Below are 72,089 nucleotides of genomic sequence, written 5' to 3'. Positions count from 1 at the left end.
TCTGATTGTTTTGAATATATAAAAGCCTGTACCCCCCCTCCTCTGCAGGCAGAGTCCAGACCTACATTGATAAGATCTGGTCCCATTTTGTTGGGCAGTTGGCATGCTAAAAAAAAAATCAATATGCTCAGAGGCTCAGGAAAAAAATATCATGAGGTTAATACTGGCATGGATGAATAGAGAGGAAGGGAACTGGGTAAGGAGAAAACAACAAAGATAGAAAGCCTGGCTCTTGACAACTTGTTTACCTAACTAGATGAAACAGTAGATATACCACTACGCCCAGAGTGAGAAAGAATTGAGTTTAAATGCTGCCTCAGAAACTTAGTAGCTGTGTGACCCCCAAGAAAGTCACTTAACTTCTGCCAGTCGCAGTTTCCCTAACTGTAAAATGAGGATAACAGCATATAACCCGCAGGATTATGAGGATCAATTGAGATAGCATATATAAAGAACTTAGCACAGGGCTAGACATATTATAGATGCATAAATATGTTTTTTTTTAAATCAGCTATTGATTTTTAGGACTAATCACATATTCTTTGCCATCCTGCAAGGACGAATGAATGATTCAATGAATAAATGGTGAAGTGAATGAAAAAGGCACTTATGTATTTTATTTATTTATTTTTTTTTAGGGAGGCAATCAGGGTTAAGTGACTTGCCCAAGGTCACACAGCTAGTACATGTCAAGTATTTGGTCTGAAGGCACATTTGAACTCAGGTCCTCTTGACTTCAGGGCCGGTGCTCTATCCACTGCACCACCTAGCTGCTCCAAAAAGGCACTTATTAAGATCTTGTGCCAGTCTCTGTTTAAACTCTAAGGATACAAATACAAAAAGTACAATATTCTCTGTCCTTCATGAGCCTCTATTCTTTTTTTTAATTAATTTATTTTGATTCATCAACAATCACCTCCATAAGCTTTTGACTTTTATATTTTTCTCCCCTCCCTTCCCACCTCCCTCCCCAAGATGGCACATAATCTGATATAGGCTATACATATACATTCTTATTAAACATATTTTCACATTAGTCATGTTATAAGGAAGAATTAGAACCAATAGGAGGAACCACAAGAAAGAGGAAACAAAACACAACAGAAGAAAAACAAATAGCAATCTCCATTCAAACTCCATACTTCTTTCTTTGGATGTGGATATCATTTTCCATCATGAGGTCTTCGGAGATGTCTTAGATCCTTGTATTGCTGAAAAGGATTAAGTCTATCAGTATTAGTTGTCACACAACATGCCTGTTACTGTGTATAAAGTTCTCCTGGTTCTGCTCACTTTACTCAGCATCAGACCATACAAGTCTTCCAGGTTTTTCTGAAGTCTGCCTATTCATCATTTCTTATAGCACAATAGTATTCCATTACATTCATATACCACAACTTCTTCAGCCATTCCCCAATTGATGGGTATCTTCTCAATTTCCAATTCTTTGCCACTACAAAAAGAGCTGCTATAAGTATTTTTGTACAAGTGGGTCCTTTTTCCATTTGTATGATATCTTTGAGAAACAGTCCTTCCTAGAAGTGGTACTGCAGGGTGAAAGGGTATGCACATTTTTGTAGCCCTTTCAGCATAGTTTCAAATTGCTCTCTAAAATGGTTGAATCATTTCACGACTCCATCACAATTAGTGTTCCAATTTTCCCACGTCTTCGACATTTGTCATTTTCCTGTTTTATCATATTGACCAATCTGATAGATGTGATGTGGTTCCAAAGAGTTGTTTTTATTTGCATTTCTCTAATCAATAGTGATTTAGAGTATTTTTTCATGCAACTATAGACGGCATTAATTTCTTCATCTTAGAGCTGCCTGTTCATATCCTTTGACCATTTATTAGTTGGAGAATGACTTGTATTCTTATAAATTTTATTTTATTCTCTATATATTTTAGAAATGAGGCCCTTATCAGAGACACTGGTTGTAAAAATTATCATAAGCCTCTATTCTAAGAGAGAAACTAGATAGGTGGATTGATAGATATATAGAGACATGACCCATATGTAAATATGTAGCTCTATTTATCCATGTATTGTAGATAGATTGATAGATATATAGAAATGTGATACAGATGATAGATGAAGGATAAATAGAAATATACACACATACATACAAACATACATAAACATAATTATGTGTATGTGTATTATATCTCTTCATGGTAAAGAGATTTATAGACTCACATTAATTGATATGATATGTGAAATGAATATACTAATAATTTAGACTTCTCAGAGTTCCCATTTTCCCAGCAGATTCTGGCTTCAGACACAGAGACTCATAATGAAGCTTGAAGTTATCAATCAACTCTGCCAATCCTGACATTATTGCACTTGTGTACCTTAAGTGAAGTGAATCAAAGATTGTAAAACCTGTTTCTGTCACAGAACTCAGGTTCTGTGCCCCACTAAGTAATCCCAACCCCGAAAATTTCAGACAAACAACTTAAGTAATTCCCACAGGATTGAAGAAAAATTTCATTGTCATGCACTTGTAGGTTTGCTCTTGGAAACCAATCAAGACCTAGAAATGATTTTCTTGTAATCCACCTTTTACTCCCCTCCTCACTTGTGGTTTATGTATAAAAACTTTGCCTTTATTCCAGTTTGATGAGCTTTCCTTCTCAGGATAACTCCAGGTTTGCAAACTGCATTCTTAGCTCTGAAATTAGCTAATTAAACCACCACTTGATTCTAACACATCCCTCTCTGACTTGCTCTATTTTGCCTCCAGCCATTCCCAGATTAGAATCTAGTCCTATAAAATTCTGTTAACAATGTCAACTAACTTGCCCTATAAGCAGTAAGAGGGAAAAGGAGAAAGAAAAAGGAAGGGAAATAGAAGAGAGGGAAGAAGTAGTAAGGGTAAAGGGCAAGAAAAGGGAAGGGGCTAATAGAAGGGAGGCAGGACTGAGGGATGCAGTGGTCAAAAGCAAAACACTAGTGAGGAAGAAAAAGGAGAAAGGAGAAAGAAAACCATGAGGGAGGGGAAGAAATGACAAAGATAGTAATCATAACTGTGAATGTGAATGGGATGAACACTCCCATAAAACAGAAACAGATAGCAGAATGGATTAAAAATCATAATCCTACAATATGTTGTTTACAAGGAAAACACATTTGAAAAAGAGCAACACACACAGGGTAAAGGTACAAGGCTGGAGCGGAATATATTATGTTTCAGCTGAAGTTAAAAAAAAAAACAGTTAGCAATCCTGATCTCAGACAAAGCAAAAGCAAAAATAGATCTTATCAAAAGAGGTAAGGGAGGAAACTATGTCCTGCTAAAAGGCACCAGAGACAATGAAGTAATATTATTACTAAACATATATACCCTAAATGGTATAGCATCCAAATTCTTAGAGGAGAAGTTCAGGGAGTTACAGGAAGAAATAGACAGCAAAACTATACTAGTGGGGGACCTTAACCTCCACCTCTCTAAACTAGATAAATCTAAACACAAAATAAACAAGAAAGAAGTTAAGGAGGTGAATAGAATATTAGAAAAAGTTACTTATGATAGACCTCTGGAGAAAATTGAATAGGGATAGAAAGGAATATGCTTTTTTCTTGGTGGTACAGGGTCAAAGGAGAGAATAGAATAAACGGGGTGGGATAGGATGGAGGGAAATACAGTTAGTCTTTCACAGTATGACTACACATGTAACCTATATCCAATTGCTTGCCTTCCCAATAAGGATGGGTGGAGAAAGAAGAAAGGAAAGAATTTGGAACTCAAAGTTTTAAAAATGAATGTCAAAATTTGTTTTTACATGTAACTTGAAAATAAGGATATACAGGCAAAGGGGTAAAGAAATCTATCCTGCTCTACAGGAAAATAGAATGGGAAGGGAATAAGAGAAGTGGGGGTGATAGAAGGGAGGGCAGATTGGAGAAAGAGGTATTCAGAATGCATGCTTATCTTGGAGTGGGGGGAGGAGAAAGATGAGGAGAAAATTTGGAACTCAAATCTTGTGTAAGTGAATGTGAAAAACTAAAAATAAATTAAGTAATTTTTAAAAATATATCAATTAGATGGTACAGTGAATAGAACTCAGTGCCAGAAGTCAGGGAGACCTTAGTTCAAATTTGACCACAGATTACTAGCTATAGGACAGTGGGAAAGCCACTTAACCTTGTTTGCCTCAGTTTCTTCATTGGAAAATGACTTGAAGAAGGAAACAGAAAATGATTCTGCTATCTTTAACAAGAAAATTCCTAATGGAATGTGATTATGTCTTTCTATTTTAAAATCCCAATTTTTTGCCATTTCTCTATTAAATGAAGTATAAATTCTAAACCAACATGCCTTCACAGTACTTCTACAAATCACGTAATACTTGGCTTTCACTACTGTTGGACATGAAATCTAAGTGATAGTCAGACTATCTGTCAATTTCCCCTAAATATTTCTTTTCTTTCCCAGACCTTTATCATTGCTCACGATATTATTTTCACCTAGAATTCCCACCACTATAATTCCATCTCTAACTGTTAAAATCAGAGTTATCTTTCAATGACCAGTTCAAATGCTCCTTTCTCAATGGAGGCTTACGTAATCTCCATCATAAGAATTGTGTTTTCCTTTCTCAGAACTTCTATAATGACTTTTTGTCAATAATGGCAATTTACGTCTTTCATGTAGTCCTTTAAATTTATAAAAATGCTTTTCTTACAATAATCCTATGATACAGGTATTACAAATATTATTTTCCCTATTTTATGGATGAAGAATCTAAGACTCTTAAAAGACTTGGTCACCTAACTTGTGAATGAAAGTTATAAATCAAAATTGAGCCCCATGCTTTTCTCATGAAAATATTATCATGATTGAAATTTTAAGAGACAAAGTTTTGAACATGATCCATTTATTTATAGGGATAGCATTTGTTAATGAATGAGGTCAATACCTCTCCACGATCTTAGACCCCAAGTGAGGGCTGATGGTTTGGTTTTTTTTTATATAGTGATCAAGATGACAGAGCAAATTCTTCAGCAACATATGTGCGTCTTCTTCTGATTGGTTAGATGTTCCAATGATGAAGTGGAATGTGTCTTCTTAGCTCTTCTCCATTATGTCATTAGGGGATGTGATTAGTTCGTTGGTGATGGAAGTAGTCTGCAGGCCATGGATATTTAACTACAACAACTTAAATTGATCAGGTTACCCTTTAGTAAAAGATTTTAGATTGATTAGATTCACCTTTAGGTTAATCAAGTTTCTTTGGAAATGGGTGATGGTTGAAGTTACAAGGGGGAGAGGGCGTACAAGTCACAAGAGTACCACCATGACCCAAGTGACTTTAGGTTACCTGAGTAAATTTGTAAGATTAAGAAATTTTGGGACAAACAGTGAAGGACAATACTAAATTCATGCTAGATTGATTAAGTCTTAGCAAAATAAGAAAAATTTTTATATATGTATAAATATATATATATATATAATATTCCATTGCATTCAAATACCAAAATCCATTTGTCCTTTTACCAACTGATTCATTTTATTTCTTCTTCTTAAATATGGTTTGTATTTGTGTTGATAGAGTTTCATTCTTGAGAACTGTCCTTTTCCTCATAAAAATGTTTTTCTTAGATTATAACATTTTAGTAACCTTTAATTGAAACTGTTCATTTTGAAAGTTTACCCTTTCATAGTCCTATTATATTTGATTCATATCCATAGCCTGAACACTACTGATGAAGTTGTAATTATGTCACTCTGTTTAAATATCCAGTTTATCTTATTTTTCACCCATACTGTGAACATTTCTATGGCAATATTTAAAACCAAAAGAGATTTTTATTATTATTGTTGTTTTTCTTGTTATATTGTCTTCTTATATTTTTTTTACATTGCACCTGCTACTTTTTGTGGCTACTCTTTTGGCAGATTTATGTGCTTATTTTTTTTTTGCCCCAGGCCTCTTTAAGTTTCAGATTAAAGCTCTTTAGACTACATCAGCAATTATTTGGGAAATTAGTTTTTACTGTATCTCATTATGTTAACTCCATCCCTGGCCAAAACCTAACCTTCCTGTATCTTCTATTTTGAATTAAAATTGTATTTTTTAAATCAACCTTCTCCCTCTCCCTTTCCCCTCTCATCTAATAAAAAAAAGAAAGAAAAAAAACCTCCATTATATATATACATATATATGTATATATATACATATATGTGTGTGTATATATACATACATACAAACATATATGTGTGTATCACAAATCTATACATACACATTTTGTGTACAAATCATATTTATATGTGATTTATATGTACACATCATATATATTGCAGTTCTACTTGAATTTATGTATATTCATAAATATACACGTGTGTGTGTGTGTGTGTGTGTTTGAATAGGCACTCAGTCATTCACATGGTAGGTAGCATGTTTTACCCCAAATGCTTCCAAATAGTAGTTGGTCATTGAACTCCTCAGAGTTCCTGAGTCTTTCAAAGCTGCTTGTCTTTCTAATATTGTTGTCACTTCAGGAATAATGAATTGTTTTCCTGTTCTGCTCACTTCATTTTGAATCAGTTTATCAAAGCCTTACCAGCTTTCTCTGAAACAATCCACTTCATAATTTCTTGAAGGATAACAGTGTTCAATCACATTTATATACTCTCACTTGTTCAGGTATTTCTCAACTGGAGGGAATGCACATTTTTTCCCCAATTGTCTTCCATTGCAACATAGATTCTTTTAATATTTTTATACATCCTTAGCTAGAGTTTGTTTTGCTGAGGACTAATTATTCCATTAATCTATCACTCCTTTATTCTCCACTGCCCCCACTCTACCTTCTTCCTTTACTCTCCTAAATCCCTATTGATACGATGGATTTCAGTACTCAACTGTTCATCTGCATTTGTGTATGTATTTTTTGGTCCTTTGATGAGTTCAGATTTCAATGAAGATCAAGTGTCAGTCACTATACATTACCCTTCCTTCTTGCTTGTATTGAATTCTTCATGTGCAACCCAAATATGTTACACAATTTTCTCCATCCTTCTTCCCTCCAAGTGTATTTGTTCTTCCCATCTTTTAAGATCATTAAGAAATGATATAACTACTATGATTCCCTTTGTCTAATTTGATATCTTCTTTAATCCCTAATGCTGATCAGATTCTAAGCATACACATATAATGCCTCCCTATATTAGAATACAAACAGATTATGCTCATATTTCCCCTAATGATTATTTATTAGTATTTGCCTTTTTATTTTTCTCTACAGCAGAGGTACCAAACTTGTTGATAGTGAGCTATAAGCAGGCAAAAAAAAAAAAACAAAAAAAAGACAAAAAAACCTCTCATATGCAGCCAGAATCAATGAAAATGTAATTGTGAAATGTTTAAGAAAATGAATAAAAATATAATACAAGAAAGATTTTTTTTAAATTTCAGATCCATATTTTCTCTTTCCCTTCACCCCTATGCACCTATTGAGAAGGTAAATAAATAAATAAAAACATAATATTCACTATAAATATGAAGTCATGCAAAATATTTCCATACTAGCATGCAACCAAAAAAAGGCCAAAAAATTAGGAAAGTGAAAGAAAATATGCTTCAATCTTTACTCATAGTTCATCAGCTCTCTCTCTGGAAGTGAATAGCATTTCTTTGTCATGAGTCCTTTGGAATTGATATAATGTTTTTGCATTGATAGAGTAGCTAACTCTTTCTCTACCTATTGTTGTTACACTATTGCTGTTACCATGTACAATGTTCTCCTAGTTCTTTTCACTTCATGTTGTATCAAGTCATATGTGTCATCCCAGGTTTTTTTTTGAGACTATCCACTTTATCATTCCTTACAACACAATAGTATTCCATCACAATCATATACCACCATTTATTTAGCCATTCCCCAACTTATTGCCATCAGTACAATTTTTAAATTTTTGCTACCACAAAAACATCTGCTATACATATTTTGTATATGTTTCCTTTTCCATTTATCTCTTTGGCATATTGACCCAGTAATGATATTGGAGGGTAAAAGGATATTCACAGTTTAATAGCCTTTTAGGATTATTTCTGATTTCTTTTTCCAGGACAGTTGGACCAGCTCACAATTTCATGAATAATATTTTAGTGTACTTATTTTTTCCACAAATCATCCAGCATTTGTCATTTTCCTTTTCTATCATGTTAGCCAATATGATGTGTAAGAGTAACTTTAATATGGATTTTGCTAATTAACAGTAGTTTAAACCATCATTTTCATTCATCTTGATAGTTTTATTTTTTTTTTCTTCTGAAAACTGGCTGTTCATATCCTTTGACTATTTGTCGATCAGGGAATAGCTCTTTTTTTTGGCTCAGTTCCACACACATATATAAATGTGTGTATATATGTATATGTATTTACATATGCATATGTAAATGTATATATAATGTATATGCATGTATATATATGCATATTATATATGTAGGAATTAGGGTTATATATGACATATATATGGGCTTTATATATGTATGGATCATATATGTACATATGGCATAAATGTGGGGTTATATATGACATATACATGTGTGTATCACATAGATAGATAGATAGAGAGAGAGAGAGATAGAGAGACAGATAGATGGATAGATAGATGGATATATAGATAGGGAGGTAAGTAGCAATTGGGGTGAACTGACTTGTCCAGGGTCACACAGTCAGTAAATGTCTGAGGCCAGATTTAAACTCAGGTTTTTCTAGCTTTATGTGAAACATCTGTGGAACCATGTCAGCTTTTTTGTTTTATTTTGTTTTGTTTGCTCATTTTTACAATGAGAACCTTTTCTTATTTGTTTGTTTCTATGTGGCTTATTCATCTAGCCTACTTCCTGACTTTGGACATTAGGTTAGGGGTGGGCTTCGCTGACTTCAAGACGGAATTTCTGGGCTAATCCTTCTACTGGTGTGTGCGTGTGTGTGTGTATGTGTGTGTGTGTGTGTGAAGAGCTACGTTATTCCATGATCTCAGCAATAACTAAAGCTAAGAATCTTTGAGCTTTTAGTGCTCTCAAAATGTTCTAATGCAGGGTACTGGTTTAGGCCTTCTTGTTCTCAACTCTACAAGGTCCTGACGTAGCTTTGTATTGAAACAATGTATCTGTGGCTTTCCCTGATTGGAATTCCAGTAGACTGCTGCTGGATTCAGCCATTATCATTGAACTGAATTTCCCTGCTGTTTCAGAGTGACAGTGCTACAGCCTTCCTTTGGATCTAGGGTTCTTACCTTAGACTTCAGACTGACACAGAAGATAAAACTGAGATCTTGCATTCCTGCGGCCTAAGATATACTACTGCTACTTATGCTTCTGAACTTTTGTGTTTCTCATTACACAGTCCAGGGCTGACAAATGTTCCTTACCCTAGAATGCTAGCATTAGGCATAAATCACGTCCTTATTCAACCATGGATCTGTAAGCTGGAATGAGGTAGTGAAGAACAGAGTGGACAGTTTGTACTTATTTGTGTACTATAGGCAAGCTTAAAGCCCTTTGTGTTTGATTTAGGACCTCTTCTCACCTTGGTGCATAGATTCTCCCTGCACTGGAATGTTCCATTTGTCCATTCCTGGCAAAACCTGCACATAGTGTGTGCAGATCTCTATTTGTTTCCCTCTGTTGACTTAGGGGGGGAAATAACTCCATTTTTTTTCTTCTTGGATTTTCTATTTAGTATTCAGTCGTGTATGTTTTCCAGATATGTTTGCAAGTATGAGAGATGATTAAGTGGACTCCTATTTTATTGGACCCCTATTTTATTCCAATCAGTATTAATTGGTTCTCTATGATTCCATAGGGGTGGTGATTGTAAGTTCTGATAGTAAACCTCAGAGCTGTGAAGTGAAGATTTCAAATTCACCTGCTTAATCATAGGAAACTAACTAGAGGACTGCCACCTTTGTTTTTTACTCCTTATGGTGACCAAACCCACCATGGCAGAGGTAATCAATTACCTAGAAAGCCCACAGCTATTTTTGTTGCCCCTCTGTCCCTTGGCATCCCTATATTGTCCAATATATGGAGATAACCATGAGCGTGTAGCCAATGAATGACACTTGTTGCTGGCCTGTGGCCTGCATTTCTACCACCTATTGGCCCATGTAGATGTTTGGATATCTGTTTTTTAGCCCAGGCCATGAGTATGCTCATTGGTTTGGTAGGACCTCCTCATAGGTTAAGATAGGTCTGTTAAGGTTTGCTCACTAATCTGTTTATCAAGCAATGACATTCTGTATTTTGTGGACTTTCTTACAGGATCAAGAGCAAGGTCTATGCATCAAATAGACTGCATTTTGGCCTGCTCCACCTGTATTGTGTGGGTATCAAGCACAATAAAACTAAGGCCCTGGAGGAAGAGATTGTGAGGAAGACCTGATGTCCACTTCATTAGAGGGGACCATGGAGCCTTTAACAAAGTGCCATTGACTTAGACCTCTGCTGCAGTAGTCTTGCTTGCAGACTGGACAATTTTGAAAATCCCCACATAGGGAGGGGAAGGATGAATTCTGTTGTATTTATTCTTGCTATTTCACTGTCATGGCATCAGGCCAAGTGCAAGACAGCCTTGTAACAGTCTGCCCAAAAAGCACTCCAAGCCTTGGTGCTTGGAGAGTGACCCCCAACCGCAAAGCAAGAAAGGAGGTGGGGGAGGCTTACATACCTTCCAGTCTTGGCTGAAGAAGAACTTCAGGTTAGGCAGTTTCCCCATATGGACCACAAAAATGATAAGGTTTAAGGTTCTAGGGGGCTGGGACCCCAAAATCACAACATGCAGATCCTGCCTGAAAGAATTCAACCCAACCCTTCTTTCAGTCAAAGACAAGGTTTATTAAAACATCCATCATATTGGGCAGATTCTTAAGGAGTCTGAACATTACTGAGCTATTGGCTAGATTGTAAGAATCTGAGCAGTAGCTAGATTTTAAGAATCTAAACCAAGAACAACATTTTTAAAATAGATATAACCATAATAAATACTCAGAATTACAAAACTATGTAATGAAGACTTTCAAAATTCAGAGGATTCCAAATGTCTTGGTGGATTTGAAGGAATTAAAGTTTGAAGGAATTAAAACTTCAAAGTGCATAAAGACTCATATTCACATAATAAAGGGTATTCTGTATAGAAACCTAGCCAAAAAAAATCAAGATCATATGAACAAGATTATGTTCGTTCTCCTCGTTCTGTTTGTAAGATTGCCCTCAAGATACTATCAGAGAGCCTGCAAAAGATAATCTCATATACTAATAATTTTATTCAGTTAATCAAAGCAATTTTATTTACCTGTGCAATAGTCTTGAGAATATTAAATGTAAAAGAAGCATAGCAGGATAATAACTTGTAGAACCATTTCTATCTGCACTCTATTTAAATGGTAAAAATAATTGCAGAATTAACTGTGTACTTAACAAAGTGCCTGACACATAGTAGATGCTTAATAAATGTTTATGGATTAGTTGAATGAATGAATGTGACAGGAAACTTCCTATATATGCCTCTCTGCCATTGTGTTAAATAGAATAGTATTTTCAGAGCTTATGTTCATCAAAGTATCATGGTATAGAGGGAAGCTAGGTGGCACAGTGGATAGAGCACTGGCCCTGGAGTCAGAAGGACTTGAGTTCAAATCCGGCCTCAGATACATAGCACTTACTAGCTGTGTGACCCTGGACAAGTCACTTAACCCCATTGCCTAGCCAAAATAAAAAAGTATCATAGTGTATCTGTACAAAGATTCTCATTGCCATTCTCATATGATCAAAAAGAAATATGGTTCTGGGCCTCAGGCTCATCAATCTTATTTTTTGCAGTTCTTTTGTTAGTCTCTTCTTTGGACTTTCCTATATTCATTTCAGTGCATTTGAGCTATTACAGGATCTATTTTAGCTTCCTTTAAAGTGTTCTGACAAGCTTGAAGAAAAAAATATCCTTCCTCAACTGCCTTATTCTTTTTCTTTGGGTAAACATTGATTTCTTTCCCCGTAGTGCACCTAACTGAATTTTAAAAGAACATGATTTTTTTGTTTGTTTCTTTATTCGGATTCTGTACTGGAGTCATGATAATGTCATCCAGTTTGGAGAATTGCTAACAGCTGTTCCTGCAAAGGTGGCATTAAAACCTTAGCGAGACTTGGTAAGGGAATCTCATGATGGATTGAAGAATCAGGTAATTAAAATCCAAATGATATCTTCTAGTACACTCCAATGAGTTCAACATTATGTCCAAATAAGTTAAAGGTTTAAGTTTTGTTTGTTTGTAGGCATCAGTAAGCAAGAAATTTGTGAATTAACAAGGGTTATTAGATTTATTATAAAGGGACTCTTTTGAAGAATATTCAATTCAAGAAACATTTACTAGAGACCTAGTATGTGCAATGTACTGTACTTTGTGCTGGGGGTACAAAGTTGAAAATGTAATAGTCCCTCCCCACAAGGAGTTATAATCTTGCAGAAGAGAAAAGAAAAATTAAATGACTGAAATTCTTCAATGCTGTTAAGATCCAAAATTTCACCAGTGCTGATAACTTCTTAATCTAAATATAACATAACCTCTCTATATATTATCAATTAAATCCAGTTCATTAAATCTATATTAAAGGCTCATCATATGAAAGGATATTTGTGGGACTAGGGTGTATAAAGATAAAAAACAAGGATTACCTTCCCTCAAGACCCTGACATTCTATTGGAAGCTCTTCAGCAGCTATTCTTCATAAATAATTATAATAGCATTTGTAAGAAATTCCAGAGCTTAGCACAATGCCTGGCAAAAAGTAGATGCTTAATAAATGTTGATAGATTAAATCATAACAAAATTGTCCTGGGCCCTCTTCTCTTTTCCCTTAATATTATTTTCCTCACTTATGTCATCATTGCCCATGAATTCAATATTCTCCATAAAGATGATTCTCAAATCTATTTATTCAGCCCTAACCTTTCTGCTCCAACTTCCTATCAAACATCTTCTCCCGTGTGTCTAGGAGACATCTTAAATTCAAAAATGTCTGCAATTGAACTCATTATCTATTCCCATACAATACTCCCCTATTTCTATTTTGCTTATTAATGTTGAAGGTCCAACCATCTTTCCTGTCACCTAGGCTCACAATATAGATGTTATCTTTGACTTTTCACTCTTAAAAACCCACAATATCCAATCTGTTGACAAGGGTTATTGATGCTGCCTTCATAACATCTCTCATGTGAGCTCTCTTTTCTCCTCTGACCTCTTCTGTCAGTACCTGGTGCAGGCCCTCATCAACTTATGCCCAGATTATTGCAATAACAATAGTCTACTAGTTGGTGTCTTGCCTTCAAGTCTCTCCCTTCTGCTGACCATCATCCACATAGCAATCAAAGTGATCTACATAAAGTACTGGTCTTACCATATCACCCTCCTACTCGATAATTTCAGATGGCTCCCTAATACCTACAGAATAAAATATAAAATCCTCTCTTTGGTGTTCAAGGTGCTTCATAAGTTACCCTCATTCCTCCCATCTGCTACTCTTCCATTCTTCTCACAATTTATACCCTCCCTCTACGATATACACTCCAATCCAATTACTCTAGTGTGTTTGTTATTTCTTGCACTGATCTCTCAACTCTGGGTGTATTCATTGGCTGCCCCTATTTTAGGAAAAGTTCTTTCTACTCATCATGTATATATCTATATCTATATCTATCTATACACACACATATATGTATATATGTGAATATATATGTGTATATATCTATATATCTATATCTATATATATATGTTGCTTCTCTAATTAAAAAATACTTTAGGAATGCAAAAGAAAAAAAGTAGTTTCAGAAAATCACATGTACAGCTTCACATACTAGTTAAGAATTACTTCAAAAGCATAACAGTGGTTGCTTGTCTACAATAACAGGCTAAAGCCTAGGCTAGGGTCATGTAACAAGTGTCACTATCTTATAATAAGTCAGAAAATTTATCCTTATAAGGTAATATTACATTATATTTTCCAAAGTCCATACATCCATGTCTTTATAAAACTAAAATTTCTCTTTCTCTTGCTCCTTCCTCTCTCCCTCTTCATACTCTTTCTACTTCCCTGCTCTTCCATTCTTCTCCCCCTCCCTCTCTTCATGTTCTTCTACCTCTCCCCAATAGCTTCAGGTCAAAACTCAGAGAAGCCCCAACTGCTAGTAAAAATGTGATTTCCAACTTAAACAGTTGTTATCTTAATTTTCCTTTGAAGCATGTGGCACATATGACCTTTGAGTTCACTCTCCTACCCCCAGCACCCAGTACTGGAAGAAGTAGTTGGAACAGAGCCAAGATGGTGGAGTAAAAGCAGTGACATGCTTGAGGTCTCCACCAAACCCCTTCAAGTACCTGTAAAAAATGGTTGTAAACAAATTCAAAAGCAGCAGAACCTACAAAAAGACAGAGTGAAACAAATTTCCAGCCTAAGACAACCTGGATGGTTGATTAGAAAGGTCTATCATGCTGGACAAAGAGAGGAATGCAGTTCAGCTTGGGCTCACAGACAAAACAGACCTCAGCGAACCTAGAGTAGCCGTTAAAGGACTGAATCAGAGGCAGCTGTGTTTTTTTCCAGCCTTCTCAACCTACAAACGACAAGGAAGATTAATAGGTCAATAGGAAAAGTCTGTGACTGTGGTGAGAGAGAAGGTTGGTCCAAGTCCCAGAGCAGCCCTGGGGCAGCAGCTGCTTCATGAGCTTCTGGCCCATAGACTGAGGGGGAATCGAGTGGCTGACAGTAGGGGATTGCAGGGATCTCTTTGCTGGTGCTGAGGCAGAATTGTTTTGTTTTGCCCGTGCTCGGATCTGAGTCACAGTTTTGTGTGGAGGTCCTGGGGCAAGGGAGAGTGCTGGCACCACGGAGCTCGCAGTGGTGGTGGAGAGGAAATCCTCTTCACAGTTCCAAGGCAGAAAAGAGTACTTCTGATCACTCATAGACCAGAGCATAGGCCAGGAAAGGAGTATACACCTTTCTTTTGATCATACCACTTTGGAAAAACTGAAAATTTACAGATCCCTAGTAGTAGCTCTGAAAACAGCTGCACAAAACGCCTGAAGCCTGGAACAGTACATTCTTCACACTGGAAGCAGACTCCTACCTCAACAAAGAGTTTATAACTCAAGTAATTGGCTGAGATCGTGTCCAAACCTCACAAAAAAAGCCAGGCCATAGAATCTTTCTTCAGTGACAAAGAAGATCAAAACATACAACAAGAGGAAGACAACAAAGTCAAAGCTCCGACATCCAAAGCCTCCAAGAAAAATATGAATTGGTCCCAAGCTATGGAAGAGCTCAGAAGGGATTTTGAGAAGCAAGTAAGAGAAGTAGAGGAAAAACTGGGAAGAGAAATGAGAGTGATGCAAGAAAATCATGAAAAGCAAGTCAACAGCTTGCTAAAAGAGACCCAAAAAATACTGAAGAAAATAACACCTTAAAAAATAGCCTAACCCAAATGGCAAAAGAGGTCCAAAAAGCCAATGAGGAGAAGAATGCCTTAAAAAGCAAAATTGGCCAAATGGAAAAGGAAGTCCAAAAGCATTTTCCACATTGGAAGCAGACTTTTACCTTAACAAAGAGTTTAAAACACAAGTAATTGGCCAGGATCATGAGTAAGCAGCACAAAAAGAGTCAGACTATGTTATCTTACTCTGGTGACAGAGAAGATCAAAACATACAACCAGAAGAAGAATGAAGCCAAAGCTCCTACATCCAAAGCCTCCAAGAAAAATATGAATCAGTCCCAGGCCTTGGAAGGGCTCAAAAGGGATTTTGAGAAGCAAGTAAGAGAAGTAGAGGAAAAACTGAGAGTGATGGAAGATAATCATGAAAAACAAGTCAACACCTTACTAAAGGAGACCCAAAAAAATACTGAAGAAAATAACACCTTAAAAAATAGCCTAACCCAAATGGCAAAAGAAGTCCAAAAAGCCAATGAGGAGAAGAATGTCCTAAAAAGCAAAATTGGCCGAGTGGAAAAAGAAGTCCAAAAGCTTACTGAAGAAAATACTTCCTTAAAAATTAGAAGAGAGCAATTGGAAGCTAGTGACTTTATGAGAAATCAAGACACTGTAAAACAAATCCAAAAGAATGAAAAACTAGAAAACAATGTGAAATATCTCATTGGAAAAACAACTGACCTGGAAAATAGATCCAGGAGAGAGAATTTAAAAATTATTGGACTATCTGAAAGCCATGATCAAAAAAAGAGCCTAGACATCATCTTTCAAGAAATGATCAAGGAAAACTGCCCTGATATTTTAGAACCAGAGGGCAAAATAGAAATTGAAAGAATCCATCAATCTCCTCCTGAAAGAGATCCCCAAAGGAAAAATCCTAGGAATATAGTAGCCAAATTCCAGAGTTCCCAGGTCAAGGAGAAAATATTACAAGCAGCCAGAAAGAAACAATTCAAGTATTGTGGAAACACAATCAGGATAACACAAGATTTAGCTGCTTCTACATTAAGGGACTGCAGGGCATGGAATATAATATTCTGGACGGAAAAGGAGATAGGATTACAAGCAAGAATCACCTACCCAGCAAAACTGAGTATAATCCTTCAGGGGAAAAAATGGTCATTCAGTGAAATAGAGGACTTTCAAGCATTCATGAAATGACCACAGCTGAATAGAAAATTTGATTTTCAAATACAAGACTCAAGTGGAACATGAAGAGGCAAACAGGAGAGAGAAAGTCATAAGAGACTTATTAAAGTTGAACTGTTTACATTCCTGCATGGAAATATGATATTTGTAACTCATGAGACCTTTGTCAGTATTAGGGTAGTTGGAAGGGAAAAAATTATATGTACATATATATAGATATAGATAGATAGATAGAGGGCACAGGGTGAGTTGAAAATGAAGAGGTTATATCTAGAGAATAAAATTAAGGGTTGAGAGAGGATTATACTAGGAAAAGGAGAAAGGGAGAGGTAGAACAGGGTAAATTATCTCACAAAAAAAAGCAGAAAAGAAAAGGCTCTTACAGTGGAGGGGAAATGAGGGAAGTTGAGAGGGAATGAATGAATCTTATTCTCATGGGATTTGACAAGGAGGGAATAACACACTCAATTGGGAATGGAAATCTGTCTTACCCTACAGGTAAATGGGGGGGGGAGGGAAGGGGATAAGAGGTTAGAGGGATGATAGAGAGGAAGGTAGATTGGGAAAGGGGGTAATCAGAAGCAAATACTTCTGAGGAGGGATAGGGTCAAAAGAAAGAATAGAATAAATGGGGGGGGGTGATAGGATTAAGGGAAATAGAGTTAGTTTTTCACAGCATGTCTACTATGGAAGTGTTTTGTGTAACTGCACATATATAACCTATATTTAGTTGCTTGCCTTATCAATGAAGGTGGGTGAGGAGGGAGGAAAGGAGAAAATTTGGAACCCAAAGTTTTAAAAACATGTGTTTAAAAAAGATGTTTTCACATGCAACTGGGAAATAATACAGGAAATGGGGTACAGAAATCCATCCTGCCCTACAGGAAAATTGAAGGGGAAGAGGATAAGAGAAGAGGGGGAGAGATAGAAGGGAAGGAAGACTAGAGAAGGGGGTATTCATAATGCATGCTATCTTGGGGTGGGGGGAGGGGGTGAGATGGGGTGAAAATTTGGAACTCAAAATCTTGTGGAAGTAAATGTTGAAAACAAAAAAATAAATAAAAATTACCATTAAAAATAAATAAATAAATCTGCACTCAGAGTTGATCAGTTTACTCACTGGAAATGAATAGCAATTTTTAATCATGAGTCCATGAAATTGTCTTAAATTGTTGTCTTGGTCAAAGTAGCTAAGTTTGTTAACTTAAATTGGTCATTGTTACAATATTGCTGTTACTATGTATGATGTTCTCATTCCACTTATTTCACTTTGTATAGTTTCATGTAAGACTTGACAATTTTTTTTTTCTTGAAACCACTCTTATTATTTCTTCTAACATAATAGTATTCGATTACTATCTATACTACAGCTTATTCAGTCATTTCCCCACTCATGGGCATCTGCACACTTTCCAATTATTTGCCACCACCAAAAGAGCTGCTATAAATATATTTTTTTTCTGCAAATAAGTACTTTTCCTTTTTCTCTTTGATTTTTTTGGGCTATAGATACAGCAGGGGTATTGCTGTGTCAAAGGTTATGCACAGTTTAATAGCCCTTTAGGCATATTACTACATTGTTCTCCGCAATGGTTGGACAACTTCCCAACTCTACCAACAGTGCATTGGTAAACCATTTTTTTCCCAAATCCCTTCCAACACTTGTCATTTTCTTTTTCTGCCATGTTATTCCATCTGATGGGTATGAAGTGGTATCTCAGAATTTTTTTTTAATTTGCTTTATTCATATGAGTATTTATAGTTATGCTTTCTTCTTCTGAAAACTACCTGGTTATATCCTTTGACCATTTGTCAATTGGGGAATTACTCTTATTTCTAAACATTTGACTTAGTTCTCTATACATTAGAGAAATGAGGCCTTTAACAGAGAAAATTGATGTAACACCCCCTTCCCTATTTTCTACTTTCTTTCTAATTTTGGCTGTAGTAGCTTGTGTACATTTTTTAAAAATTTCTGATAATCAAAATAATCTATTTTACTTCCTATGATCCTTTCTCCTGGTTGGTCATAAACTCTTCACTTAGCCATAGATCTGACAGTTACATTTTTCCATGCTCCACTAATATGCTTAAGCTATCATCTTTTGTATCTAAATAATTTGTCCATTTTGACCGAATCTTGGCATAAGGTGTGAGGTGTTAATCTATGCCTAGTTTCTTCCAAATTTCTTTTAAATTTTCCAGGCAAATTGTGTGTGTGTGTGTGTGTGTGTGTGTGTGTGTGTGTGTGTGTGTGTGTGTAAAATGATGACTTCTTGCCCCCCCAGTGCTTGGATCTTTGGGTTTATCAAAGATTGGATTTCTATGACCGTATGTTAGTATTTATTGTGTACATGAGCACATATACATGAATTTCCTTCTAGAATTAGGAAAATATAAGAAAAACTTGATTTACAACATGAGGAATTTAGCAGGGGGAAAAAAAACTTTTACACTGACCAATATAGTACTAATTTAGTGAGAGAAAGAAAGGAAGGAAGGAAAGAAATAAGGAATGAAGGGAGGGAGGGAGAGAACAAGGAATGAAAGAAAGAATGAAGGGAAAGAGAGAGAGAAAGAGAAAGGAGAAGGCAGGAAAGAAAGAGAAAGAAAGAAGAAAAGAGAAAAAGAAGGAAGAAAAAGAAAAAGACAACAAAGAAAGGAAGGAAGAGGTTTACAATGAAATGGAGACTGAGTGAAGGAAAAGTATGAAATATGGTTAGAGCACCAACCTTGGAGTCAGGAGGACCTGAATTGAAATCTGGCCTCAGACACATTACACTCACTAATTGTGTGACCTTGGGCAAGTCACTTAACCCTGATTGCCTCATCAAAAAAGCAACAAAAAAAAAGTGTGAAATAAAACTAGAACTTAAAGTGGCTCAACATCAGGGCAAGCTTCTGATAATAGGTCTAATTCTTTTTTTTATTACAAAGTCATTCAGGAATCATTGAAGATTTTTGGGTTAGAGAGTGAATGCTCAGAGTTGTGTTTTAGGAATGTCAACTTAGTAACTGAGTAGAGGAGAAATTAGATAAAGAAGATACTGGAGGCAAGAACATCAATTAGGAAAACTATTGCAATAATCAGCTAAGAGTTGGTGAAAGCATGAACTAAGGTGGAGGCCATGTTATGGGGAAAAAATCTAATTAATATGAGAAATATTGTGCAGGCAAATTGACAAAATTTGAAAAAATATTGAATATGTAGGTTGAAAGAGAAGCATCAAGGCTTACTACAAGTTTGTTAATATGAATGATTGAAAGAATATTTGTACCAACAATAGAAAAGAGGTTGGGGGGTTGGAGGAGAAATGTGCCTGGGGCTAAATATTAATTTTGTTTTCAGGCATGTTGAATTTGAGATTATTACATGTTATTAATAGTTAATATTTATTTACTTCTTTAAGGTTTGAAAAAATGCAAATACTGTGTAATTTTGTCATCACAACAACCTTGGGTAGTAGGTATTATTATTATTCCATCTTTACAGATGAAGAAAAGGGTTAAATAGCTTACTTAAGGCACACAGCTAGTAATTTTCTGAAAAAGAATTTGAAATCAGGTTTTTCTGATTCCATGTCCAGTACTCTATCCATCCTAACTGCATGCTTGCAATATTCATAAAATCATATATTGATGTCAAATTTACCACTGACAACATGTCTTTCCTTTTAGAAAATGCAAATAAAATGAAATGACTTGTAAAATAAAGAAATCTTTCTTCTTCTTCTAGAAATTCTCTTAATCAAAGCCAAGACAGGAGTAATGAAGGGATAAGATTAACTGAAACTAGACTGAAAATAGAATGAAACTAGATTCCATTTTACTTTCTGTTTCTATTGTAAATATATTTTTCAAACATTAAAATTTAGCAAAAAAAAATTATCAAAGTTTAAAAATTCCAAATAGATGTCTGTCCAATCTGTTAGAAATTTCAGGGAGAAATTTAAACCCCTAACAAAAGTTTGATCAATTTTGCAATAAGGCAGGTTAATTTTTTTTTACATTCTTTTTGTTCTATAGTTAATGATAGAATTAAATGGCTTATTGTTGAATTACCCTAAAAACAAAATATTCAGGACACGCTTGTGATGAAATTTAAAAAGGTTTCTTTTTTAGTAGAACTAAGTCCCCATATGAAAGTTGATGTAAAATACAACAACAAATTTATGTAGCTTTAATTGTCAAAATATCATATCAAAATAAATATTAGATATGTAGTAAAAGCATTATCATTCTTTTTTTAACTAGTGATGGATCTAAGACTACAAAATATGAAGTAGCTTGCATAGGATGATACATTTACCAAGTACATGAGTTGAAATCTGATCTCAGGTCTCCAATAATTTCAATTTAAGTATGCTTTCAAGTACAAGACAAATCTATGCAATTTGACTGGTGATTACAATAACAAAAATAAATAAATGAATAAATAAAAATCACTAGTCCTATCTGCCCTGTAATATTAACAGAATAGTTCTTTTAGTGATTCTCACAAGACCAAAATATGATGCCACTGACAGTGAATGGGACTACTATGATCATACTTCTACTCTAATGTGCCAATGACTCTCTGAAATCATCAATGCAGGTGAGAGAAGGAAGACTGACTTCTTCAAACAATGAAGATAACAACCCATTCATACCTTTTTTTAAATTTTCTTATGGTTTTTGTTCAGTCATTTTCAGTTCCACCTCTTCATGACACAATCTGGAGTTTTATTAACAAATATATTGGAGTAATTTGCTATTTGTTTCTCCAGCTCATTTTACAGATGAGGACACTGAGGAAAAGAGAGGTAAGTGACTTGCCCTTTGTCACACAGCTAGTAATTGTCTGAGACCAGATTTGAACTCAGGAATATGAGTTTTCTTGACTCCAGGACCAGCACTCTATCCACTATTTAGCTGCCCTGTCTTTTTATACTGTGCCATATTTACCCATGTATATCAATATTTTTTTCAGAAATAATTGATACAACATGCTGGAAATTTTCCTCTGGGACTTTTAATCTAAGATTTTTTAAAGTAATGAAGACAGTGGCATCTAGGTGGTGCAGTGGATAGAGCACCAGCCCTGGATTCAGGAGGACCTGAGTTCAAATCTGGCATTAGACACATAACACTTACTAGCTGTGTGACCCTGGGGCAAGTCACTTAACCCCCATTGCCCAACCAAAAAACAAAATAAAATAAAATAAAAAAGTAATGAAGACAACATTTATTATTCCTTTTTTTTTCCACTGAGACTTGCATACTTTCATTTATAATCATATATTTCTTCAATGATATTGTTGATACCTCTCTTTGCATACATGCCATCAACTTCAGCTTAGTTACATACATAATAGATCATTCCATTGACTTGTTCTTCAACTCTAAATTTGATTCATGGGAGACCGTTTTGCAGCAGTATAGACACACTATGAGAAATTGTTTAAACGCAAACAGAAACAAACAACGAGGTTGTGTTTCTGTTTCATGAAGAAGTTTGGAGTCATTAAAAATATTACATAATTTGACAAATTAAATTCAGTCCATTCTCTCTTACTCAGTTTTGGGTCCACTTCATTACTCATTTACAGTTGTTGTGTCAGATATATGTCCTCATGTATGTACTAGCTCAAAAGGCATTTTAGTAAAAAGCAGATAGTGGCATGGACGATAGGTATTCTTTATCCACTGTGCTTTTCTTCTTTGAATTCTTAGGCCAAACTCTTTTGTATATTTATGGATCTCATTATGGAAACTCTATAGAATATATACCCTATAGGTAACTAGGTTTTACAGATGTTCCTTTTTTCAAATGATATTGTCCTGCTGAATTAAGTCCTGAAACTCTATAGAGTTCTCTGAATCACACACTCTCTTCTTTCATGGTTGTGATTTTGAAAAGCAAATATCTCCCTGTTTTTAGACTCTCATGGAATTATTTAATAAAGTTATCACTGTGTTTCTATGCTCTTGTAGGATATTTACCTATTAATGGAAGATATGTTTTTGGAAGAGATCATCTAAAGTAGTATTATGTTCTACCAAGTCAAAAGCTTTGCGACCAATCAAGTAACAACAAATATAGTGGAATTATATGTTTTATGAATATTTAAGTCATTTCTATGATTGTGAAGATGTGAGGAGCTTTATAAAATGATTGTAAAACCCTACCTCTTCCCTTATCATATTTTCATAAAAGGATACCTTTGATGAATCTATATCATACTCACAAAGATTTTATAATAATGAGAAAGGAGGCATATGGTTTGTAGTCACTGATGTTCTCTCAAAGTCACTCATGACTTTTTCATCATTCTGAACTTTCACCTCTTTCATATACCTCCAAAACTAATCCCTAAATCCTTCAAAATTATTTTCATTGTAACACACATTCTACCTATATTCATGTTGTTTAGCCATTTTTGTATTTACCTATATTTGTGTAACATTGATTATAATAGATGTTAAATAAATGCTTCTAGAATAAATGGGAAATTAAAACTTACACTTAGCATAATGATGATGATGATGATGAAGATGAAGATGTTCCTGTCCATATATACTAGTGCAAAACAAGAGAACAATGTGGGAATTATCTTTCTCTAAATAGCACAAACTAGCCTAAAATTGATAGACTGTATATGGGTAATGATACATTTTAAAATTTATAGGTGGTTTTGAAATACCGTGTTGAATGTAAATGAAATATATATCCATCCCTTTCAGCATAGCTGGATGTTTTAATCAAATGGATAGTAGCTTATTCCAACAGTTTATCAAGGTATACTGCAACTTCTGCTGATGCCTTTAGATGAGAGCAATTCTAATAGAGAATTCTACTCCCTAGGAATCCCAGTGCTTGGCTTTTCAAAAGGAGAAAGTATTTTCTTTATTTTTTATTTACTTAAATATTTATTTTTAGTTTCCAACATTCATTTCCACAAGATTTTGAGTTCCAAATTTTCTCCCCATCTTGTCCCTCCCCCCAACCTCAAGACAGCATTTATTCTGAATACCCCTTCCCTAAATATGCCTTCTATCACCACCCCCTTCTCTTATCCCCTTTCCCTTCTATTTTCCTGCAGGCAGGATAGATTTCTATACCCCATTAACTGTATATCTTATTTCCCAGTTGCATGTGAAAACAATTTTTAACATTTATTTTTAAAACTTTGGGTTCCAAATTCTCTCCCTTCCTCCCTCCACACCAACCCTCATTGAGAAGGTAAGCAAGTTCATACAGGTCATAAATGTGTAGTCATGCAAAACACTTCCATAATACTCATGTCATTCTATCCTACCCCGTGCTTATTCTATTGTTTCTTTTAACCCTGTCCCTCCTCAGAAGTGTTTACATCTGATTACCCCCTTCCCCAATCTATCCTCCCTTCTGTCATCCACGGTTTTTATCTCCTTCCCCCCTATTTTCCTATACGGTAACATAGATTTCCATACCCAATTGAGTATGTATGTTATTCCCTCCTTAAGCCAAATCCAATAAGAATAAAATGCACTTATTCCCTCTCACCTTCCCCCACTTCCCCTCCACTGTAAAAGCTTTTTCTTGCCCGGTTTATTTGACATAATTTTCCTCTTCTCCACATATAATCCTTTCTCACCCCTTAATTTTTTTTTAGATATCACCCTTCATCTTCAACTCATCTATCTATCTATCTATCTATCTATCTATCTATCTATCTATCTATTTTCCCCTCCAACTGCCATAATACTGACAAAGATCTCATGAGCTACAAATATCATCTTTCCATGTAGAAAGGTAAACTGTTCAACTTTAATAAGTCCCTTATGATTTCCCTTTCCTATTTAACTCTTTACACTTCTCTTGAGTTTTGTATTTGAAAATCAAATTTTCTATTCAATTCTGGTCTTTTCATCAAGAATGATTGAAAGTCCTCTATTTTACTGAATTTCCATTTTTCCCTGAAGGATTATATTCAGTCTTCCTATGTAAGTGATTCTTGGTTGTAATCCTATCTCCCTGGCCCTCCAGAATATCATATTCCAAGCCCTCTGGTCCCTTAATGTAGAAGTTGCTAAATATTGTGCTACCCTGATTATCCAATACTTGAATTGTTTCTTTCTGGCTGCTTGCAATATTTTCTCCTTGACCTAGATGCTCTGGAATTTGGCTACAATATTCCTAGGAGTTTTCATTTGGGGATCTCTTTCCAGAGGTTATCAGTGGAGTCTTTCCATTTCTATTTTATCCTCTGGTTCTAGAATATCAGGGCAGTCTTCCTCCATAATTTCTTGAAAGATGATGTCTAGGCTCTTTTTTTTTGACTCTGGGTTTCAGGTAATCCAATATTTTTCAAATTACCTCTCCGGGATTGATTTTCCTGGTCAATTGTTTTTCCAGTTAGATATTTCACATTGTCTTCTTTTTTTTCATTCTTTCATTTTGTTTCACAATTTCTTTATTTCTCATAAAGTCACTAGCTTCCATTGGCTCCATTCTAAGTTTAAGGAAATACTTTCTTCAGTAAGCTTTTGGACTTCCTTTTCTATTTGGCCAATTCTGCTTTTTAAGGCATTCTTCTTTTCTTTCATTTATTGGACCTCTTTTGCTGTTTGGGTTAGTCTATTTTTAAAGTGTTATTTTCTTCAGTATTTTTGGGTCTCCTTTAGCAAGCTGTTGACTTATTTTTCATGATTTTCTTGTATCACTCTCATTTCTCTTCCTAGTTTTTCCTCAACTTCTCTTACTTCCTTTTCAAAATTCTTTTTGAGCTCTTCCATGTCCTGGTACTGATTCATATTTTTTCTTGGAGACTTTGGATGTAGGAACTTTGACTTTGTTGTCTTCTTCTGGTGGTGTGCTTTGATCTTCTTTGTCACTAAATCAAGATTCTATGATTTGAGTTTTTTTGTGCTGTTTGCTCATGATCCCAGCCAGTTACTTGAGTTTTAAACTCTTTGTTAAGGTAGGGTTCTGTTTCCAATGTGGAGAATGTACTGTCCCAAGCTATGGGGGTTTTGTTCAGCTGTTTTCAGAGATACTTCTAGGGACCTGTAAATTTTCAGTTCTTCCAAGGTGGTACGATCAAGGGCAAGGTGTTACTCCTTTCCTAGTCTGTGCTGTGGTCTATGATTGGCCACAAGCACTTTTTTCTGCCTTGAAACTGAGGGAGATTCCCTCTCCACTGCCACCTCAACTCCACAACAACAGCACTCCTCCTCACCACAGGACTACCACTCAGGACTCCAACTCATAACCAAGCATGGGCAAAACAAGAGAATCCTGTTTTAGTGCCAGCAAAGAGATTCCTGCAATCACCTTCTGATCAGCCATTCGATCCCCCCCATCTGTGGTCAAAGAGTTCCAGAAGCAGCTGCCACCCCAAGGCTGCGCCAGGACTGGGGCTGGATTGAACTCCTCTTTCACTGTGGTTGATGGACCTTTCCTACTGACCTTCTAAGTTGTCTTTGGTGTTTGTGGTTTGAGAAGTCTGGAAACCACCACAGCTGCCTGTTATTCATTCCCCTGAGACCTGCTCTAGGATCTCTGATGCCTGGTCTTTACTGGCACTGCCCATGCTGAACTGAGGTCCTCTCCCAGCTGGCATAAGAGATCTTTCCTGTCAACCTTCCAGGTTGTCTTTGGCTGGAAATTTTTTTCACTCTGTATTTTTGTGGATTCTGCTACTCTAGAATTTGTTTAGATCCATTTACAGGTATTTGGAGGGATTTTGGGGAAAGCTCAAGCAAGTCACCAATTTTATTCTGTCATCTTGGTTCTGCCTCTGGAGAAAGCATTTTCAAATTTATATATGTGGACAGATAATTTTGTTCCTTCAATGCCAATGAAATGTTCATTATGACAGTAATGAGTATTCTTAAAAAAAAGCTTATCATTTTTATTTTAATGACATTCATTCTTTGTTTTACTTTGCAGTAGAAGTCATCAACCATATGATGTTTCTAATGGTATTTTAAGATTCCAGAGTATTTTCTTAATAGTATTCATTCAGGGTAGTTACCATAATTATTACTATTCTCATTTTACGGAGAAAGAAACTAAGACAAGGTAAGTTTTATTGGCTTGCCCACACAGTTAATGATGGGTTTGGGGTTAAAATTCAGATATGTTGAAGTCATATCCCATTGCTGCATTGTAGAATAACTTTTATTCAATGTGTTGACCCTTAATCATCAAGAAGATGTTAAATTATGCTTATGTTCTAGACTTTTCCCCATTCCAATACATCTTACACACAGCAACCAAAATAATTTTCCTTAAGCACAGATCTGACCATATTACTTCCCTACTCAATAAACTCCAATGCCTCCCTTTAGGCCTATAGGATAAAATATAAACTCCTCTGTTTGAGCATTTGAAGTTCTTCATAACCTGACCCAACCCATCTTGCCAGCTTCCTTCTTCCTCTGTACCCACTTTCCAGGGCAGATTAACTGGCTTTCTCACCATTTCTCACACATAGCCCTCAGGCTCCTCTCTCTGTCACTTTGTGCTGGCTATCCACATTCCTGGAATAGAAGGAAGGAAGGAAAGAAAGAAAGAAGGAAAGAAGGAAGGAAAGAAGGAAGGAGGGAGGGTAGAAGAAAATAAGACATTACTAAATACCTACTATGTGTTAGACGCCATGTTAAGGCTTTTACAAATATTATCCTGTTTAATCCTCACAAAAACCCTGGGAGGTAGGTGCCATTATTACCCCGATTTTATAGTTGGGGAAACAAAGAGACAGAGGTTAAATGACATGAATAGGGTCACACTGTTACTAAATGTCTGAAATGAATTTGAACTTATGTTTTCCCTACTCCATTTCCAATTTTCTATCCACCAAATCACATGGATGCCTCTAATCCAGACCCTTCTTAACTCAACCTCATAAAATCTCTCACTTCTTTTGAAACACAGATGAAGCATTACTTTCTCTAAGAAACCTTAACTAATATTGCAACAGTTAAAAGCATCTCTCTGTAAGTACTCTGAATGTGACTGTATTTATTTTGCATATAGTCATGTATGCACATACGTTTTCCCTCTTGCAATATAAGCTCTTTAATTACAGTACTTTTTTATTATTTTCATCTATTGACTAGTACAATGCCTAGAACATGATAGGAATTTAATTAATTCCTATTGATTAATTTAGCCAATTTTACTTTTTAGGGCATTCTTCTCCTTTTGTCTTTTTTGGACATCTTTTGCCATTTGGGTTAGGCTATTTTTAAGGTGTTATTTTCCTCAGTAATTTTGGGGTCTCCTTTAGCATCACTCTCAGTTTTTCCTCTACTTGTCTTGCTTACTTCTCAAAATCCTTTTTTGAGCTCTTCCATAACCTGGGACCAATTCATATTTTTCTTGGAGGCTTTGGATGGAGGAGCTTTGGCTTTGTTGTCTTCTTCTGGTCGTATGTTTTGATCTTCTTTGTCACTAAAATAAGATAATATAGTCTGACTGTTTTTGCACTATTGCTCATGATCCCAGCCAGTTACTTGAGTTATAAACTCTTTGTTAAGGTAGGAGTCTATTTCCAGCATGGAGAAAGTACTGTCCCAAGCTTCAAGGGTTTTATGCAGCTGTTTTCAGAGATATTTCTAGGGACCTGTAAATTTTCAGTTCTTCCAAGGTGCTATGGTCAAGGGCGAGGTGTTTACCCCTTTCCTGGCCTGTGATCTGGTCTGTGAGCACTCTTTTCTGTCTTGGAGCTGTGAGGAGGATTTCCTCTCCACAACCACTACAAGCTCCACCATGCTAGTGCTTCTCCTCACCCCAGGACTGCCACCCAGTACTGTGACCCAGATCCAAGCACAGGCAAAGCAAGAGAATCCTGCACCAACAGAGAGATCCCTGCAATCTCCCTCTGATCAGCCACTAGATTACCCCTCAGTCTGTGGGCTGGAAGCTCAGGAAGCAGCCACTGCCCTGGGGCCAAGCTCAGACACTGAAGCTCAGACCACTGTACTTCTCTTCCCCATCACTGACACAGACTTTTTCCACTGACCTTCTAAGTTGTCTTTGGCATTCATGGGTTGAGAGTTCTGGAAACTGCCACAGCTGCCCCTGACTCAGCCCTCTGAGGCCTGCTCCACGATCTCTGAGGCCTGTGTACCCACACTGAACTGTGTTCCTCTCCCAGTCTGGCACAATATACCTTTTTGATCAGTCATTCAGGTTGTTTTGGGCTGGAAATTCATTTCACTTTGTCTTTTTGTGGGTTCTGCTGCTTTAGAATTTATTTAGAGCCATTTTTATAGGTATTTGGAGGGGTTTGGGGAAGATCTCAAGCAAGTCACTGTTTTTACTCTGCCGTCTTGGTTCCGCCTCCCAATTCTTGTTGATTAAAAATCAAAATTCAAAGATGTATATAATAATAATAATAATATGATAAAATAACAGCCAGCATTTATATGCATTTTGAGGTTTGCAATGTTCTTTACATGTTTCTCTTTTGACTATTATGACAACCCGTTAAGCCGATGCTATTATTATTCATATTTTACAGAAAAGGAAACATTGACTAACTGATTAAATTATTTGCTTAGGGTTCTACAGCTCAGAAAGTACCTAAGGCAAAATTTGAACTCAGTATTCCTTCCTCTAAGTCCAGCATCTTATGTATTGACTTTTTTTTTTGAAAGGTTAAAATTTTAAAAAAAGACTTTGAAGATTGTTTGGCTCAATTATTCATTTCTAAATAAGACATGGTTAAAAAAATTAAAAAATTAAAAAAAATACATAATTAAATAAGACATGGTTTCCTGGCCACAAGAACCATACATTCTAGTATCTGTAGAAAAGGCAATTGTGATGAAAATGTCATTGTATGAAGATGCTGATTAGTGCACCTAGGTGGCATTGTAGGTAGAGTTCTGTGCCTGGTGTCAAAAGACTCATCTTCCTGAGTTGAGATCTGGCCGCAGATACTTATTAGCTGTGTGACCCTGGACAAGTCACTTAACCTTGTTTGCCTCAGTTTCCTCATCTGGAAAAAAATCTGGAGAAGGAAATGGCAAATTGCTCCAGTATCTTTGCATGAAAAGTCAGACAAGACTGAAAACAACTGAACAACAAAAGATGCTGATTTATGAGGCTTAATACAGCTGTCAAATGAGAATTAAAGTAACTAGATTGAATGAAAATTAATCCCAGTATGCTCCCAGACTTTGTACAAACATGTTGGCTGAATTTTTGTTAAAAAAATCTTTTTTCAAAAGAATTAATCACCTGAAAATCCTCAGATAGCCAGCTGTGTAATTATGTTCTGCCTTACTTTTTTTTTTCCTGGATTGTTTCTATACATATGTAATGCCAGATTAGTTATAATCTCCTCAACATAAATAGTTATGTAATGATGTTGTTTTTAAAAAAAATAATATATCAATATTTCCAAAGAACCTCCTCCTTTCAGAGACAGCTTAAGGAATGATTGTTTTAGTCATTCACTATGTTTTTACCTTTCACAGCTTTCTCAAGCTGGTGGTTCAAAGAACCTCAGCATGTAATATGATGTTTTCTGTACATTCTTTGTCCTTAAGCTAGCCAATATTAACAGATTTACTGAAATTAATTTCTAATGATGTGCACCTGCCCTTCTTCAGTCACTACAACTCTGACTCCACCTACCTTTCAATAATTAATTTCCCTCTTTCCCTTTTGGAAAATAGAAAAGACTGTTTATGGTTTATTTACTCAACCTCACCTAAATGCAATTAATGCACTAGTCAAGATTCCACCCTGTGATATCATTGGTCCTCTTGGAAAATAAGGGACAAATAGTAAATAATGCTCAATTCCTAGAATATTCTCTCTTTCCTTACCTCTGCTTCTAAATTGTACTACCTTCCCACAAATCTCAACTCAAATCACAACCTTTAGTATACTCTTTACATAACCTCTACCTGGTTAATTTAATGTTGTCTTCTATATTAGAATATAAATTCCCTTGAATATTTACAAAAATATAAATTGCCCAGATTAACAGAAGAGGAAATAAAATACTTAAGTAACCCCATTTCAGAAAAAGAAATTGAACAAGTCATCAATAAACTCCCTAAGGAAAAAAAAATCTCCAGGCCAGATGGATTGACAAGAGAATGCTACCAAACATTTAAAGAACAATTAATACCGATACTATATAAACTATTTGGATAAATAGGCAAAGAAGGAGTCTTACCAAATTCCTTTATGGCACAAATATGGTGCTAATACTTAAATGGTTACAGCCAAAACAGAGGGGAAAAAATAGACCAATTTCCCTAATGAATATAGATGCAAAATTTTTAAATAAAATATGAGCAAAGAGATTATGGCAATTTGTCACAAGGATAATATACTATGACAAGGTGAGATTTATACCAGGAATACAGGGCTAGTTCAATATCAGGAAAACTATCAGCATAATTGACCATATCAACAACAAAACTAACAGAAATCATATGATTATCTCAATAAATTCAGTAAAAGCTTTTGACAAAATATAGCACCCATTCCTATTAAAACACTATAAAACATAGGAATAAATGAAGTTTTCATTAAACTGATAAGCAATATCTATCTAAAACCATCATCAAGCACTATATGTCATGGGTATAGGCTAGAACCATTCCTTGAAAGATCAGGAGTGAAACAAGGATGCCCATTATCACCACTATTATTCAATATTGTACTAGAAATATTAACTTTAGCAAGAGGATAAAAAAATTGAAAGAATTTTGCAAATGCTATGAAGGAATACTTAGAGAATCAACTAAAAAACTACTTGAAAAAATTAACTTTAGCAAAGTTGCAGGACATAAGGCATACCCACATAAATCATCAGCATTTCTATATATTACAAATAAAACTCAGTAAGAAGATACAGAAAAAGAAATTCCATTTAAAGTAACTGTAGCAGATACAAAATATTTGGGAAGCTACCTGCCAAGACAAATCCAGGAACCTTATGAACACAATTACAAAACACTTTTCACATAAATTAGATCTAACCAATTGGAAAATTAACAATTGCTCATGAGTAGGCTAAGCCAATATAATAAAAATGACAATTCTACCTAAATTAATTAACTTACTCAGTGCCAGGAAGATCAAACTACCAAAAATTATTTTATAGCAGTATAAAAAAAAATTCTTCTGGAAGAACAAAAGGTCCAGAATATCAAGGAGATTAATAAAAAGAAATGTAGGGGAAGGTGACCTAGCCATACCAGATCTTAAATTGTTTTATGAAGCAGTAATCATCAAAACTGTTTGGTACTGGCTAAGAAATATAGTGGTGGATCAGTGGAACAGGTTAAGTACACAAGACACAGTAGTGAATGATTATAATAATCTGCTGTTTGAAAGACCCAAACTCTCTAGCTTCTTGGATAAGAACTCACTATTTGACAAAAACTGCTGAGAAAACTGGAAAATAGTATGGCATAAATTAGGCATAGATGAACATTTCACACACTACACCATGGATGGGGAATTGGCTGCCTTGGGCCACATGTTTTCTACATCAAGATAAAGTCAAAATGATTTACACATGAGGGATGATACCATAAGTAAATTAGGAGAGCAAGAAGTAGTTGACCTGTCAGCTGTATGGAGAAGGGAAGAATTTATGACCAAACAATTGACAGAGAACATTATGAAGTGCAAAATGGATAATTTTGATTACATTAAATTAAAAAAAAATGCACAAAGCTGATGCAGCCAAAATGAGAAGAAAAACAGAAAGCTGGGAAACAAATTTTACTGCCAGTGTTCCTGATAAAGGCCTCATTTCTAAAATGTATAGAAAACTGAATCAAATTTATAAGAATAAAAGTCATTCCCCAATTGATAAATAGTCAAAGATATGAAACAATAGTTTTCAGATAAAGAAATTGAAGCTATATATAATGATATGATTACTATCTGTGTCTTTCTCTCTATCTTTTCCCCCCATTTATGCTTTTCTTTCTACTTTCTCTTTTTCCCTCCTGATCACCACCTCCCTCAGTCCCTCCTTCCTTCTATTAGCCCCTTCCCTTTTATTCTCCTTTACCTTTACTGCTTCTTCCCTCCCTTCTATCCTCCCCTTTCTTTTCTTTCACCTTTTCCCTCCTACTGCCTATAGGGCAAGTTAGATTTCTATACCTAACTGATTATGTTATTCCCTTCTTGAGTCAAATCTGATGAGAGTAAGGTTCAAACAATGCTCATCTCCCTCCCTTCTTTCCTTCTGCTGTAATTGGTTTTTGTGTCTTTTCCTGTAATGTAATTTACCCTTGTCTGCTTCCTCCTTTCCTTTTCTCTCAATACATTTTCTTAGATCAGATTAATCTACTTACTTGGATCCATTTAACCCACTTGATTAGATTATTTTTTATCATTACATCAAAGTCAACCCCTTTATGTATACCTCTTTAACATGGTGTAGTGACAATACAGTTCTCAAGAACTACAAGTGTCATCTTCCCTTGTAGGGATGTAAATAGTTTGCCCTTATTAATATATTGCATCTTTCTGTCTCTTTTACCTTTTTATATCTCACTTGAGTCTTGTATTTGAACATTGAATTTTCTGTTGAGTTCTGGTCTTTTTATTAGGAAGGTTTGGAAGTCCCCTATTCTGTTGAATATCCATATCCTCCACTGAAGTGATCATGCTCATTTTCTCTGGGTAGTTGATCCATGGTTGTAATCCAAGCTCCTTTGCCTTATGGAATATCATGTTCCACACCCTACAGTCATTTTAAAGTAGAAGCTGCAAGGTCCTGTGTAATCCTGACTATGGTTCCATGATATTTAAATTGTTTCTTTCTGACTGCTTGCAATATTTTCTCTTTGACCTGGTAATTTTGGAATTTGACTACTATATTCCTTGGTGTTTTCAATTTGGTATCTCGTTCAGGAGGTGATTAGTGGATTCTTTCTATGGCTATTTTACCCTGTGGTTCTAGGACCTCAGGTCAGTTTTCCCTTATGATATCCTGAAAGATACTGTCCAAGCTTTTTTTTTCATTGTGAATTTTAGGTAGAGCAATAATTTTTAAATTGTCTTTCCTGGATCAATTTTCCAGGTCAGTTGTTTTTTACCAATGAGGTATTTTATGTTTTTATGTTTTCATCTATTTTTTTCATTTTTTTTGTGTCTGTTTGACTGATTCTTGCTCTCTCATAGAGTCATTACCTTCGATTTGCCTGATTCAAATTTTTAAGAAATTGTTTTCTTCTATTAGATTTTGTACCTCCTTCCCCATTTGGCCAATTGTATTTTTTAGGGATTTGTTTTCTTCATTGTACTTTTTTTCCAGTTGGTCAATTGTATTTTTAAAGACTCTTCTACCTCTTTCATTTGACTTTTAAAATCATTCTTGAGCTCTTCTAAGAAGGCTTTTTTGGGCTTCAAACCAGTTCATATTCCCTTTTGAGGTTCTAGATATGGGTTTGTTGACAATGTTGTCCTCTTCAGAATTTCTTCCTTGATCTTCACTGTTCTCATAATATGAATCTATGGTATGTTTCTTTATGCTCATGGTGTTTGCATATTTCCTGGTCTTTAAAGAGATTGAGTTCTCCTGCTAGAGAGCAGTGGGCACTGACCCAAGCTTCTTGTTTTGGGAGCCTAGGACTTGGTCACTGGCTTTGTGTGCTAGGGCCTCCAATGTTGGCGGTTGGAAGCTATAGGGTTCTGGCAGCTTACCTGTTGTCTGGCTAGAATCAGTAAGGCTGGAACTCTAGGGCACCTCTAGATGGCCTGCTTTTCCTTTCCTTTTGCTTTCTTCAGCTACTTTCAGATGGATGTTGCAGTGTGTTTATCTGCCTGGGGCCCTTTTTAGTGTTGCTTCCCTTTTTTTTGCTGAGGCACTGGAAGACCAGTCTGTGGAAGAATGCTGAGGCACCTGGTGGCTTTCTGAGCAGATTTCTACCAGTTCCCTAGCCCTCACGGAGTCACTGGGTGATCCAGGTGTTGGTATTTGCCTGCTCCACCACCTGGGTTTCAGGATCTCCTCCTGGTATGCTGAGGTGGGGCTTTCTGTTAGCTTGCTGGGATGCCTCTGGTTCAGTTCTGCTCCCCTTCCCCCAGGACAAGAGGGACCTTTCCTGTTAACCTCTCAAGCTACCTGTGCTACTGGACTGCTGTACTTCATCTTTCTTCTGGTTCAGCTGTTCTAGAGTTTTTCCTGGGCTGATATTTTCTGGGCTTTCAGAGGTTTATATGGGAGGGTGAGAGTGACTTACTTTTTACTCCATCATCTTGGCTCCCAGAAGCAGAAGTCTCTATATATAATGATATAAAAAATGCTCTAAATCATTAATGATCAGAGAAATGAAAATTGAAAGAACTCTGAGGTACCACCTCACACCTATCAGATTGGCTAGTATGATAGAAAAAAATGATAAATGTTGGAGAACATGTGGGACAATTGGAACACTAATGCATTGTTGGTTGAGTTTTGAACTGATCAAAACATTCTGGAGAGCAATTTGGAACTATGTCCAAAGAACTATACAACTGTGCATACCATTTGATTCAGCAATACCACTATTAGGTCTATATCCCAAAAAGATTGTAAAAAAGGGAAAAGGATCCACATATTATATATGTATACATACTTACATACATACATACATACATGTATATGTGTGTGTATATGTATGCATATATATTATATATAGTTGTTATATATATTATGTATATGTTATTATATATATATATTCATAGCAGCTCTTTTTCTGTTGGCAAAGCATCGGAAATTGAGAGGATTCTTATCAGTTGGGGAATGGCTAAATGAGTTGTGGTTTATGAATGTCATGGAATAATACTGAACTATAATAAATGAAGAACAGGCAGATTTCAGAAAAACCTGAAAAGACTTACATGAACTGATGCTGAGTGAAGTGAGCAGAACCAGGAGAACATTGTACACAGTAACAGCAATTTTGTGTGATGATTAACTATGATAGACTTAGCTTTTCTCAGCAATACAATGATCTAGGATAATTCCAAAAAACTCATGATGGAAATGCTAACCACATACAGAAAAAAGAACTAGGAAGTCTGAATGCAGATTGAAGCACTCACTTTTATTTCTTTTCTTTCTCATGGTTTTTCACTTTTGTTCTTCTTTTTTAACAACATGACTAATGTGGAAATAGGTTTATCAGGATTGTACATGTAAAAACTATGTAAGTTTGGTTGCTATGTTAAAGAAGGAGGAGGGAAGGGAGGGAGGGCAAATAATGTGCAATTCAAAATTTTGCAGAAATGAATGTTGAAAACTATCTTTGCATGTAATTGAAAAAATAATATTAAGAGGGGTAAAAGCAAAGAAAAATAAAGAATATAATCTTCTCAGTGATAAGGACTTATATTCACCTATATTTGTATCCCTACAACATAGTATACTTCTTAAAACATAATAACTACCAAATTAATGTTTTTAATTGATAGAATAACAATGTCTCTCTTTATTTTTCCTTAATTAAAACTCTTCAGCAAAAAATGTTGAAGAGCACAGGGTACATGACATATGAAAATACACTGAAGGAACCAGAAACGTTAAACTTAAAAAAAAAAAGTATCCTCAGGGAGGCAACAGTTCATGTAGAAAGGAAATAAGATTAGCTATTAGCTCCCAACATGCAAACCTGAGCATTGGTTGGATGATACAAAAAGACAAATTTAAACTTGATGTCAGGGAAATTTTATTAACAGTTAGACTTATTCAAAAGTGGAATGGGTGTGTCTCATAGGATAGTAGGTTTTCCTGTATAAAGTTCTTCAAGCAAAGGCTATACCATATGTTAGGTAAGTTATAGTAGAAACTCATTTCAAATATGGTTTCAACTAAATGTTTACTGTAGACACTTCCAAACACAAAAATTCTGAGATCCCATTTTAATTTAGCATAATCCTAGAAATACTGTAAATCAAAAAAATTAAATCAATGAGCATTCATTAAACATATAACATGTGTCAAGCAGTATGTAGGACAATGAGGATTCAAACACAAAAATAAAACTTTTCCTGCTTTTGAGTAGCATTCTGTCTAGCAAGTGGTAAAAATGTATGTGTGTGTATGTATATCTATATATGTATATATGCACAAAATATAAACAAAATAAATTAAATATCATTTTTGGGAGAAGGCTATGTGAGAGAAATATATGAAAGGAATACACGTGTGTGTGTGGGCATGCACACAAGCAGGCAAAGGAGATACAAAATTGTACCTATTTATAGATGACTTTATTGGGAAAATTCTAGAAAATCATATCAAAGTGAATTGCTTCAGTCAATAGCATCATATAAAATAAATTCACACATATTATGTCTACATATTATTATTAAAGATGTAAGAAATGTTAGAGGAATTTCATTCTAAATAAAATGTCAAATATCACATTGTCCTTACAAGCACAGGACATATGTAAATACAACTACAAAATACTCAGTTTTTGAGATAAAAGAAGTTCTAAGTAATTGGAGCACTAACCATTTTCATGTCTGGGCTGGATTGTTGTAGCACTCCTTAAAAACACTTTATGGATTTAGTATTATACCAATTATACAAACTAAGAATTATTTCATAAAACTATATGATGTAACATTTAGAAAAACAAAGATCACATATTGAAAATAATATAAGAATTACCTTTGAAGGGAACTAGGAAGTCTATGTGGTGCAGCCATGTAAGAGTAGGTAGATATCATATGTAAAAATACAGAGATAAGATATGGAGATACATGTGTAAAGAATAACAAAAAAGATAGATGGGGAAGAATGGTTTTTTTTTTTGAGAAGATAACTATCAAGTCACCTTGCCCTGAGGTGTCTCTGTTCCTTTGATGACTAATCACTTTTCACAAAAGTAATGTCACTACATTTTTAAGACAAAGCAAAAATTACAAAATTTGTGTCTTGTCTTTCAAAGATCATGCCCTAATTTCACAAAATTCATTTTTAAATTTTGCAAATGTGCTGTCTCTTAATAAATAGTTACTTGAAGACCTTGAAATTTTTATTTGAGTAGTGAGAATTTTTTTTTATTATTCCTTTATTTCAGAGTTTGAACTTTCCATTAAGGTACCAAATATAGAAATTCAGATCATGGAATATTTCTTTAGCTTTCAAATTCAGTATTAGCTATGAGGTAAAAGAAAATGTTAAAGAGAGTCCTTTCCTAGACAGGTGGAATTATTGCATATTCATTGTGGTATATATATATATATATAATATATAATATATATGTAATACATATAAGTGTGTATATGTGTGTATATGAATATATGTATGTAACATGCATATTATATACATGTATGGTATATATACATGTGTTGTGTGTATATGTGTTTTATATGTATTTATGTACATGTAAACACATACACATACACAGAGATACCTATTTCCTCCAGAATCTCCATGACTGTTTCTTCATGCTACTAAAATGTTGAAAAATTATGTACTTTGCTCTATTCTTGCAGTTTATCTCCACTGACTCTTCGGCAGTATCAACAGTGCTGTCAGAAGCTATAATGGTTATGATGGTACTATCTTCACCAGCAATATTTTGATTTCATAATAGATGGTGCAGAGTATCTTCCAGACCAAATTTAACCATGCATTAATATGTTGTCTAAGTTCAGAGAATACAAACATGTTTTACACTGATATTTGGAAGGCTTACAGATTACTGTATGATTAGATCTTTCCTAAGCTTAAAGGGTAATATGATGTATTTATGCATTTGTTTTCACTACCTATTAATCCTGATGAAAGCTATTATAGGTAATCCTAGGAAAACTGTATGCAGGGTGAAATCAATATGTGGGCAATTTAGTGATGTATTCTTGATATGATTTAATAAGGAATTGTGTTCTCTGCACTTTTATTTTGGAAATGGTGACAATTTGAATTGGTAACTGAATTGGTTCATTGCAGGGTTCAAAAAAAGCCTCATAATATTAATTTAACCTGAAGTCAAAATCATTCTGAATATTGATTAAAGTTAAACTCTTTTTATCAGACTCAGTAGTTTGAATTCTAGTTTTCAATTACCTTAAAAAATGATTTGAAAGGGAATTGGCAGTTGTATCAAATAATATAAAAACTGATTATATGCTAGACTCTTCTCAGTAGAGAAGGGTAGAAATATATTGTTTGAAGAGACATATTAAATATTAATGATGAAATAGATGAAATCATTTAAAAATCACAATTACTTTTAAAAAATGAGATCGTGTCTGTTTGAATCTGATGATAAATGAAAAATTTTATCCATAGCCACTTATAGAAAATAATTCATTTGCCTGTGTGTTTGCAGAACAAATATAGAGAAGTTGAAGTAATAAAGAGATCTGGGAATGAAATTCCTAAGTCTTCTCTTTTTTGAAAGCTGTTAGTCAATTTATTCATGAATGAATTAATAAATGGAGAAAGGAGGAGGTGAAATCATTTATTTAATATGTACTATGTATTAAGCACTGCTATGTGCTAGAGATAGAGATACAAGATGAATCCAAACCCTAATCTCGAGGAGATTGCACTCTAAATGAGAGAGATAATATATATTAGAATGTTCAATTACAGGTTGAATGGAAAGGGTCATGATCTATGGAGTTCATTGATAGGTCTGTTGTCAGTGCCCAGGATTCTGAAGGTGTAATGGCAGAAGAGATGGTAAGCCCCAGAAGTCCTTAGGTTGTGTTGGCAGGGCCAATGGTAAGGACTTGTAGTTCTCTATATTACTGGAAGGATTGGGGTTAGTGACTCTTAAATCATTAAATGACTGTGAAAGTTGTAGCTTATAGGAAATAGGGGAAGAAAAAGAGAATATTACCTGGTATCATCATCAAAATTCAGATAGTGTGAAGTTACTTACCTGGGGTATCTCTAGCTTATAATTTTTGAAAGCTGTTTTGATTTCAGGAAGTTCCAAAGGTGACAGGGATTGTTGGTCACAACTTGATACAGTGAAAATAGTACAAGCTTAGGAGTTATAGTCCAAATCTTGGTTCCACCATTGATGTGAAATTGCACATGTCATTTCAGTTATCTGGGCCTCAGTTTCCTCAAACTATAAAATGAAGGTGGAAGTAAATTAAAATTATGTGATATTATTTTATTTAAAGGGAAATTAAAAAAAATTAGACCCAAGCTTCAGAAAACTCCTGGACACAAGAAATTAGATTTCTAGTCCCAGATCTGCTGCTAGCATGTTGTATGATTTTGGGAAAATTACTTCACTATTTCAAGCTTTGGTTCCCTCAATTGCTTTCATTTTTTTATTCTTATTTTCAGTTCCAAATTCTCTCTTTTTCTCCCACCCCCTCCTACTCATCGAGACAAAGAATATGAGACCTAATATGTGAAGTCATGCCAAAAAAAAAAGAAAAAGAAAGTGAAAAAAACACTCCAATCTGCACTCAGAGTTTACTAGCTCTCTCTGTAGAGATAGATAGCATTTTTCATGATTAATCATTTGGAATGTTATGAATCATTGTCTTAGAGTAACTAAGTCTTGCTTAGTTGATTATTACATTATTGCTGTTAAATATATACAATATTTTCCTGATTCTACTCACTTCATTTTGTGTCTGTACATATAAGTCTTCCTTGACTTTTTGAAACCACCTCCTCTGTCATTTTAAAGTACAATATGACTCTATCAAAATCATGTGCCACAATATCTTCAACCATTCCTCAACTAATGAGCATTCTCTTAATTTCTAATTCTTTGCCACAACTACAAAAAGAGCTGCTATAAATATTTTTGTACACATGGGTCTTTTTTCTCTTTTCTTTATTTTTAACACAGATATAGTTGTGATGTTTTGGGGCTAAAAAGTATGCACAGTTTTATTTTGGGCGTAGTTCCAAACTCTTCTCCAGATTGATAAGACAAGTTCACAACACTGCCATAAGTACATTAGCATTCTTATTTTTATCAGTATTTGTCATTTTCCTTTTCTGTCATATTAGTCAATATGATGGGTGTTCAGTAGAACCTCAGTTATTTTAATTTTCATTTGTCTTATCAATAGTGATTGAAAACATTTTTATGTGAGGATTGAGGGTTTTGATTTTTCTTCTGAAAACTGTTCATATCTTTTGACCACTTATCAATTGTGGAATGTCTCCTTTTTTTTTTATAAAATTACCTCAGTTCAGTATATATTTGAGAAATATATTTGACATCTTTACCAGAGAAACTTGCTTTAAAATATTTTCCTCATTTCCTTCTTTCCTCTTAATTTTGAATACATTGGCTTTGTTTGTGCAAAAACTTTATCGAAATTATCCGTTTTATCTCCCATGATCTTATCTCTCTCTTGTTGAGTCAGAGTTTTTCCCTTTTTACCCACAGACCAGATAAGTGATTTTTTTTGCATGCTCCCCTAACTTGATTTAATGTAATGTTTTATATCTAAATCATGTACCCATTTTGAACTTACCTTGGTATGTGGTGAGAGATGTTGTACTATAGATATTTTCTGACAGACTGCTTTCCAGTTTTCCCAGAAGTGGAATAGTGAGTTTTTGCACCAGGAGCTTGGATTTTTGGATTTATCAAACCCTAGGTTACTGTGGTCTTTTAACTCTGTGTATTCTGTATTTAATCTTTTCTTTTGATCAAGCATTCTATTTCTTAGCCAATATCACATTATTTTGATGATTACCACTTGATTTCTTCCATTGTAAAATGAGAAAATTGGACAAGATTATTCCTGGAGTTCCTTCCAGCTAGAGCATTCTCTGATTCCTTTGAGTAACTCTGAAAAACCCTTGAGATCATTTTCCTACTTAGCACCAGTTTCTTTGGGAAAATGAAATAGAGAAAAGAAGGGAGTCAATTGTAGGAACCTCCTAACAGTGAGATCAAGGTGGGGTACAAAAATAACTTATTATGTTGAATTATTCTTTTGCCAATTCTGCCTTGCACCAACTTAGTTTAAAGCTAGGTTTCTATACATGTTGTTGAATGCCTGAGAATTTGATTTTTTTTAAATAAGCATGTGATAAATCACTATGGAAAAAAGATCATTTTATCAAGTGAAAATATATCTCTTGTTTCTTTTGAAGACCATATATGTTTTCATATAAGGAATTTCATTAAGCTGAAATACACCTTCACCATGAATAGACATACATTTTCTTATCATAACTGTATTTGTGTTTGTGCTCTTGGTTGAGTAAGTTCCAATGATTTTCAGGCATATACAATTGTTATTAAGGCATAGATGGGCAAACATCAAATTGAGGAATGTGGGACTTTGACATTTCTTAGAGTCCCATATTTCTCCATTTGATATCACTCCTCTATGCATTACTACCAAGTATGTATGCTGGCATGAGAATGGCTTTCTTCCATCCAGGAGATCTCAGGTAGACCTCTGACTCATGAGGCAGCTAATATATTATTTTTGCTGTCTCTTTTCTACATAGTAAGCAAGCCCTGGGAGCATATGGTCCTTAATTAGGTCCAATCGTGATGAATAATATCTGTTTAAGTGGTCAGTTAGCTCTTCCCAGAAGATTATGTTACCTCATAGAGAACAGAATTGCATAACCCCCCCCTTAGACTTTTCAATGGGAAGAAGCTTTGTATGTTCCATGTTGTTTTGAATATTTAACATGCTGCCTTCACTTCTGAGCTAGAGTCTAAAAGCTGAGATGAATGTTATATTGCTGACAACAAAGTGAAATATTGATAAAGTAATTAGTTTCTAGTGCCATATGTTCTGATTGTTACGTGTAGTTATTATGCAGCACAGTTTCTAGTGCAGATGATGAGGAGAGTCTTAGTATCACCCAGAGCTGCAGTTTTTACTGTAACGAAGCATAGCCTTCCCCAGCAAGAGACACACAAAGGTAAAATCAGGTTCAGTTCTTATTGCATCAGTGAGCTTCAAAGGAATGAAATTGGTATTGAATTTGTGGATTTGGACAGGGTCAAAGTATCAAGATAAGCACAGGCTCTCTTCTCTTGGTTCTCTCTTTCCCCTTGTTTCTCATTCTTGACCTCATCTTGCTTAACAAAGCATCATTGCTTAGTAAGGAGAAATGAAGACTTAACAATAAATCATCATGGCCTATTGCTTCCCAGCAATGGTTTCTAGTCATAAATGAATTAATATTTTAAAACACATAATTATGCAATAGATTATAAAGTAACTTTTATTACTGGGTTGTTACATTTAAAATACATTTATCTGTAAGGTTTTTACTTGACCTTAAGTAGTCAGTCAGCATTTCAAGAGAAACAATTCCTTTCCCACCCCATTCCTTCTGCACTTCTGCTATTATTGGTGTCATTTGGGGTAAAGTCAAAAAGAGAATAAAGAAAAAAAATGAAGAATTTGGCTATAACAATAAAAAGTGATTTTGCAAAAAATGACATTTTCTGCTTTTAGGGTCATTCGTTACATCCATATCAAACATGAAGATTAGGGATATGTCTCAGTATTTGGTTCAGATATCTGAAAGGGTAGTTATTTTCAGAGAAAGTGATGCCAGTTGGGGATTCCATTAGATAACTCCCTTTTCTTCCTTGCAAGGGATATATTTTCTCAAAAAGAAGAAATACCATAGCTCCAAGATATCATATCATTCCCATGATATGAGATGTCATTGTGACACTTCAGTATATCATGTGGTCTTAACTGCAAAATATTATACTTCAAAAATGTATGTTTAATAAGCCCAGTTCACTTGGTTTACCTGTAAGTATAGAGTATTAGGAAAAGAAGAAATGGTTCTATGAACAGAGACATTCAGTATTTATTTAATAAAAAGGAGAACAATTATGCTCAGAGTATATTCCTTATTCCTTAGCATAGGATCATGAACACTCATTTTGCCATATAGAACATGAGAGAGGTGTTATTTGGGATTTTTCTGTATCTGTATACATTAAAGTATACCCCTACAGCAAACCATCATGTAGAGTTGTTCTTTATAGAGATAGATAGCTCTTTCTACCTGTCACTCAGCAGCAAACTAGTGGGGAGAAAGGCAATCTACATGGTATAATGTTATATAGTTTGGTAGACTGCAAAAAAAATCTGGAAAACAATCTGGTTTCCAATCTCAGTTTTGCTGCTAACTTACTGCATGACTTTGGCCTACTCTCTAAAATTCTTTGTATTTCTTTTTTTTTTATTATTTATAAAATGAGCATACCCCTCCACCTCACCCCTATGATAGAGAAGAAATATGGAATGGCAATAGATGGAGAGCAGGTTTCAGAGACAGGAACACCTAGCTCAGGTACCACTTCTGATACACTGATTGTGTGACTCTGATCAAGTCACTTCACCAGTCAGTATTCTTAGAAACTAAGATTGTAAGTGGGGCAGCTAGGTGTAACAGTGGTTAGAGCACTAGGCCTTTATTCAGAAACATTTGAGTTCAAATCTGGCCTTAGACACTTACTAAGTGTGTGACCCTGGGCAAGTCAATTAACCTTGTTGCCTCAGTTTCTTCATCTGTAAAATAAGCTAAAGAAGGAAATGGAAAACCACTCCAGTATCTTTGCCAAGAAAACCCCAAATGCAGTCACCAAGTATCTGACAAAATTGAAATGAATGAAAAACAAAAGATCATCAGTAAAAGAGAATGTATCAAGCTGCATTGACAGAGGAAAAATCTACATTTGGAATTTATTATATCAATGAAATCACAGGCCCAATATCTATTTCTATACCTATGTAATATTTTCAGAATTGTTGTGACATTTGAGTGAGATAATATTGAAACCATTTGAAAAATTCAAAGCTTCTAAACATATATAAATTTTAATAATTATGTGGAGGAGGTGGGGAGGAAAAGTAGCTTTTCCTTTTCCCTTACAAACAATTTAATGTCTTAACATATTGTCATCCACTATTTTGCCTCACAAGAAGCATAGTGTTTTGAAAAAAGCATTGATTAGACAGGGCTGACACCTGCATCAGGATGACCAAACAGCATGACATTTGTAAAGAATAGAGCCTTAGAGGCAACATTGGCTGCAGGCAACCACACTGGCATGTTCATTCCTGTGGCTCTTGGATCCAGTCAGCATTTGTCCTTTAAGTGACTCTTATTTCCACTGAAGGAATGTTTAAGAACAGAAAGGAACATGAGCCAGTAAGGTGCAAAATAGAGCTGGAGACACTAGAGATGGAGTCAGGGACTATGGAAAAGAGTTCTTACAGCCACTTTCATCTATGTAGATGAGATGATAAACATATTTGCAAAATTCTCCAACCCAGATGTTTTTATCCTTCTCTGATTTAATTCCTTATATTCTGATTCCATAATACTGGAACACAGAGGTCTATTATAAGACACCGGATTTTCCAGTTTTTCCCCATTCTCTTATGTGATGAAGTTGAGGGCTAAAAGTTTGAAGAAGATATAAGATTCCAACCTGAGCGGGTTTTTTGTTTGTTTATTTATGTTTGCTTTGTTTGTTTGTTTGTTTAAGAGAGAAACTTGCCTATTAAAAGTACCATCCCCAATAATTAATGCAAAGAATTTCTAGAACTAATGCTCCTTTTAAACCTATCACTACTCTCTGTACCAAAGATGAAAGATGGTACCAGGGATAGTGGTTCATAATTAAGATATCACATCTAGAAAAGGAAGCTCTGGTGGCAAAGAGCCAGTGTGGCTTCATCTGAAAAAACTGTTCAAGACTAACTTTATTTCCTTCTTTCTTGTGACAGATATACTGGACTGGAAGACCACGGGGCAGTGAAAATTTAGCTAGATTTTAGCAAACCATCAATAATTTATCTCCTGAATTCTTGTGAAAAGATGAGATATGAACTAGATGATGACACAATTAGATGAATTTGAGGGGCAGAATCAAGATGGCAGAGTAAAAGCAGGTACTCACTCGAGCTCTCCCCCAAACCCTTCCAAATGCCTATAAAAACTACTCTAAAAAATTCTAGAGCAGCAGAAACCACAAAAACACAGAGTGAAACAAAATTCCAGTCCAAAACAAGCTGGATGGTCAACAGGAAAGGTCTATTACACAGGGCTGGGAGAGGAGTATAGTCCAGAGCAGGCTGTGCAGGCACAGATCAGGCCCCAAAAACCAAGAGCAGGCCTCAAGGGACTGAATCACTGGCAACTGTGGCAGTTTCCAGACTTCTTAACCCACAAACACCAAAGACAACTTGGAAAGTCAGTAGGAAAGGTTTGGCAGTGGTGGCAGTAGCGATTACTTCTGGAGGTCTCAGCCCACAGACAGCAAGGGGATTGAACAACTGCTCTGAAGTAGATTACAGGGATCTCTTTGCCAACATTGAGGCAGGATTTTGTTGTTTTGCCCATACTTGGATCAGGCTCACAGTCCTGGGGTGCAGTCCTGGGGTGAGGAGAAACACTGGCTTAGCAGAGCTTGTGGCAGCAATGGAGAGGGAACCCTCCTCATAATTCCAAGGCAGAAAAGAGTGCTTGTGGTCACTCATAGACCAGACCACAAGCCAATAAAGGAGTAAACACCTCTCCTCTGATCAAACAAACGGAAGAACTGAAAATTTACAGGTCCCTAGAAGTATCTCTGAAAACAGCTGGACAAAACCCCTGAAGCTTGGGACAGTACACCCTCCACACTGGAAGCAGAGCCCTATGTTAACAAATAGTTTAAAAGTCAAATAATTGGCTGGAAACATGAGCAAACAGTGCAAAAATAAAAAGAAAAAACCTCAGACTATAGAATCTTACTTTGGTAACAAGGAGAATCAAAACATATAATCAGAAGACAACAAAGGCAAACTCCTATATCCAAAGCCTCCAAGAAAAACATGAATTGGTCTTAGGCCATGGAAGAGCTTAAAAAAGATTTTGAAAAGCAAGTAAGAGAAATACAGGGAAAATGGGGACAGAAACGGAAATGATGCAAGAAAATCATGAAAAAGAGTCAACAGCTTGCTAAAGGAGACCAAAAAATACTGAAGAAAATAACACCTTAAAAATAGACTAGACCAAATGGCAAAAAAAGGTCCAAAAAGCCAATAAGAAGAAGAATGTCTTAAAAAGCAGAATTGGTCAAATGTAAAAGAAGGTCAAAAAGTTCAATGAAGAAAATAACTATTTAAAAATTAGAATGGAGCAAATGGAAGTTAACAACTCTATGAGAAATCAAGAAATTATAAAAGAAAACCAAAAGAATGAAAAAAAAATAGAAGACAATGTGAAATATCTCATTGGAAAAACAACTAACCTGGAAAATAGATTCAGGAGAGAATTTAAAATTTTTTGAACTACCTAAAAGCCATGATCCAAAAAAAGCCTAGATATCATATTTCAAGAAATTATCAAGGAAAACTACCCTGATATTCTAGAACCAGAGGGTAAAGTAGAAATTGAAAGAATCCACCAATCACCTCCTGAAAAAAATCCCTAAAAGAAAACTCCCAGGAATATTACAGCCAAATCCAGAGTTCCCAGGTCAAGAAGAAAATATTGCAAGCAGCCAGAAAGAAACAATTCAATTATTGTGGAAACACAATCAAGATAACACAAGATTTAGCAGCTTCTGTATTAAAGGGTCAGAAGGCTTAGAATGTGATATTCTGGATGTCAAAGAAGCTAGGATTAAAACCAAGAATCACCTACCCCAAAACTGAGTGTAATCAATGAAGAAGAAAAATTAATATTCAATAATGTAGAGGAATTTAATGCATTCTTGATAAGCTAGAGCTAAATAGGGAAAAAATGACTTTCAATTACAAGCTTCAAGAGGAGCATGAAAAAGTAAACAAGAAAGAGCCATTATAAGGAACTTATTAAAGTTGAACTGTTTACATTCCTACATGGAAAGGTGATATCTGTAATTTGTGAGATCTTTCTCATTATTAGGGTATTTGGAGGGAATATAGATAGATAGATAGATAGATAGATAGATAGATAGATAGATATAGATATATAGATGTATAGGTATATTGATATAGATAGAGGCATCTATATCTATCTATCTATACATATAGATAGATATAGAGAGAAGGCATGTGAGTTGAACATGAATAAATAAATAATAAAATTAAGGGGCAAGAGAGGAATATACTGGGAAAAAAGAGAAAGGAAGAGGTAGGTAAAGTAGAATTTGGTAAATTATAGCTTTTACAGTGGAGTGGAAGAGGTGGGAGGTGAAAGGGAATGAGTGAATCTTACTCTCATCAGATTTTGTTTAAGGAGGGAATAACATACACATTCAACTGGGTATGGAAATCTCTCTTACCCTATAGGAAAGTGGAGGCAGAGGGGATAATAGGGCATGTGTGATAGAAGAGATGGCAGATTAGTGGAAGGGGTAATTACAATGTATGCTATCAAGGGTGGGGGGTAGGGGAGTGATGGGGAGAAAATTTGCAATTCTTAATTCTGTGCAAGTGAATGTTGAAAACTAAAAATTAATTAATTAATTAAAAAAACTAAATTGATGAATTTGAAATTGAATGAATGGTATGGCCAGTATAGTCATCACAGCTCGAAGTCAACATGTCAGGAATTCTTCAATGAAGTGCCTCATGATTCATTCCTTTATTTTGTGCTAGGTAACATTTTCATTAATGAGTTTGGCAGAGTCATTATACCAAGCTAGAAGGAAGGTTTACATTTGGTAATAGAATCAGGATCCACAAATATATTGGCAAATCAGAGCTGCTAATACTTTTCATACACTTTTTCTTTAGGACATTAAACTCAAAAATATATTGAAAGCCCTCACTAAAGATATTTTGTTTATGTTGGTTGTGACTATTGATATTTACCATATTTGAAATTAAAATGCCTTAGTGTTAGTTTGAAAATAGATAACAGACTCCCTAAACGTGTCTCAGGGATCCCACCCTTCCCTTGGTGGCCTTGGATGACACTTTGAAAAACTCTAGGTGAATCTAAGATGAAATTTAATAAATATAAATGTAAATACTTACACTTGAGTTTTTTAATCAACTTTATTCATGAAAATTTTATGAAGAACTGGTAGACAGGTCTTATGTTCTTTAAAAATATTCTTGGGGTATGTGAATTTAGGGCTCAGTGTGATTCAGCAACATAATGTGGTCATCAAGGAAGCAAGTACAATTTTGCTGTTGTTTTTCAGTTATTTTCCTGCCATGTCCAACTCCTTGTTATCCCATTTAGGGGTTTCTTGTCAAAGATACTGGAGTGGTTTGTCATTTCCTTCTCTAGCTCATTTCTCAGAAGAAGATACTAAGGCAAAGAGGGCTAAGTAATTTGTCCAGAATCACACAGCTAGTAAGTGTTTGAATCCAGATTTGGACCTGGGAAGATGAGTCTTCCTGACTCTGGGACCAGCAATCTATCCAGTGTACCACCTAGCTGCTCCTAAATTCGATTATTTTGAGCAGTCATGATGTGATAACCCTTCTGTTCTCTGTCTCAGTTTTAACTCATCTAGTATACTGAGTATAATTCAGGATACCATACTTCAAGAAAAATATCAACAATCTGGAGAAAATTCAGAAACAGATAATTAGGACAATGAAGAACTTGTTTAAAAATCAGTTGAGAGAAATGGTGATGTTTAATCTGTAGGAGATACAAATCATAGGGAACATAGTAGTTGTATTCAAATGTTGAAAGTTATGTCAGATGGAAGAGAAATTAGTCTGGTTTCAGAGGTCTGAATCAGGAAAATGGATGAAAGTTGCCAAGATGCCCTTTTAGACCTGATACCAAGAAGAAGAAGAAAATCTACAATTTGATCTGTCCCAAACTGAAGTGAATTGCTTTGGCAAATGGTGCCAATGGAAGACTACATGACCACTTGTCAGATAATATTGTATCCTCAGTACCTAAAACAATTTGGGATTCCTTTCAGGTACATTTTAAACAAGATGGCTCTTGACGTCTCTTCTATGTCTCAAATTCTGTGAAGTTTAGAGAGGGTTATTGATGTAAGGAACGTAAAATGTCAAAATCATGAAGAGCTAACAAGACACTGATAGAAGACCTTGGTCAGAATGAAGACTCTGGGCATCTGAGTGTGAGAAAATGATACTGAATGGAAGATAACATTTTTTAAAGAGTTACAGACATGAAAATCACAATTTTACAAAAGAATTTTTGCTATGTTTTTATCTTCACCCCAAAATACACATTGATGAAATCTTTCATTCATCCCATCCCATAAGCAACCAAATATTTTATTCATACCTATCCATCTCTCTATCTCTGTATCCATTTGTTCATCTTCTATCATGTATCTATCATCTTTTTTAATCACTCTTTCTACAAATATATATATATATCTTTATGCAGATAAAGGTTTACAAAGTTCTGGAAGAAGCCTTAATATTTCTGAAAATTTCAGGAAGGTAAAATCTCTCCTGATTAATTATAAGCTTTTGAGAGAAGAGTCTGTTTCTTTCCATTTCATTTTGGTTTCATGTCACCTATCCTTAATCCCATTCCTGACAAAGAGTAGGAACTTAGTAAATTCTGGCTGATTGCTTGACTTGAATATTGTTGCTTATTTAGTTAGAATGGATAATATTTTTTTTTACTCCCACACAATCTATACATACACTTCCAAGAGAAGAAAGAAAGCAGGATCAAGACTCCAAACTATTGGGTGTAGAAGTCACTTGAGGTTTGGCTTTCAGTAGGAAAGAGTTTTAATAGCTTGAAAAAGTAAATATAGAGCTGACAAGCCACAGAGCCTGGGTGTTTCTTTCCTATCTTCCCCCTTCCCAATTCCATATTTCAAAAGTTTCTGACATGCACCCACATTGTTACATTGGCTATAAGGGAAATGAAAGCAATGCATAACCAAATAGAAGGCAAAGTGATGAGAGAACTGGACTTGACACAAGGAAGAGCTGAGTTCAAATACTGCCTCAGATATTTTCTAATTTTATGACCATAGGCAAATAAGATAAATTCTCTCACCCTCAGTTTCCTCATCTATAAAAATATGGATAATGATTGCATCTACCCTTTAAGGATTTTGTGAAAGTCAAATGAGGTAATATATGTAAAACACTTTGTAACTCATAAAGAGCTATATGCATGTTGAATGCAATTGTTATTATAGTAACAGAAGTCTACTTCTAAGGGAAATTACTGGTATGACATTTCTCTGAGAATATACGTGTGTGCACATGCATATACACATATATCCACACATGTGTATGTATGTACACATTTGCATATATGTATATGTTTATTTGGATTGTTATTATAGAAATACTATTCTAGTTGCAAGATCAATATTTATTATAATATTTCTCTGGAAATGTATGTAATGTGTATATATGTACACACAAATGTTACAAAATATAAATGGGCATGTACATATACAAATATATGTATATGTATATATGTATATACACAGATGTGTGTATCTGTATAGACATACATGTAGGTATATGATAAAGTATATGTATTCATAACCATATATAAATGTATACATAAATATTTGGTAGATATCATGTGTGTACATACAATAATGTATGCACATATCAACTCATATATACATGTTCAGATGGAACACCTGTTTCAGAATAATGCAGTTCACTGAAAGATAAGCAATTTTTTTTAAAATCAATTTTAATTGATGTTTTGAAAAATTCAGTAAAATATTGAACACAAACCAAATGATATTATTTCATTTGTAAAATGTATGAATGTTTGGTATCATCAAATGATAGATAAGGAGCCTCATAATTCACCTATAATTTATAAAAGGAATTTCCCACTAAAAAAAATTAAGTTTCAGAGTGAGCAAACAAATCTAAGATTCCAGGGGTCACATGAAACTAAAAAGAGAGAGGGAGAGAAGAAAGGAAAAGAAGCCCAGAGGTTAAAAATAATTCTTCAAACATCACAGAACAATAATTTGGCTGTTGAACTTGAAAACACAGAGGATAAAAATCAGCAATCCAAAATAATTGAATTGAGGGTCTTTAGCTTCCTGTACAACTATGTGAATATATTGAAGGATAGAATACCATGCACTTGGGAAATGATAAGCACATTTCCATTGTTAGTTTTCTGAAGGGTATGCATTCTTCTTTCCAATATACTATTAAAGGTTATTAAGACAAGCTCCTTAGTGTGAAATTACTTATACATGACATACTAGGCAAACAAAGAAATCAATATAATTTGGATGGAATCATTAGCTATTGAATATGGAGAGCAAGATGGAAAAATCTTAATGGGAAATGATATTCAGAAGACAGAAAATATACTTCATTGTGTTTTTATATCCCTCTCCTTATAAACTGTTTTTTTTTTTTGCCTTCTACTTTTATTAACCTTAAGTCATTAGGCTAGGAATATTGAAGGAATATTCCTGATTCCTTCAACCCTCAGGAAGCTTGGACACCCTCATAAACTCTTTAAAGGAACTTGTTGATTTAGCTAGTGAAAATATCACCTTTTCTACTACTCTGGATCTTCCTTGGGATAAAGTTAGGGATTTCACTTTAAGTGTTGAATCTCCTGTTCACATCATTTTATACTTATGCCCCTTTCTCACCTTTTATATTGCTACCACCCTATTGTCCACCTTATTACTCCACCACTTGACAATAGCAATAGCCTTCTGTTTGGTCTCACTGACACAAATGCCCCTTACTCCAGTCCATTCAATGAAAAGAATGATCTTCCAAAAATGCAGGTCTAACCATGAAACTCTCAGGTCAATAAAATCCAATGGCTTTTGATTACATTCAGAATTAAAAATAAAATCCTCTGTTTGGGCTTCATAGCCTGATCCTTTCCTACCTTTCCAATCTTCTTACACTTTAATGCTCTTTCATATTCTGTGATACAATGATCTAGTTTCCTTGCCATTCCTTGGACAAAACACCACATCTCTTGAGTCTATCCATTTTCACTGGTGGTCCCTTATTCCTGGAATGCTCTGCTCCCTTATCTCTGAATCCTGACCTCCTAAGTTTTCTTCAAATTTCATCTAAAAGTCCACCTTGTACAAGGTTACTTTCTTAGCCCCCCTTAATATTAGTGCATTCTCTGTGAGATTACCCTCAATTTATCTTGTATATGTCTTGTTTGCATATAGTTATTTACATATTATCTCCCCCATTATAATGTGAGATCCTTGAGATTAGGGGCTGTTTGACCCATTCTTTATATAGGGAGCAATAACATATTGTCTTTCACATAGCAAGTACTTAATAAATGCTTGTTTACAAATTGACTCCTATACCTAAGGTACTGCTTGATATGTTAATGAAACTGTTTTTATTATTAATGTAATCATCATCTTTGTCATAATTGTCACCATTGATGTTATTACTACTACTATATTATTTTATCACTATTTTATAATGTAATCCTTTGTGTTTGATTGATCTGCTCATGTAGTCTCAACAATCAGAAATAGTTATCTAGTGCCTAAAAGTAGTAGATACTATCACTTTCATTGCATGAGTGCACCTAATGGATTTTCTATTTCTTTCTAACTAAAAATATTGTAATATTCATAATTCTGCCCTACCTACTCTCTGTCTCACACAGTTGTTGTTGGAATTAATAATAACTTTGAAATAGTTAGTCATAAATAGTAGGTTATTATTATTATAAATTTTCAAAATCCTTATAAAATGCCCCTAAATCTGTAGTGGTCCACCAAATTTTGTTGTTCTTGTAAAAGAAATGAAAAGCAAATTCTTTTATAGCTTTCTTGTTTCTGGAAGGGCAATTATAAGGTGCCTTTGTCATTTACTGAATCATTTAGCATTTCTTTTTTATTATTTATGTTGAAAAGGGAATTATTTTGGAATCCTAGACTTATAGAACTCTAAAAGATCTTTCAGACTATATCATCCACTTTTGTTATATAGAAATCAGTTGTAAACATACCTGAATGAAAATAAAAAAGGAAGAATTTCTAGAGCTGGAGCTACATCTCACCTCTTCATTTTAAAGATTTTACAGATGACATAAAGGTCTACATAGGTTCAAGGTACACCATTAACAAATATCAGAGGTAGAATTTGAGGTCAAGTGCTATCAATTCAAAGTTACTGTTCTTTTCACTGAATGGCACGAATACATTTACAATGTGCCCTTAGTCCAGAAACTTTGAAAATAAAGGGCAGATAATGAGGTGCTAAATGAGTGACAAATATTATGCCATACCCTGTGACCTCAACAAAAATTAAGTGTTTCTATTTCATTGACTTAGAAAGTGAGCTCAATCACATTGCTTGAGCAAAAGACTATGATGTAGGTGGCTTTAAAATGATATCATACATGTAAAAAGTTATCAGTTAGAAGTAACATAAGACTCAAAGCTCTGTGACATTTAACTCCTTTGATTATACCAAAGTAGGGGGGAGGTGAATTTACTTTCTCTCTCTTCTCCATCATTTTCTCCCATCCCTTTACCCTATTGTGCAGTCAGTAGAAAACTAGAATGCCAATCAATATCAATCAAAAATAGAAAGAAAATAGAGTCCTCACAGTGCTTGGGGCATAAGTTGTCTTGGTCACATGTTTTCTTTTCATGACTATCTCATTACCAATTATACAGCAAGTTTGTGGACACTCTTCCCACTGACTTTGCATGTATTTATGAAAAAGTAGTTTATGGGAAGAAGTTGTTTACCTATTTCTTAAACTCATCTTCTTTAGTAAACCCCTTTGCTTTAAGCTAATTGTGACTATTAATATTGGAAGAAGTGCATAAGTGCATGCTAATGAGCTACAGTTTTAGAAGAGATACCCCACATGGCACAGTAGAACTTGAGTAGTAGCCATCTCCTAAGGAGGGTAGTCCTGATTGAGTGCCAAAATATACAGCAAAAGAAGTATATCCCCCTCCTAGCCCCATTCTGATGAAATACCCCAATTCGTAAGACTCATATGAGAAAGAACAGTTTAAAAAAATTGGTGTGATCAATTCAACTCATGAGTCAAAGTTAAGTAGAAGAGACTAGAATTTTAATTCATTAGTCACAATTATAGGGGGATTTACTCAGCAGGCAATGAAGACTAATCAATCAGAATTTGACTTATTGCTCTGTTGAAATTTGCCAGTATGACACTCCCATCCAAAAATTAGCCATCTGCCCTTAACTTCAATGACAAGAAGCTTTTCCATGAAGGGATTTTCTTCATACTTTGAGTACATCAGCATGTTCCACTTCATTTTATCTCATTCTGTGAATCTTCAGTGATCCTTAATGGCAACTGGGAAAAACAACAACAACAAGGTTTTGTTCTTCCAGTATTTGTTTATTATTTGAGTTTTTTTTTTATTAAGTGCAAATGATGAGTATGGAGTAATGGAATGTCAAATACTGATGAGACTACCAAATGGGTTTACTACAATAACCTACTTTGAATGTGTATGTGTATTTAATGTTTGTGAGCAGGGGCTTCCTCCATATTTTATCTCTGACAAGGATGTTATACTTAAAGAATTAATAGTCTCTTTTTATTTAAATAGTGTCACATCAAGTGGTTATAGATTGAAAAAGAAATCTATTTGTCAACAGAGTATTTTTCCAGATGACAGCCAAAGGTTCATCAAATGACTCATTTTTTTTTATTAAATTCAGTGGAGCTTTATGTATTATCAAGACTATTTTATGTATTATATATTTATATATTATCTGACTTTATGCATAGTGTAGACTATACATTATTTATAATATAGTCCAACCTTAACATTCTACAAATGAGGAAAATGAAATCCAGGAAGATAACATGACTTTCCCCAAATAATACTGTGAATAAATAGCAGAGCCAGAATTTGAACTCAGTTCATTGGACTCCAAATGCAGCATTCTTTCTATTATACCGTATTGCCCATACCTACTCTGAAAGCTGGGAAAACCAATTCTTCCCACATATACATCTGTATTTCTGCATATTTAAATCTAGAATTGCATATAACTTCCTCTAATATTTGCCCTTTTGTTCCTCATATAATAGGGAAAACATGAAAGGAAATATGAATAAGATATTTGCAAATGTGTATTGATGAATATGGATCAAATTTATTTTCATCAGCTATGTCAATTTCAATATGAAGGCTAAGTTATGTAAACTTTCATAAAATTAGAAAACTAAAGAGGCTTATTATACCACTTTTAAAGAAAGAAATTTATGAGCCCCATTGCCTTTTTACATACTTTTATAGATGACAAAGAAATAGCATTGTTTCTTTCTTAATCCCAAATCTGTTCCAATTGCTTAGGACAAGATACCTGCCAGATTGTTAATCTTTCCTAAATGTACATATTTAAAATTTTTCTGAGTTTTATGGTTTTCCCAAACCATTGACAACTTTTCATATTCTCATATATCAGTTAATCCATCATTTCAGTTTAAAATAAATTTCCATTTAAAAGCAGAAAACATGGATTTAGTTTGAACATACTTCTGACAAAGAAGCAAATTCCTAAGTGAGCAAGTAATCGTACAAAGTCAACAATTCATTACTTCTTAAAGAACAGAGCTTACTCTCTATATTCCTCTGCATAAACACAGGTTCATCAAAATGAAGGTGTTATACTTGAGGCATGACTTTTTTTTTTTACTGATTTCTTCTCTGAATGTGTCCACAAATACAGCCACTGTGATTTAAAAATCAATACATCCTCAGTCATACAGACACATGCATTATATTTAATTTAAAAATATCCTATTGGTAGTTGAAATATAAAAGTACCTGTATACTTTATTGAAAATAATATTAGTTATGTAAGTATGATTTTTTAAATATTAAAAAATTTCAAAAATAAATATAAAACCAAATACTCCAGAAAGTTATACTATCTAAAATAATCTCTATGTAATTGCTATAAACGTATGTGTGTATAATTCCAAATGATACTGAATTCAACTGAAATTATTAATTGTTATAAGCACAATGATCCCATTCAGTTCACAAATCTTAATTCCAATATTCTCAAAAGTCTTCTCTAATTTAGAAGAAAGGAAAGATGAAAACTTAGATTATGAACCAGAACTCTGACTCTGCACTAATTAATTAACTTTATGCTGCATGTTCTTGTATATATAAATATTGTTCCCTCCCCCAACATAATTCAACTTCCTTGAAGTTAGGAACTGTTTCATCTTTGTCTTATATCCCCATTGCATCATATAGGTGCTTATCAGGAGACTATATCCTAGTATCGAGTGCTTAATAAACTCTTGGTGAGGGATTGATTTATTGATTGATTGGTTAGTGCAGTGTAAAGGACATGGAATATGGAGCTAAGACTTAAGTTCAACATTAGTCTTTGCCACATACTAACTATGGAACCCTGGGCAAATCTCCAGCAAAACAGGAGCAGGCCTTGGGAGCCACTGAACCAGCAGTAGGGGCTGCTGCTCCTGGAAATCTCAGGCCACACACAGTAAGGTGGTAAAACAACTAGTTAGAAGGAAATTATAGGAGTCTTTGTTAGCACTGAGTCAGAACTTTGTTGCTTTACCCATAATCAGATCCAGGTCACTGTATTGTGTGGCAGTACCAGGGCAAGGAGGAACACTAGTACATTAGAGCTTTCAGCAACAGTGGAGCAAAGACCTTTCTCACAGTTCCAGGGCAAAAGAAAAAGCATTTGAGGTCATTCACAGTCCACAGTAGAGGCCGAGAGAGTAGTAACCAGACCTCTCCTTAGATCGTACCACCTTGAAAAAAATAAAAACTTACAGGTCCATAGATGTATCTTTGAAAACAGCTGCACAAAACCATTAAGGTTTGGAACAGTGCACCCTCCACCCAGGAAGCAGAAGCCTACTTTAACAAAGAGTTACAAGTCACGTAACAGGTTAGAAAAATGAGCAAACAACAGAAAAAAAAATCTGACCTTAGAAAGTTGCTATGGTGACAAGGAAGATCAAAATAAACACTCAGAAGAAGATAATAAAGTCAAAATTCCTACTTCCAAAGCCCCTAAGAAAAATAGGAATTGGTATCAGATCATGAAAGAGCTCAAAAAGGATTTTGAAAACCAAGTAAGATGATAAGGGAAAAACTGGGAAGAGAAATGTGAGTGATGCAAGAAAATCATGAAAAAAAGGCATAAGCTTGGTAAAGGAGAAAATAAAACCTTGAAAAACAGACTAGACTAAATGGTAAAAGAGGTACAAAAAACCCGTGAGGAGAATAATGCCTTAAAAAGCAGAATTGTCCAAATAGGAAAAGAGGCACAAAAATTCATTGAGAAAAAAAAATTCCTTAAAAAGTAGAATTGGCCAAATGGATAAGGAGGTACAAAAGCTCACTAAAGAAAATAATTCACTAAAAATTAGAATTGAGCAAATGGAAGTTAATGACTCTATGAGAAATCAAGAAACAATGAAATAAAATCAAAAGAATAAAAAAAAAGAAGACAACATGAAATATGTTATTAAAAAAAAAAACAACTGATCTGGAAAACAGATCCAAGAGATATAATTTAAAATTTATCAGACTACCTGAAGGCCATGATAAAAAGAGTCTAAACATCATCTTTCAAGAAATTGTCAGGGGCAGCTAGGTGGCACAGTGCATAGAGAGCACCAGCCCTGGATTCAGGAGGACCTGAATTCAATCCGGCCTGAGACACACAACACTTACTAGCTGTGTGACCCTGGGCAAGTCACTTAACCCCATTTCCTAGCCAAAAAAAAAGTTATCAAACTGTACTGAGGTCCTAGAACCATAAGATAAAATAGAAATTGAAAAAATCCACCGATCATCTTTTGAAAGAGATCTCAAAAAGAAAACTGCCAGGAATATTATATCCAAATTCCAGTGCTCCTACATCAAGGAGAAAATATTGTAAGCAGCCAGAAGTAAACAGTTCAAATATCAAGGAGCCACAGTCATGATAACACAAGGTTTAGCAGCTTTACTTTAAAGGATGGAGAGTATGGAAAATTATATTTGGGAAGGCAAAGGAGCTAGGATTACAACCAAGAATCACCTACTGAGCAAACTGAGTATCATCAGGGGAAAAATGTACACTCAATGAAACAGAGGACATTCAAGAAATCTTGATGAAAAGACTAGAGCTGAATATAAAATTTGGCTTTCAAATACAAGCCTCAAGACAAACATTAAAAGGTAAAAATGAAAGAGAACTCATAAGAGACTTAAAAAGGTTAAATTGTGTATATTCCTACATGGGGATACATTTGTAACAAATGATAATGTTCTCATTATTAGGGCAAATAGGAGTATAAATAGACAGAGGGCACAGGTATAAACTGAATAAGAAGGGATGACATCTAAAAAAACAAAATTAAGATCTGAGAAAGGAATGTACTGGAAGAAAGGGAAAGGGAGAGGTAGAATAGGGTAGATTATCTTACATGAAAGAGTCAAGAAAAAGCTTTTTCAGTGGAAGAGAAGAGGGGGGACAAAGGAGGAAATAAGTGAACCTTACTCTCATCTGAATTAACTCAAGGGAGGTATAGAAATTTAATCAATGGAGTATAGAAATCTATCTTATCCAACAAGAATGTAGGAGGGAAAGGGGTAAGAGGAGGAGGGCTCAGAGAAGCAAAAGGATATTGAGGGACAGGGTAGTCACAAGCAAAACACTTTTGAGGAGGGACATGGCAAAAGGAGAAAGAATAGAATAAATGGGGGAGAATAGAATGGAGGGAAAATCATTTAGTAATAGTAATTGTGAAAAAAATTTTGAAGAAAGTTTCTCTGATAAAGGCCTCATTTCTCAAACATATAGAGAATTCAGTCAAATTTATAAAAATGAGAGCCATTCCCTAGTTACTAAATGTTCAAAAAGGTGTAATCAGTTTTCAGATGAAGTAATCAAAGTTCTCCATGGTCATATGAACAAATGCTCTAACTCACTGTTGATTGGAGAAATGCAAATTAAAACAATTCTGAGGTACTGCCTCATACCTATTAGATTGGCTAATAGAACAAAAAAGGAAAATGAGTAATTTTGGAGTAATTTTGGGAAAAATGGGACATAAATACATTGTTGGTGGAATTGTGAACTGATTAAACCATTCTGTAGAGCAATTTGGAACTATGTCCAAAAGGCTATAAAACCATGCATACACTTTGACCTAGTAATACCACTATTAGGTCAATATCCCAAAAGAGATTAAAAAAAAGGAAAAGCACTTATATGTGCAAAAATATTTATACCAACTCTTTTTTGGTGGCAAAGAATTGGATATTGAGGGGATGCCCATCAATTATGGAATGGCTAAGCAAATCATGATATGTAATTATGATGTAATACTATTGTGCTATAAGAAATGATAATCAGGATGTTCTCAGAAAAGCCTGAAAAGACTTACATGAACTGATGCACAGTGAAAGGTATTGTGTACAAAGTAACATTAATGTTGTAAGACATCGTAAGAGAAATAACTTATGTTGTCTGAATATAGATTGAAGCATACTTTTTTAAACTTTATTGTTGAGTCTTTTTGTCAGTTTTCTTTCACAACATGACATATGGAATGTTTTGCATAACTACACATGTATAATCTATATCAAAATGCTTGCCTTCTCAATGAGGGGGGTGGAGAGGGAGGAAGTGAGAGACTTTGAAATTCAAAGTTTTAAAAACAGATTTTTAAATTGTTTTTACATGTAACTGGGGGAAAATAAAATATAAAAAAAGAAACTTTTATCTCACCTACAGTGTAGAGTGGGGGGGGGGGGCTTGATGGCTGAGTAGAAGAAGATTGAAGAAATTTCCACTGCAGAGGAATGTCAAGCACAGCTGTGCTGACCATACAGATCACAGGCTGTGGCTGCAGGGAGAAAAAACTAATGCATACCTGGTAAGTGCACCAGCAGTAGTTTCTGGCTGTGGGCACTTGAAGGGAGTTTTTGGTTTCAATTTCAGGGCAGAGATAACAGCTGTAGTTTGCAGCCAGCCAAGGGCCTGCAGGGAGCAAGATCATTTGTGGGACACTGTGACTAGGGGCCCTATCTGTGGCTTAGGAGTGGGAAGGACAGCTCAAGTTTGAGCCCTGGGAAATACCTTAGAAACTAACAGTAAGAAGGACCTGAGACTTTGGGGCATCATTCCCCATGCCTCAGGTCTATAATGTGATTATACTAATAGTTGCTAAATAAACAAATAGATATATGAATAAAAATAAGGAAGCAAAGGAGAAAGAACCCAAACATAAATGGCTACTATGGGGACAGAGAAGATCTGGATTCATATTCAGAGGAAGACAACAGAGCAAAAAAAAGTCACTCTATTTTCAATTAGAAATGTCAAATGATCCCAAGAAGAAAAAGAGTTCTTGGAGGAACTTAAAAAGGATTTTAAAAATCAAATAAGAAAAATTGAAGAAAAAAATAGAAAAAAATAAAAACAATCCAAGAAAATCAAGAAAATTACAAAAAGAAAATCAACCAACTTTATATATAGAATCAAAAATATAAGGAAGAAAACGATTCCTTGAAAACTTGAATTGGGCAAAAGGAAGCTAATGAAATTCTAAGACACCAAGAAATAATAAAATAAAATTGAAAAAATGAAAAAAAAAGAAGATCATGTGAAACCTGTCAGAAAAACAAGTGATCTAGAGAATAGATCAAAGGGAAATAATATAAGAATAGTCAGGCTACTTGAAAGGTACAATAAATAAAATAATCTTGATATAGTATTACAAGAAATTATCAAGGAAAATTGACCTGAAATTCTAGAACAAGAAGCCAAAACAGAAATAGAAAAAAATCCATGGATCTCTACCTGAAAGAGATCCCAGAAGGAAAACTTACAAGAGTATCATAGCCAAGTTTCAAACCTCCCAGGTTAAGGAAAAATATTAGAAGCAATAAAAAAATAAATAAATATCATAGAGATACAATAAGAATTACACAAGACCTAGCAACTACTACATTGAAGGACCATAGGTCTTGGAATACTATATTTCATAGAGCAAAAGAGCTAGGGTTATGACCAAGGGTAACTTCCCAAACAAGGTTAACTATAATCTTGAATGAAAAAAGGGACATTTATTGAACTGAAAGACTTTCAGGTATCTATGACAAAAACCACAGAACTTAAGGGAAAATTTAACCCATAAAATCCAGGAGAAATATAAAGTAAATGTTAAAGACCAATTATAAGGACCTGAATGAAGTTAAATTGTTTACTTCTTATATGTGAAAATATTATCAGTACTTTCTGAATATTATCATTATTTGGGTAGTTTGAAAAAAATGGTTTGGGCTGAGCTATGTATGATGAGGTAATTCTTAAAAAATAATACTGTGTTAGGAGAGATAAAAGGGAGTAATTATCTCATAAAAAATGAAGCATAAAAGAAAAAATTGATACAAAAGAAACAAGTAGGGGGGAGAGCAGATAGTAATAGAATCTTACTGTCATCACAAATGGGTTAAATAGGGTAGGGGGAGAGGAGAAGGGAGGGACTCTTGGAGGGGTGGATAGGTTAGGGAACAGGAGGGCAAGGTAGAAGGTAGAAGTAAAACAGAGACATGAGGAGTGATAGGAATAAGGTGAGAAAGATAGTGAGGAAAAATAGGATGGAAGAAAATACACAAGTGATTATACCTTAGAATGTGAATGTGATGAATTTACCCATAAAGTGGAAACTTATAGATTAAAAATTTGAATTCAACAGTATGTTGCTTCCAGGAAACACTGTAAAAATAAGAGATGCACACAAAGATAAAATAAAGGTCAAGAGTAAAATTTATTACGTAAAAAAACAAGGGTAATAATCATGATCTGAGACAAAGTTAAAGCTAAAATAGATTTAACCAAAATAGAAAAAAATAGAGAAAATATACTATCAGCAATATTATTTAATATTGCTTTAAACCATTTGAAATAACTAGATAGTATAAAATACCTGAGAGTATACCTATAAAAACAGACACTGGAACTATATAAACAAACATAAAACACTTTTTATACAAATAAAATCAGATCTAAATAATTGAAGTAATATTTATTGTTCATGGGTAGGTAAAGCCAATATAATAAAAAAAAATGACAGTTTTGTCTAACATCTATTTATTCAATGCCATCACAACTAAATTATGAAAAAAAACTTACAGAGTTAGAAAAAAATAATAATAAAATTCATATGTATAATCAAAAAGTCAAGGATTTGAAAGAAACCAAGGAAAAAGATGTAAAAGAAGCAGATTCAGTCTCTTTCCTTTCTCTCAAGATGGCGGACAAAAAACCCCCAAAGGCACCGAAGGAAAAGGAGGTCTGAAATGGAAAAAAGGAGAAAAACAAGATTTAAGATGTGGCTGAAAAGGTGGTGAAAAAGCTTCGAAAGCACTGCAGTTGGAACCCAGGCCTGGCCCGAGGGATGGGTAGATACTCTAGGTCTGCAATGTATTCCCAGAGAGCCATGTACAAGCCAAAACATGCTGCACCAAAATCCCGAATTGAAAGGAAAAAGAAACAGAATGTGCCTGCTACTGTCTCAAACCCAGTTGGTGGTGATAAGAATAGAGGAACTCGTGTGGTAAAAAATCACAAGATGCAGAGGTGTTACTCTACTGAGGATGTGCCTACAGAGCTGCAACATCATGGCAAAAAGCCCTTCAGCCAGCATGTGAGGAGACTTCAATCTGGCATCACCCCAGGCATGGTTCTGATCGTGCTCACTGGCCGCCACAGGGGCAAGAGAGTGTTTTTCCTGAAGCAGCTGGCTAGTGGCTTGCTACTGGTTACTGGACCTCTGACCATTAACCATGTTCCTTTGAGAAGGACGCATCAGAAATTTGTCATTGCCATCTCTACCAGGGTTAACCTTTCAGGTATAAAAATTCCAAATCATCTTACTGATGCTTACTTCAAGAAGAAGAGGCTCTATAAACCTAGACACCAAGAAGGAGAGATTTTTAACTCAGAAAAAGAGAAATACAAGATTATGGAGCAGCACATGGCTAATCAGAAAATAGTGCCCTGCTCCAAATCAAGAAAATTCCTCAGCTCTGTGGCTACCTGCATTCTGTATTTTCTCTCTCTCCAAGGGAGTTTATCCTCACAAACTGGTGTTCTAAATGCCTTGCACAGAACTCTCATTAAAATATTTGGAATAACTTTTTTGAAAAAGCAGATTCAGCAGTATCAGACTGTAAACTATATTGTAAGATGAGAGCATTGTTGAAGTATAAAATGGATATTTTTATTATTTTAAATTAAAATTTTCTTATATAAACAAAATCTATGCAGGCAAGAATAAAAGTAATGCAGAAAATTGGGGAAAAAATCTTTCATGGACAGTCTCTCAGATAGGATATGATTGAGTTGGGATATTGCTGTGGTGTAGGAAATGATGAGCTGGATGATTTAGAAAAACATGAGAAGACTTGAACTTATGAAGGGAGATGCTATCCACCTTCAGGGAAACAAATGACAATTGGAAATAAGCATAGTGCAGTCATACACACACACACACACACACACATATATGGGTGTATATGTATGTTTATAGATATCTATCTATATGTATAATATATATACATACATAATGCATACTATTAAACATGGATATATGTATGTATATGTGTGTATATATATATATATGGGTGTGTGTGTGGGTGTGGGTGTGTGGGTGTGTGTGGGTGTATGTGGGTGTGTGTGTTTGTATACCCAATACTGGAAAAAGTTATTCTTGTTTCTCATGTCCCACTTTTTCTTGTGTTATTCTGCATACATATGGTGGCAACTAGGTGACACAGTGGATAAAGTGCCAGGACATGAACCAGGAAGATTCATCTTCATTAGGTCAAATCTGTCCTCAGACATGTGCTGGCTTTATGACACTGTGCAAGTCACAGAACCCTGTTTGCCTCAGTTCCTCATGTCCTTGACAAGAAAACCTCAAATGGGGTCATAATGAGTCAGACAAGACTGAACTGACTCAACAACAGGAGTATCCACTTGTTTCCACTCCCACTTCTCATATCCTGCCCCCCACATGCTCACACATTCTTATCTCTATAAGAAGTGATGAATAATTCTGATAATGATAGGCACTGTGCCATCTTCATCCTATCATATAGCACTATATGTGTCTGGCAGTGTGAAACAAGAGATACCTCTGAATGTCACTTACACCCTTACCCCTACCCTCAAACCAATATTTCTCTTTACATCCAGGAAGCATTGCCTCATGAGGTGACCACCTTCACTTCAAACACCACTCCCATAAGTTGGCTATTTTTATGTAGAAACCTGCCACATCCATTTATGCATCAATCTTTCTTTAGAGAACACAGTAACTTATAATTGTAGTGCAATCTTACCTCAGCAAGTGATCAACCATTTTCTATAGCTGAATGTCACAAAATCGGTCCTTGGTCATTTTCTATTAGAATATCTTGTATTAATCTTCATTTCTGAGTATTTAAAGTCTGTCCACTTAAATGCACTTGCATAATTACACAATTCTTGATCAGAGCTTTTTCAAATATTTTGAACTCAAAGACTATAAGACATACAGATATAATTAATAAACTCTTGTATCCACTTGCAAATTTATAAAAGGTCAAGAAAGAAGGTAAAATTTGTGGATAGAAGAGGTCACAGGCACAGAAAAATTAACTGTCACTCACCAACAAAAGAGAAATCTCACATTTTTTATCTCCATATGACAACTAAACACAAGGTAAGAAATAGTCTCTATATATTAATATTTCATGATTCTCTTAATTACTTCAGTACATAAATATTTATTAGGTACCTATGTGCCAGTCACTGTGCTAATAGCCAGGCATACAGAAGTGGTAAAAAAAAAAAATTGAAACTTTCAAAACAAAAAAAAAGTTCCTGCTCTTAAACAGCACAAAATTTAAATCATAGTAACATTGATTTAAAGGGAACAATTATTGTTGATATTGTCTTACAGATTTTTGATAAAGAAATAATCTCCTAACCTGGAAATTTCACAGAAACTCTCCTATGGAGTAGCATAGTAAAGTGATCATAGGATAGATCCTAGGCATAGATTGATCACTTACAAACTCAATGATTTTGAATAATTCATTTAAAAACTAGTTCCCTTGACAGTGGTCCTTTTGGGATCCTCCACTCATCTCATTGATTGATCTCCTATACGTACCAACTTTTACATTTTGGAAAATGCAGGTTTTAATTCAAAGTATGTTTAGAAAACTAGCTCCCTCTTTAAACAATAGTATCATATGGCATCATAGAATTTTTGGACAGGAAATAAATCACCCTTTGTGTTTTGCAAGATGATTGGCAATACCACTAGGTTCCTACTCCAGAGCCTTGTAATGTCATGGAAATTACCCTGTGTTTTTAAAGACTATGACAGCAGATAAAAATCTCTGATATATACTACCAACCCTGCAACCCTTGATAATGTGCCCTGTGGTGGTTTGCATGCTTGCTACCTCAGGACCTACCTATTTAAAATACAGAGAAACACATTACTAATGTGAGCACTTTTTAAGTACAAGGGATTAACAAAGCCTATGTACTAAATCACAAAGATGTCTTATCTGTTTCAGTGGAGGGACTAACCATAATAATGAAATCATTAAAGAATTTTACCTATATAATGGATTGCTAGGTAAGCACGGTGGATAGAGCACCAGACCTTGAGTCAGGAAGACTTGATTTCAGATGCAATCCTCAGACAATTACTAGCTTTGTAATCCTGTGTGTTTTTTTGTAAGTATTTAAAATGTGATTCAAAGATCAGAGTCCATAGAAGATTAAATAACCCTGTGTAAACCTACCCTGGGGTGGCTAGGTGAGACAGAAGATAGAGTATCAGGTCTAAAATCAGGGAGACTCATCTTCCTGAGTTCAAATCTGGCCTCAGACATTTACTAGCTGTGAGACCCTGAGCAAGTCACTTAACCCTATTTGCCTCAGTTTCTATACCTGTAAAATGAGCTGGAAACAGAAATTGCAAACCACTCCAGTATCTTTGCCTAGAAAACCCCAAATGGGGTCACAAAGAATCTGACATGACTGAAAACAGCTCAACAACAAATCCTAAACACTGCTTATGTTAAGACATATACTTGGGTATGAATAAAAGCTCTTTTTTATTCTTGATCCACACCTGGTCCCTAACGTATATGATTTTTCTTTAACCAATGGCATATATTTTCTGGACTAAAGATATTTATTATAGAACTAAATTATAAATTTAATTACTTATAATTTAATTGCATGTTCTCTGCCACATTCTTGCTTAAGATAACCAATGTTTTAAAGACCCAGGTTGATTGATCCTTTCTTCATCATCCATTGTTCAAGATTGTCCAAATTCTATCTTTTAAGTTAAATCATTGGAAAAGTCAAGAAACTGAACTAAATTGTTCTATAACCTTTAGAGAAATGCCTTGATTGTTACACAAATCAATGTTTGCTTTTCTTATTTTGTTTTTTTTAAGAGTGTTGAAATGATAATCATAATTAAACAGTAATTCTAGGTTTCAGAAATCTATGAAGGAACTACTTATTTCCTGGTATGTAGTATGTAGTTCTCACAGTAGCATAGTATGTAGTTCTCATTATTACACATGGCCAGGGAAACCCATAACCTCAAAACTCTAGAACCTGATATCCTTTCTCTTTCTCACGGACTATCCTCACAGATCCCCACACTGAAACTGTGTGGGACAGACTGCTAAGCTGAGCTGGTCAGTGGCTGGTTAACTATCTTACCTTTCTGATCTGTGTCTCTTTGATAATGGAATAGTATTGATCTCTTGCAGACAGAGAAGAATCTAAATAGCCTGGGAGTTGCAGAAGCTTCTCTATTTCTGTTTTCTTGTCAAGATTTTGAAGGATTTGGGGCAACTAGGTGGCGCAGTGGATAGAGCATCAGCCCTGAAGTTAGGAGGACCTGAGTTCAAATCAAGCCTCAGACCAAACACTTGACACTAGCTGTGTGATCCTGGGCAGGTCACTTAACCCCAATTGCCTAAAAATTAAAAAAAAAGAAAAAAAGATTTTGAAGAATTTTTACCTCATAGGCAAGACAAGGAAGTTTATACATTTACTATACCTCTTTCTAAAAACTTTTTCTTAGACCAAACTTTTGAAATCAATGCTCATTCTCTCATTTTAGAATGAGAGAACACATTCTAACTTGTGATAATTAAAAAACATAGTACCAAATACTCACCTATACTGGCTAAACTATAACCAGTTAATTTGTCTTGTAGCACTAATCACACAATAGTTCTTGGGTTTGGTGCTCCCCAGTTACCTATCCAAATCCAAATATTGCCTAGTCCTATGTAAATGAGCAACTTGGAAACAAGATACTGAGGCAACATTGGTTCTGGGTAAATGCGTTGTCTCTTCAGGATGCCCTCTTAAGATTTTTTATAAAGAAATCTCACATTTCTCTTTATCTTTGCCCCTTTCAATCAGAAAAAAATGTACAATTCTGAAAGGTATACTCTACCATCCCCAGAGCTGTATATCAGAGGGTCTAGATTTTAGAACCAACCTCAGTATTTTCCTTGAATCTCTTTCTGTATGTGTATACACACATACACATACATATATGTGTATGCACACAGAAGCACATACATATATTATTGTCGATATTGATATTTTATTATTACATAATTAATTATAATTTAATAAATAATTTTATTAAGTAAATTATTTGATTAGTTAAATTTTTAATTAAATTATTTTTGATTAGTTAAAAATTTAGAAGTGAATTTCAAATCAATCTTCCTATAGACCATAAATATGTTTTATATGCAAATATGTTTCATTTTCTAAATGTCTATTTATTATTATATTATGATTAAGGATGTAATCAATAATAACAATAACCATAGTGAGAGTTTAGATGGATGATCATTTGCTAATTGAGGAAGAGCATAGGCCATATATACATGTCAAAATAATATGCTTTGTTTATTGGACTTATGCAAATATAGCATTTATGGAAATCGATAGTTAAAGAAGGAATAGAAAGGTTTGAAAATTATCAAGAACAACATAGAAAATATAACTTCTGTCTTTGGTAAACTCAACAAATAGCAAATTTGATGTGAAAAATCTATAATGAAGGTAGTCTTAATAAGCCATCCAGTGACTACACTGAGCACTAATGAACATTTAGCAGTTGTTGAGAACTAGGAGAAAAATACATTACCAATGTTATCAGTCAGGCCAAACATCTGCTTTTCAACAAGATTTTATAAATAATTTTAATATTTTGTTTGTCTACTGAATAAGATACTATATGCCTGTTTGTATTGACTACCACAAAAGATTTAAATTTTAATGAGAACATTATGCCATCTTGTTAAAATAATGAGGTAAACTACATCTGATATGTGAAATAAACTTGATTTTGCCATTCCTCAAGAAGCTATTTGAAATGCAGAGGTATTATTTACATTGATTTATACTCTTTCCCTCATAACCCACTGCTATTTTATTTTTCATTGGTTGTTAGTTGTCATGTTATGGGATGAACCATAATCACCAGCATCCCAAATGTAGCATTATTCACAGGATTTAAGTTGGATAATCTACCTTATTTTAAATAAACTCACTATTTTAGCATATTATCTATATAAAACAAGGACTTACTATATACTTATTCCTTTAAAGCAAAACTAAGGAAAATAAAACATTTATTTGTGATTAACCAATTGAGCCAAATCAATAATTTTATTACTTTTTAAGATTTTGTTTTAGCATTTTTGCTTATTCTGCCTTTAACATAAACAAATAATATCACTTCTGTATACAAAGAGGAACAGGAAAAAAAAGCATGTGAAACCATGGCTGTTGTACATACAGCTAATATTTAAAAATATATAATAACTTCAACAAGTTACATCCAAAGTTGTTATGCTTGCTTTTGTCTCCCTCTGAATTCTCTTCTCTTCTGATGTTCTGTCTTTTTTTTTCAAATATCCCCTTGCCACTCTCTTCTTTTTTTGGAGGGGTAGCAATCACTATGATTATCTCTTCCCCCCCCCAAATATTTCTTTTAAAGTAAATGTAGTCAAGCAAATAAAATGCACTCACTGACAATGTACAAATACATATTTCTCATTGTACACCTTTAGTCTTCTTGGTAGAAAAAAGTGGGAAACATGTTTCATAATAAGCTTTATGGAGTTATAATTAATCTTTATATTGATAAGAGTTCTTAATACTTTCACAGCTGTTTTCCTTTATAATGTTGTAATGCAAATATAAGTTCTAGTCTGCTCACTTTTATGATGTCATAACAAGTCTTCCATCTTTTTCATCATTTCTTATGGTACAATAACATTCCAGATTATCAATATACTGTAATTAGTTAAGCCATTTCCCAACTGTTGGGTACACCTTTAGTGTCCAGTACTTTGTTCAACAAAAGAATCATTGCTATAAACAATTATGTCCACACACTCTCATCCCTTCTTACATTTAACTCTCATACTATGTAGCTAATAGTACTATTGATCTATCAAAGACCACACAGTATCCACATTACCTAGCAATTTACTTAATATAGTAAGTGCTTAGTAAAAAATAAATCATCCCTCCATCCATTCCTTGGACACTTATAGAATGACAGAATCTGTGTATCTCCATCAACATTTTGTGGAAGACAATCAACTGCTTCCTCTTCTGAGCATTTAGCTCCACATATTTTATTTAGAATAACCTCATTTTCCCTTACATTATTCAGTATTTGTTCTTCTTCCTTTCTTTTCCTATGTAAAAACCTTCTAGCTTCATGAAAGAAATCAGAATTCCCTTCTAAGTCTGTGACATTCTTTATAAAGAATACTTTATTGTCCTTCAAAATTTTAAATATGGAGATCCAATACTCAGGCCCATTCACTTTCTTTTCTGGAAAGGAGACTGGCCTCTACCTTGTGTATAAGCAGTATGAAATTAACCACTGCAAAAAATGTAAACATTGCACTTTTGATACAAGTCATCACAAAATTTTCCCAATTCTACATGCTTATTCATAATTTTATCCAGTTATTGCCTCTCTACACTTCTCTCTTCAACTCCTTTTTATTTTTTTATTTCATACACATTTACTCTTTATCAGTTATTCTCTTTCATTCCCTGTATATCACTCCCTAAACAACTTGACTGTCATGCTCAACCTCCTTTCATTTTATCTTCATTAAGTTCTTATCCTGTCTGGCCAATGTTTTTAACATCTGCTTAAACTACATTGACTTAACAATTGCCTTCTCTTTCTTCTTGAATTCGGCTTCTTGGGTCTTTTTCTTTAATATCCTTTCTTCTTCTAATTGAGTCCTTCTTAATTTTGAATACTTCTCCTACTACCATCTTGTTAAAGTTCACCTAAATTCATCAAATTCTGTCTCTGACTTTTGCCATAAGTTTAGATATTTCAACTCAACTTCAATATTTTCTTCTTTTTGTTCTTCTCAGGACAAACTCCTTCAGCCCCATCTGCCATATAAACTTCTCCTTCCCAATTAAGAAATAAAATTATTTATTGAACACTGTTTCTCTTCCTAACTGTTCATGAAATGAATTTAATAATGTTTTTTGTCAGAATAAACCAATCTTGCCAGTTTTCATTTTGTAGGCATCACACATTACTATTTTTTTTAAATCCAAACATTTTCCATTATCCAGTTGAGGGATTAAAAAAATCATTGATATCATTTTAACCATCACACTTAATTATTTCACTTTTCTTTAATGTAGTTCTTCAGAACTCGATGACCTGAAGTTATTGAAAGCTGCTAGGTGTTCTCCCATTTCCTTCTGATATTTTCAGCTTCAATTTTTTGTTAAAGTCTGTAATTTATTTCCCATGCCAAATATGTTTCTACTTGGAAAAAAAACAGAAACCATTGAAATTGTATCTTTTGTCCTTCTGAGGCTCATTTGGTGTCATCATGTCAACTATCTTAGTAACCATCCTGTCACTTCTTTGTACCTCTCCTCACTTTCAACATAGGTAAATGATGCTTTTAATGCCTCTTAGTGTCTATTGCTACACCTACTTCATTCTGGACTTGGGTGCTCCTGATTCTTATCTCACTGAAGTATCATCCTATTTGTGTATTCATCCTCAGTTGAATGCTCTTGCTTGCATTTTCTGTACTAATCTTTAGCAAATCTTTGGTTCCTTCTTCTCCCTTGCCTATTTGACTTCTTAGGTATCAAATGTTACTAATCCTGTCTTTATAGCAGAGTTTCTTAACATTATTTCTGTGAACATTATAAATATAATGTGATATAATATAACATGACATGACATGATATAATACAATATGAGTTATATGATACAATGTGATATAATGCAATTTAAATAAATAAAATTATATTTCAGTATAATTTGTTTCCTTTTTAATTCCCCGTATTTTATTGTATACATTTAAAAACATTGTGAGTAGGTGTAAATAGACAACAGAGGGCCAAGGGGTACATTAAACCATAACAAAAAAAATTAAGGTTTTCTGCAACAGATTCTTTCTTCTCTACTACTCTTCTTGCTATCACCCAAGTTCAGATCCTTGATTTCTCATGCCAAG

General features: G+C 34.6%; 1 pseudogene; it reads left to right on the top strand.

Moving 5' to 3' along the window:
* Window positions 1–39,220: 39,220 nt before the first annotated feature.
* Window positions 39,221–63,602, top strand: LOC114035988 (annotated as a pseudogene).
* The last annotated feature ends 8,487 nt before the right edge of the window (window positions 63,603–72,089 follow it).

The sequence above is a fragment of the Vombatus ursinus genome, unplaced genomic scaffold (genome assembly GCF_900497805.2).
Source record: "Vombatus ursinus unplaced genomic scaffold, bare-nosed wombat genome assembly UNPS02009573.1, whole genome shotgun sequence".
NCBI classification, from domain to species: Eukaryota; Metazoa; Chordata; class Mammalia; order Diprotodontia; family Vombatidae; genus Vombatus; species Vombatus ursinus.
The sequence above is the reverse complement of the archived record's forward strand: the minus strand, read 5'-3'. Positions and strand labels throughout refer to the sequence as shown.